The sequence below is a fragment of the Glycine max genome, chromosome 16, assembly GCF_000004515.6.
Source record: "Glycine max cultivar Williams 82 chromosome 16, Glycine_max_v4.0, whole genome shotgun sequence".
NCBI classification, from domain to species: Eukaryota; Viridiplantae; Streptophyta; class Magnoliopsida; order Fabales; family Fabaceae; genus Glycine; species Glycine max.
In genome coordinates, this window is record NC_038252.2 from 3,376,899 (window position 1) to 3,437,846 (window position 60,948).

At 32.9% G+C, this 60,948-nt stretch overlaps 4 protein-coding genes and 1 long non-coding RNA gene across 6 annotated transcripts; 3 read left to right on the top strand and 2 right to left on the bottom strand.

The window, feature by feature from the left end:
- Nucleotides 1-9,167: 9,167 nt before the first annotated feature.
- On the bottom strand, nucleotides 9,168-11,645 carry LOC100819204 (cation/calcium exchanger 1). Its single transcript, XM_006598896.4, has one exon. The coding sequence runs from the start codon at nucleotides 11,210-11,212 to the stop codon at nucleotides 9,395-9,397; it is 1,818 nt and encodes a 605-aa protein (XP_006598959.1). The 5' UTR covers nucleotides 11,213-11,645; the 3' UTR covers nucleotides 9,168-9,394.
- Nucleotides 11,646-18,409: 6,764 nt separating this feature from the next.
- Nucleotides 18,410-45,294, top strand: LOC100819741 (polyribonucleotide nucleotidyltransferase 1, chloroplastic). Its single transcript, XM_041010825.1, has 25 exons — nucleotides 18,410-18,817; nucleotides 20,377-20,445; nucleotides 21,295-21,401; nucleotides 21,506-21,548; nucleotides 23,920-24,003; nucleotides 24,898-24,962; nucleotides 25,291-25,447; nucleotides 26,474-26,530; nucleotides 27,055-27,168; nucleotides 29,282-29,548; nucleotides 30,356-30,427; nucleotides 32,316-32,429; nucleotides 33,554-33,646; nucleotides 35,265-35,443; nucleotides 37,840-38,023; nucleotides 38,205-38,252; nucleotides 38,487-38,559; nucleotides 39,442-39,515; nucleotides 39,766-39,873; nucleotides 39,971-40,096; nucleotides 40,544-41,107; nucleotides 42,299-42,352; nucleotides 42,443-42,484; nucleotides 43,571-44,008; nucleotides 44,873-45,294. The coding sequence occupies exons 1-24, from the start codon at nucleotides 18,545-18,547 to the stop codon at nucleotides 43,886-43,888; spliced, it is 3,285 nt and encodes a 1,094-aa protein (XP_040866759.1). The 5' UTR covers nucleotides 18,410-18,544; the 3' UTR covers nucleotides 43,889-44,008; nucleotides 44,873-45,294.
- Nucleotides 45,295-47,469: 2,175 nt separating this feature from the next.
- On the top strand, nucleotides 47,470-49,678 carry LOC100306107 (60S ribosomal protein L7). Its single transcript, NM_001250717.2, has 6 exons — nucleotides 47,470-47,555; nucleotides 47,653-47,819; nucleotides 47,944-48,032; nucleotides 48,118-48,255; nucleotides 49,118-49,220; nucleotides 49,310-49,678. The coding sequence occupies exons 2-6, from the start codon at nucleotides 47,655-47,657 to the stop codon at nucleotides 49,523-49,525; spliced, it is 711 nt and encodes a 236-aa protein (NP_001237646.2). The 5' UTR covers nucleotides 47,470-47,555; nucleotides 47,653-47,654; the 3' UTR covers nucleotides 49,526-49,678.
- A 2,711-nt stretch (nucleotides 49,679-52,389) lies between these two features.
- Nucleotides 52,390-60,435, bottom strand: LOC100816704 (cationic amino acid transporter 4, vacuolar). 2 transcript variants are annotated; one of them, XM_003548632.5, is made up of 14 exons: nucleotides 59,999-60,432; nucleotides 59,045-59,246; nucleotides 58,728-58,812; nucleotides 58,208-58,348; nucleotides 58,009-58,127; nucleotides 57,822-57,918; nucleotides 56,109-56,281; nucleotides 55,947-56,013; nucleotides 54,831-54,989; nucleotides 54,466-54,727; nucleotides 53,824-53,932; nucleotides 53,453-53,565; nucleotides 52,819-52,894; nucleotides 52,390-52,726 (listed from the first exon to the last, which is right to left on the bottom strand). In XM_003548632.5, the coding sequence occupies exons 1-14, from the start codon at nucleotides 60,159-60,161 to the stop codon at nucleotides 52,570-52,572; spliced, it is 1,923 nt and encodes a 640-aa protein (XP_003548680.1). In that variant the 5' UTR covers nucleotides 60,162-60,432; the 3' UTR covers nucleotides 52,390-52,569. The 2 variants fall into 2 exon arrangements, 1 of the variants encoding a protein (XP_003548680.1); XR_001385520.3 differs by lacking the exons at nucleotides 52,390-52,726; nucleotides 52,819-52,894 and having other exon boundaries at nucleotides 53,711-53,932; nucleotides 59,999-60,435.
- Nucleotides 53,095-53,567, top strand: LOC121173768 (uncharacterized). Its single transcript, XR_005889122.1, has 2 exons — nucleotides 53,095-53,236; nucleotides 53,398-53,567. It is a non-coding gene; the product is annotated as an uncharacterized lncRNA (long non-coding RNA).
- Nucleotides 60,436-60,948: the final 513 nt, after the last annotated feature.

A 60,948-nucleotide genomic window follows, 5' to 3' on the forward strand; every position in this document is an offset into this window, starting at 1 on the left:
TAAAAAAATAAAAACCACAATTTGTGGCGAAACTGCCACCAATGGTAGGATTCTTTTTTCTTTTTTTTTTTAAATAGATAAAATTACATTTTTGATTCCCCAGTTTATTTTCAGTTTTAGATTTGGTCCCTAGTAATTTAATTCACAAATTTGGTCTCCTTATTTTATAAAATCGTGCAATATTGATCCCAAGTCACAAGTGGATGTTGACCATTAACGAGTACATTCAATTAGAACATGACACGTTACCGTCATCATCCAATAAAAACGTGACACGTGGCAGTCAACATCACTCATTAATAGTCAACTTCCAATTGTGTTATTGGGAACCAACATTGCACGATTTTACAGAATAAGAGATCAAATTTGTAAATTAAATTACTGGACGAAATCCGAAACTGAAAATAAACTAGGAGACCAAATTTACAATTTTACCTTCAAAATACTACTTTTTCCAAAACCCATAACAACCACCCCCTAGTGTCCTCACCCATAACAACTACCAGCATACCACCTCCATCATCAAACAACAAACACCACCATCAAACCAAATAGTCCTTGTATGCCTCCAAACACCAAACACCACCATTAAATCCAATGGCATTGAGGTCGGTGGCGCAGAGGGTGGCTTGTGCGCGTTATGATGGTGCTTGCTGATGTAGGTAGTGGTGGTACGTGTTGGAAGAGGTGGTGCAGGTGGCGGCACGATGTGGAGGAGATGGGTATGGTGGTTGCCTGGTTGTTCGTGCGATGGTCGGAGTTGTAGTGGTGATGGCATGCGTGAATGGTGAGGTGGTGATGTTTAGGTGCGGGTTGTTGACCTCACGGTGATGAAGGTGGCAGCACAGGGAGTTGAGGTCGTCGCAGCGAGGATTTGGAAGATGGCGATGAAGGTGGCGTAGGTGTGGTGGAAGTGGGGTTGATGCCATGGCGAAGGATGAGGCGCTTAGATAAGGAGAGGCGAAGGGAGAAGAGCGCAGTGGAGAAATCCTCGTCGCTTGGGTGAGGAGAGAATGTGGTGATGTGATTCTAGAGAGGGTCTTCAATTTTTAATTGACACACATCACTTACTCAGTTAAGTCAGACTCTAGATAAAAAAAATATATATATTTTAATTTTATAAGAATTAAAAACATACTACAAATTTTATTTGTAGAATAAGATTTCTAACTGTTTTTTTTTAATGTATATTATTGTTTGTCACACTTATTATTTTTTTTTATATAAAAAAAGCATGTTCACTAATGCATAAGGAATCATATCGTACACAATTTTGGTTCGTTTCCCATCAAACCCACGTAGTTTTGGTTGTCATATTTTTTATGTGCCGAACATGATAACTTTCAGATCAATTCGCCCGTCGTTTTCTTATTTACTATAAACAAAAAAGAGAATTGTTTTCTTAATTCTAGTTCGATTTTGATTATTGGAACTGATGAATCTAGCTCATTAATTGGAACTAGCGGGTGTGGGTCTAAGTCTTACCCAATATTTTGTTTAGTTTTTTATGTTTCTATGTCACATATATCTCGAGTCCAATGTTCTAAGCTGATCTTCTACTTCTGCTCGATCGAGGCTGCTTTTCTCCTTCGGAAGTATATGACGCTGTTTTCTGTGATTTTTTTTATATGCAAATAGTAATTTATTAGAATAAAAAATAGATAACTAAATACTGGATTAAGAAATACCATGATTCAGCAAATTAGTCTGTTACATAACCTGCAATTCTTTTAGTTTTCTATCGATTTTATACTTTCTGAGTGATAAAATTCTTTTATCGATTTTACACAGTTTACTCCAAAATTTTCAAATTTTCAAAAATGATAATGGGTTGTGCATTAGTCTCTGTTTCTTTGATTGGTCCAGCCCCTTAGGTAATGCTCATTTGCACGAACATCGAAAATTTGGGGTTTCTTTTCCTTATTACTATAATATTATAATTATAATAATTTACAAATATTTTTTAAGGAATAAAACACTGTTTGAAGCCTAGTTTGGTACGATTTTGATTTAAAATTAATTTGAATCAAAGAAGAAAAGAAAATTGAGTACTGTTTAGTTAATAATATAACTTAAAAATAATAATATAACTTAAAATTATTTATTTTTAGTATAAATATATGTTTTAAAAGATTTTTGTTTTAGTATTATAATATGGTTCAAATTTATTTGTTTTTAATTTAATTTATTTTTTGTTTTAATCTTTTAACAAAAATTTATGAATATAGTTTCAAGCATACGTAAACATGCAGGGACACAGAGACATTTATAAATATATATTTAAAATAAAAAACATTACAAATATATTAAAAATAGAAGAATATAAAAATTTTTAAATTATAAACCTAAGACCGTTCAAGACACCGTTTATTACACTACTACTTAAATTTAAATATTAATAATCGGGACCTTTCAAGAGTTTATCTTAAATCACTGAAATTAAAACACAAGAGATAGGAAAGCAAAAAACTTAAATATCATTTTAATCTCTATAATTAGAGTTTTTACTTTTTATAAAATTATTTCAATCATTTTAGTCCTTAAAATATTTATTTATGAACTTTTTTAGTCTTTACGAAGAAAAATTTCTTTAAATATGTCATGTGAAATAGAGTATCATGTTTTATAGAAATTGAAATGACCAAAATAATTTTATAAGGACTAAAAGAAAAATAAAATATCTAAATTATAAGAACTAAAATGAAGAAACTAATTTTATGGAACTAGAAAAACAAAATACTCAAATTAGAGATACTAAAATGATATTTAATCTAAATTAAAATAAGGAAAACAGAAAACTAAAACCTTCATTTACCATTATCGTTGCAAATCCTCTATTTTCTCCTTCCAGCATGTGTCTTCTTCTACCATCCATCCACAAAAGCCACTACACTAATGAAGTCAACTCATAACCTAATCTGGCTCAAGCCAAACCGCAATCCAAAACCACGATCTCATTCAATAATGTGATCCTCCATTTCCACCAATCAAGAGTCTTCCTCCTCCACCTCTCCTTATTATATGACTTCACTTGTCTCGTACGTACTTCACAATTTTCTTTTCCACCGGATCCAAGTACCTCTTCACAAAGCCAAGGATGTCAAAGTTGTTATCATCATATTTTTATTCTATAGTGACGAGCAATTGGTCAATGTCTTCTAAACCTTCTAGAGGTCAAGGGAGCAAAAATTGTAACCTTTTCTTAGTCTTTCATATTTGGGAATCAATGTAGTATGCATTCCATAACCAATGTAAAAGGTTTCATTGTAGTAGTCTTTTCTATTTTTTATATTAAAACAAATGTTTTGGGAAAAAGGATATCATATTTAGTGGTATTCCAGAGGTCAATTCATCCAACCAAGTGTGTTATGTGTTTGCTATGTTTTCTATAAGTCCAGAAAATTGCCAAATAAAATGCGTCCCAAGCTAGGAATGATCGCGCCATCGATGATGCTTTGTAAGTTGTAATGAACCCAATTCGTTATTAACTTAATTAACTATAGCTAATAAGTCAATTTAAGTTATTTTAATTTATTAAAAACACCTATACATTTTTTACATTTAAAACATATGTCTACATTCATCAAGCATATATATTATCATTTATCACTCTCTACGAAAAGATATCCGTCAACTGCAAAATGCTGTATCCGTCAATTAATCCATAATTCTATCTCGAATGAAATCACCTTCCTTCATGCAGAATAAGTTATCTCAGATCGAAATGAAATTTATAAATATGTCAGAAGTATTTGTAATGAAGTCTTTCATTATAATTGATTTTTAATATAACAATTAACAAAATCTATCTATATATAGTCGAGTGCACCAGATTAAGCTGGTGCGTGGCAACAACAAAAATTTAAAAAAAAACTATCATCCTGCATATACGATCGTTTTTCGTTTTTAAAGTATATATATAGTTGTTGTTTTTTTGTTACAAACAACAAAACGATCTAATATTTGTGCTAAATAAATAAACTGCTTTCTTCTAATACTTTTCTATTAATTACTTATTTATATAAGAGTTTAATATTTATACTTTAATAACGTAAAATAATTTTATATCATCATTTATATCATCATTTTTTTCTCATTATATAATGATCCAGCATTGTCCCAAGAGAGAATCAACGGGTCAGAAATGGACCACGATGATTTGGACATGTAAGAAACACAGTGGACATATCGATAGGATCCACCCTCCCACTTGGTAGGACTAAGAAGCCTCTCCTTGGATAATGATTATTGATTAATTCACTTGGTACAGCCAACCTATATCCCATTTTGTCACTATTGCCCCAAGTTGAACGTGTCCAACTATAATATGGATTTTTTTTCCATCATAAGAAGTTTAAAGAGAGCATTTTCATTTTTAAACAAAGTCATCCCACAAATCTTACAAAAAGTTTTATAATATGTTACTTCTTAAGAATCTACTAGTAAAAATAGGCTAAAAATATATTAGTAGTGTTTGAAAATATGAAAATGTTCAATTTTCATTCTAAATAAATTTCTGATCTATTTTTTATCCTCCTATCTTATAAATGTGACATTTTTTAGTTGGGAGAGTCAGGTTCTATTAATTGCAAGCCTACGTGTAGACTGTGCAGGTAAGCTAACCTATTATCCAAAGAGGCGTGTTGAAATTTTTTTTTTCCTTTTCTTCATACTTGACTTTTTTTTATCTTTCTTCTTAAGTTATTCCTATGGAGATCATCTAAAAGAATACTATTTTTATGATTTTTTAAATTGAATCACAATCTTAAATATTACCACAATTATGTTTATCAACACAATTATGTTATTATGTAATGGGACTTCGAATCGATACAGAGACAGCTTCAAGAGATAACAAAATAACAGAAAAGTCAAATCCCTTTTCTTCCCTCTTCTTTGCCGGAAACTCCTTTCTCCCTCCCGAAGCCTTTCCTTCTTCTTCTTCTCTTCTATCATTCCACTCCCTCGCCGCCCCGCTCACTCCCCCAGACGCTGACACCAATGCTCTCCACGCGCTCATGGAAGTCAAGATCAGAGCGAGGTCGAGAACCATGGCGGTGGCTCCAAGCTCGAGGTCGAGGATGGCAGAGGCGCGCTCCTCACTCTGATCTCCCTCGCCGATTCAACGTCACCATGATTGGAGATTTCTGATTTGGGGGTGGGGATTTTCTGATTCGGGAGTTAGGATTTGGCTTGGCTACTTAGAGATGGTGGACTTTTGTTGGCTGTTTGGTGCCGGTGTGGTGGTGATGGTGGTTCAAGTGTCGTGGTGATGGTTCATATGGTGGCTCGTTTTTTATATATATATTTATTTACAATTTGTGGCGGTTAAAAAATGCCACAAACTATACCATTGCATTTTTTATTTTTTATACAATTTGTGGGGCTTTAAACCCCACAATTCATATTTTAAATTTTAAAATTAAAAATAATGTCACTTAGGATAAGATATAACCGAATTTGGCTTCAAGCCATAATATGAAGATAAAAATAAACCAAAATTTTCACACGAAACAAAAATAAAACATTTTTATATTTTTGAGTACTAGAAATATATTTTAGCCAAAAGAATAGCGTTTGAACTTTGTGTGTGTGTGTGAAACTGCTATTTGTACCTCACTCTGTGTTTGATTGTTTTAGTTGAGCGCTGCACCTAACTATAAACAAAAAATATATATTATTTTACTCTTTTAATAAAATGAAATATTTTTTGTACTGTACGAAAAAATGTGAACCAAAATGTTTATGCTTGATTTTCTTGGATTAAAGTAAGAAAAAATGCTTAAAAATAAATTAATGTGGTCATATTTGATTTAAAGCTTAGTTTGAATCAATTATGTCGCTTTCAAATTTGCATGGTGCTGACCCTGCATTTCACCCCTCCACGATCAATTTTGTTCACTAGCTAGAAAAATAGTTAGTTCTTCAGTCAACTTCGCCATAATTAATTTATTTAATAAAAATAATAATTTTTGTCAAGTGATGCTAAAAGTATCTAATACGTATACGTTTCATTTGGTATGTTTTGAAATCAAGCCGAATTTATGAGGTCAAGAAATATCATAGTGAATCAAGTTTTTTTTTTCGGCATCAGAGTAAATTAAGTTAGACGTACTCACTTTCAGCATAAAAAGTGATTTAATGTAAATTTTAGATCAACTCGTAATAAGTAATACCTTCTAGCTTAAATAGTAATCTAACATGTTATTGTGTTATATATTCAAAAGAAAAAAAAATTCGTCTAAATTGATGTATTCACTTCAAATAAGATTATCTTTTATGAATGTCTTCTATCAAGGATAATGTAAAATTTATATTAAAAAAATAAATTTTAGGTGAAATGAAAGTAACTAATGTCAATCCCAACACACGCCTGAACAGTTTATTTTGTGAAAGTGATTTGCATAAAATGGTGCACAAGTAATTAAGATAGCATCTCTTATTTACTCTTTTACCAAAATTTGTGTCTTCATTTCTCTTCCAAACAGGCACGCTTGCATGTTCTAAAAACACCTTTAATGGAAGTAATGGTGAATATGATGTTATGCTTTTGACTGATGATTGATGACAAGATAATAAGTTCCAAAAAAGACAGAAACATGACCTTGCCTGGCTAAGCCAAAGAAAGTAAAAGAAATTTAATAACTATATAAGAGCTCATTCAAGCAAAAAGATAGGATAATGATTGTGACAACATATTAGCATGAGGTAGATGTGGGATCCACATCCTTTAGTGTGTGACTGTGGAGACGTTTTGAATATATGTTTCTTTTAATTTTTACATCAAAATCTTAATAAATGGAGAAGATGAAAATAGATGAAAAGTATTTAAATTAAAATAGAGTGTAGAATGTGTGAGATTTATCATATTTTTTCTCTCCCCTTCTATTATACACATTCTTAAGGTTGTCTTGCATAAACCACAAAGTACATTAAATTTTATTGATTTTAATTGTTGGATTTCCTATTTTACCCCCTCTTTTTATTTCACAATAAATGTATATGTAAATTAATTAATATTAGGAGAGAAGTAAGAGTAGGATAGATAGAAGAGTAATTAATGTGATCTTAAAATTTGTAAATGTTAGATAAATAGAAACAAAAATTATAAAAAAAATATCTGACAATTAAAAGGAACAAAGGTAATAGTATTTTAGTTTTTTTATTTGTATGAGTTAAATATAATACTTTATAACATTCACACACCTTATTCAATTAATTGAACAATATTTCCTTAATTGGTAATAATATTTTAGTTGTTTGAACATAGTATATAGATTGTTGTAAAAAAGATTTAAATATATTTTTAGTTCTTACAGTTTAGATTTTTTTATAATTTTCATCCTTGTAAAAAATACTATTTTTAGTCTTTGCAAATTAGATATGTTTTATTTTTCATCTTTAAAATGCTTTAAATGAAATTTTGTTATTCAAAACACTATCTAAAATATTTTAAGAATAAAAAATAAAATAAAAATAATTTATAAGAACTAAAAATATTAAAATAAAACAAAAATACAAGGATAAAAAAATACTAAATTACAAAAAATAAAAAATAAAAAGATATTTAAGAAAAAAATGCTATTGTAACTTATGTGTGATTTGGATTTGACATGATTTTATGGTCTATTTGGTTGGAAGGAAGGAAAATGAAAGAGGAAAAAAAAGATTAAAATATAGATTGAAAAAAAAATCGATTGAAGGAAAAAAATTAATTTTTTGTTTTAATAAGACAACTTTTTTCTCTTTTTTCTTCCACTTTTTATCCAATCAAACAAAAAAATTGTTTTGTTATCTTTTTTTCTCTCTTTATTTTCTTTCCTCTCATTTTCTCTTCTACCCAACACCATTAATGTTGAATGCTAAAAACAGACGGTAAATATAAGAACTTTCGAGATTCACAGCAACAGGAGAATTTTGTTAATTGAGACATATATTTTTCTTATCCGCGGGAATAAAAAAATACTAAAAAATTTATAATACTTAAACATTTTATTCAATAAATTAAACTAAATCCCTTTGTGTTAATTAAGTAATATATCATTGAGAAATTGACAAGGAAGTCCTGAGAAGCATACATGATTTTGAATTACAAAAAATACAGGTTTATTTAATTTGATAAGGACTTCTCAAATAATATACTTTTTTCTTTCCCAAAGTGTCTCATAATGTAATTGGTATTCACCAAAGATTCTCCTTTATTGGCCTTAGTAAAGGACATGCGACAAGACATCATACCGACGCATGTTCCATGATCACATCCTCGTATCCAGTATCCCTAAATTACGAATTAGTAGCTCTTAAAAATGTATGACAAATTATCAACATGAAATGTATTGAATGGAGGAATATCCTCATCAATTGGATATTATTATTGCTTTTGATGTACAAGTTTTGGCCAATACTGCTAAATGATATCATTTAATTAACCTTTAAAAAAAAAACATGTGCCACAAATTGACAAGAAAAATGAAAATAACAAAAAGTATTTTGACATGTGTGCATCAGACGGCTGAAAAAAATTCCCGGGTCCTCACCCACTTGGCACATGCGACCAACATTGGTAAGACAAATTTGGATTTGGATTCTCAACTTTCATGTAATCACCCCAGTCATGAATCTGGGTGGTTCGATGAATATCAAATGATTAATAGTTTAAAGATATTTTTTAAGCTGATTTTACTAAAATAATATATGCATCGTTTGATAAAGATCATACAACTTTTATCATCTGAGTGCATGTACAGAAAATTCGAATTCGACAAATTTCCTACTATTATGAGGGCAATTTATTCAACGATACATTAATATCTTATTATATTTTAGTACTCTTCCAGTAGATAAGATTTTGTTTTTCAAAAAACAAACGATAAGATTTTGTTTTCTTAATATGGTGTGCTATTGGTAAATAAATATGTTTTGTAAACATATGATTTCTAAACCATTATGTATAGAATAACATATGTTAAAAAATGTTAACTTTTTTAAATAGATCTTAATATTTGATGGAATTATCCTTTAGCTATTAGCTGATCCCATACTTTAGGTTCAATAAAAAAAATCTTATCCAATATATTATTAGGAAAGTAGCTACTTGTAAACTGTAATTATAATGTTTACAGTAACTAGTAATAAAGCAAAAATAAAATGTATATTTGTTGATGTTATTTGGGATAAATAAACGCTATTTTTAATTTTCCAAGAGAATTTCTAAATAAGAACACTGCTACTTTTCTAAGAAGAAGAAAATAAAAACTACACGCAAAATGTACAAAGTAGACGTGTTGATCATGAAATGTATGATTTAACACGAGCTTGTTCCACAAGAAGGGACCACAATGGACCCTCTTTTGATGATGATGAAGTACCCTTTAGAAAACTAACATATCTCTAGCTAAAATTTCACAATTCCAACTGCCATAGCTATCCTTATGACCAAAAAACACATGTACACACTCAATAGCCCTGCTCCCAAGGATTTATCAAGCCTCATATTCTTCTTAGGCAAAATCACAAGTGCCCAAAGCACCCCTCCCATCAAGAACAAAAGTGTCTCATAGAGTGAAGTGTCCTTAGGAGTGACATAAGGTTCTGGATGCTCGGACCAAGCTGAGAGAACAAGTGGCAAGCCCAAGCCCATCAAGGTGTTAAACATTGGGCCAGCATAGCAGCCAGAAATTGCCATTTGGACCCCATCAGGCCCACCATTCATTGCCATGGCACCATTGGCTATCAAGTCACCAAGTGAGTTACCCCAAGCTAGGACAGTTAGTCCTAGAATTGAAGGGCTAACCCCTATGATGCTCCCAATTGATACCAAGAGAGAAACAAGCTCCTCAGCAATTATGTAAGTCCATGTTACACTCATTGCAAAGCCACCAGCAAGCCAAGGGAACAAGGACTTTCTGGGTGGGTTGCACCTTTCAGTTGTCACACATGCCATGTTGCCCAAAACTATCCCAATCAATGCAGCTACTATGTATGTGACAATACCACTCCTTGAACCCACGTTTTCACTTTGTGTGTTGAAAAGAATTGCCAACAAAACAGGTGCTAGTGTGACAGATATTACTGCATATGGCTTTGACCATTTCTCCTCACTCACCACTGGGATTGTAAGCCTTCTTGGTAAGCCAAGTGGTAGTTCTAGCACTTGTAGGATCTTTCCCAAGTAAATACAATCAAACAATGAATTGTTACCCCCAAAAAAAGTACTACTACTATGACTATCTTGCTTTTGGTTTTGGTTTTGGTCCTTCTCTTCAACCACCACCACTATCTCTGCCAAACTTTGTTTCTCTTCATCAACGTAGCCTAACAAAGGTATGCTAGCTTCTAGTGATGATGATGATGACTCATCATCAGAGTATTGGTATTGCCTTTCATTAATCATTTTGTCCCCTCCATAGATGAGATGTGTGGCTGAGACAGCACAGACATAGAGAAAGTAGATGGAAACATAGCAGATTGAAGCCAACAAAGTGATTTTACCAATGTAAAGGATGATGAGAAGGATGAGAAGAGAGAAAAGGAAGAAAAGAACATCCCTAATGAAACTGGCCTTATCAACTTGAACCTGGTTTGGGCCAACAAGAATGCTTATGATCCCCAAGACAGCACATGACACAAAGAAAGACCCTCCAAGGATGCTGTTGAGTCCAACGGCACCATTTGAGGATGATCCTGTGAAAGACACAACACTGGCAAAGAAATCAGGAGCACCATTTCCTAATGAGAGAAGCGTCACTCCTGCAATGGTTGGGGAGAGTCTCAAGATGTTGGACAAACCTTCCAATGAGTTGCAGAAGTAGTTTGAAGCTGTGTCTCCCAAAAGATAGAACAAAACCACAAGCCACAAGGCAAGGATGGTTTGTCCCAAAATTTGGAATTTCCCAAAGCTGCAATAGAAGATTTGGAGATAGTTTATGTACCCTTTTGACCTGCAGTCAAGATGGCTCTTCACATACAAACATTTGGACTCATAATCTGAGTACTTGTGGAGGTCAGTGCAGCCTTCAACACTAACATCTCTGAACAATCTTTCATGGTTGAAGGTTTTGAGGGGGCCATTAGATTGAGAATTTGAGTTAGGAGGGTGGAGATAATAAGCCTTTAGAAGGAGACAGAAGAGGAAGAAGAAAGATAGGTTTAGGACAAGAACAAGTACTGTGGATTGAAGCTTGGACTTGGAGATGAGGATGAAGGCTGCCATATAGATAGAGAGAAACAAACACTTTCTCAGGAATATGAATATGATATTAGGATATTAATTTATTATTGTTTTGTGAGTGTATGAAGAAGTAGTGAGAAGAAAAAACTAGAATTGGTTTCCATATGGTATATGATGGACTTGTTCCGAGGACATGCAGTACTAATTAAAAAGGAGAGGGGTTTGAGGAAGAAGACACAAATAGGAAATTTAACACTCTAAAGTAGTTTCAAGAGGTTCTCGCAGCAGAGAGAGTGTGGAAGGGGAGATAGAAGAAACAATAATTTTACAGAGAGTCCATAGCAAAGAAAACAAATGGGAGTGTGCGTGATGGCATGGCTTTGTTGCCATGTCCGTGTGTGTGTGGGATTGGAGTTAGGTAATGCTCATTTGTGTTTGTGTGGATGGCATGGGGACGTACATACTACATAGGATGAAGCCAAATTTCACTTACCAAAGTTTTGAAAATTATAGTAGTAACAGTATGTATTAAACCAAAGCATACCCAAAACAAAAAAACTGCAACAATAATTAATGGCATTGTGGAAGTGATCAAATTGGAGGCTCAAATAAACTTTGGTCATTTAGATAAAAAAAATATATTCTTAAGTACTTATGAGGAATAAAAATAATAATAAAAAACAAAATAAATATGTAGAAACTCTTTTATATTAGTCTTTCCAAAAAAGTTGATTTTAATTTATACAAAATAATTTTATTAATGTATTACAAACAAAAATGCCTTGCTGGACATAACTAATATATTAAAAGTATTACCTACAATAAATTATAAATTAATAAAAAAATATTTTATTAATGTACTTTTTATATTTTAAACTATACTTTTTTATATTTATAAAATTTTGCAACCCCCAAATATTATAGCTAGCTAGTTAGTACTTAGTATGGATCCAAAGCAGCAAAATAAATTTGATAATCTGATACTAATTAGGTAGTGAAGTGGGGCATATTTGGGTTTGGAGTTTGGACAGTGTCTCCGGTGATTGGTGGAAGAGAGAGTGAAGATCAATTCAAGCGTACGTCGACTTGTCATCATTTCCTTTTAGTATTTTTCTTAGATGTGGACAACAATCAAGTGGAAATGTGGGATGCTACATGTTGTATATGGTTCTAATTAATTCAATGCATGATGCAAGCTAATCCATTAAAACCAGTGCCTTATGGGATAATTCCATTAGTTAACCATATAATACTTTTTAAGATGATGGTAATACTAGGGAAATTTTGGAACAAAATATTAAGTTATGTTTGTGTCTTGATCCCGAAGGTTTCAGAGATAAAAGCTCTAAAACTATCAACAGAAATCCTAGAATGTGTGAACATGAGGCGATAAAAAGAGGGTCAGATTTATTTATAGAATGTGATTGGAAAAAATTTATAAAGTGTAATATTAGAAGTCCAAACTGTTTTATTGTGATTGTTTCATGATTCTTAATCACACAATCTTAAGTGAATATGTATGAGTCGACTTTTCATAGAACTGAGTCGATTAGATCGTTCATAACCATCAAACATGAAGTTTATGGGATAAATATTTAAGTAAATATGTGCAAGTAGATCCTTTATAGGATTGAGTTTATCAAACCATCTAAAACTCCTTAAAATACTTAACTTAAAAGGCGTGAATGCTTAAATGTTGCTGGTACAATTAGTTATTTTTTAATTCATTTTTCTATCTAAAGATATTTTTATTTTCTTGTATTTTGTCATTAAGATTCAATTTTCTTTTTTGTAAGTAATGTGTATTAGACCGTGTGTGTATGTTTCTTTTTATTATTTACAAAATTTAAATTGAGACATCACTTAAGAAATTTAAATTCAGTCCCACTTAATTAAATCACATGTTGCTCTTACACTTTAATTTACCTATACTCATACTTATTTTACTTTTTTGTAAGCATTACGAGTTAAATATATAAGTGTAAACTCAATTAGTGGGACCAATAAAAATTGGTGAAATCAGACGCAAGACAAAATGTTGTTTTTATCTCTTTTTATTCACCAAAAAATCATGTTCAAAATTGAACCTGATTTTTTGTTTAAAGCCTATGCTTGTGCGCATGAAGGGCGACAAATATTTTTACTTGCTTGAATGAGAAGCATTTAGTGTGGGAAAAGGGAAATTTGTCAATCAAGTTCCAAGGACCTCATTGCGAATATGGCGAAGAAATGAAGCTTCCAGTGTCCGTTATAAAAACAGGTTAATTTGGTTGGATTTTTGTTGTCTTCATTCGACGCATAATAATGTCATATCCTTTGGATATTGAAGGACACGCAAGCCACTCATGGCATGCAAATTAAAAGTTGCAATCAATCACACAATTGAGGTCCACGATCACCATTCTCGCCAAACTTAATTTATTTAAGATAAAATAGTTATTTTTATAAAGTGCTGATAAATTTATCTCTCAAAAATAAAAATAAAAATTTTAATCTTTTAAAATAAAAAAGTGTAATAAATTTTACTTTAATTCCTTAGTGATACTCCTAAGTGTAAGAATTAAGAAATAAAAAATAAAAGTAATATACCAACATTTAACAAATAATTATATCTTTTAATCATGTGTTAGAAGTCCTATCATCAAATCTATATGACAACTATTATATTATATTATATATATAAAAAGGATCATCTGTTAAGAAATGAGTCCCTTAAAAAGATCTTCATTTCTCAACAGATTAGCTTATTTTTCGTCTAAATAGGATATCATATGTAAAAAAAAAAATCCAAAGATTATAAAGAGAATTGTTAACAGCAGTAGACAAAGAGAGAGAGAACTGTAGACAAAATAATATGTGTACAAGAACCAGTGGCTCTCACTTCTCAAACTTTATGATCACAAAGTTACTTAGGATATTCTTATCCTAATTAATTGATAAGTATCATCATCACTACTTGAATCTTTTGCCTATTTTCCACATCCAATCGTATACTCCAATTAAATACACATAATTAAGAAAAAAAATGATCGAGAGTAAAAGACAAAAATGATATATTATTTGATGTAGTAGGTAGAATTGAGGATAAGAAAAGGAGGGAAAAAGAAGGGTAAATCCCATTGTCACCCGCACCCTATATGCATATGCACTCAGCTAAAGTTTTTCCCATCATGGAGAACCTCTAATAAGTTTAATCAAGGAAACTTCCCAAGAACAAGAAGATCGAAGAGAACAACATACTGGTAATATGTTAGCTTGTTCTCAAGCTTCCCCGTCTAGGAGTGCCTTTTAATAAGTCAAGGAAATTTCCTAAGATTGTACAACAATGTCAACATTGGATTTTATTTATATACCTCATACTCTTGTTTTGAATCATCATCATCATCATCAAACGTTTTATGTGGCGTTAGTTGCTTTTTCCGGTTACATACACAAGCGACCTAAGTGTAAGGAGAGAACGTTGTCTTCTACGTAAACCACAAAATTTGGGCATACATTGGAATTGGATGATATTTTAATATTTATTGTTTTCTACACTCTTTTCATCACATAGCCACACAATTTTTATCATCTTAGCTAGCTTGTCTACCTGTAAATAATTCAACTAAGGTTGCACGTGGGAGGAAGTGGATCATTGTACTTTTATATATACACGTTTTTATTTTTCGTGCAATAGTTATAACTTCTACTCATTACTAGAATCTCTTTTCTTACAGTTTCGTTATTTCAACATAAAAAATTAACACCATATCTAATAATTAATATCTTGTATAATTTTTTTTCATATACACGCATATTAGAAATACATCATGAAATTAAAGAAAAATATTTTTTTATTGCCTATTTTAATGTTCATTAATCATTTTATTTATTTATTTTAGATACAATCAGAAAATAAGCAATGATGCACTTGTTCTTGATTTAGTCTTTGACTGTCAGGATTTCTCCATTTATAGCACTTTAAAGAATAAATTAAAGCATCCCTCTATTTTAATCCTTCTAATTCACAAGCTAATATATTAACGGCATAACCAAGTACATCCTTAAATAAGACACTAGTGTTCACCCAAAAAAAACCTACTAGAGTTGGTCACTTGGTCCAGTAGTGTGGATTAGCTTACATAAGATCTTAAATTTGAATTTTAATGTAGTATTAAATTAAAGTACACTTTTTTTTAGAATGATTTGCCTTAAAATAAAAACATTTTGTTGAGAATGAAGTATTCTTTTATTTTTTTTAAATGTCATTCCTACTTTCTCTTTTATTAATTTCTTTTTTAAATTATACTTAAATTAATTAATTATATGCAACTTCTTATAACTTTGAATATAATTGGCTTCTTTATTATTATTTTTCTTTTAAACTACACCTTTTTAATGTATTTTGAGTATACAAAATCCATGCAAGACATCCTAAACACGATCCAGGTACTCTATCCCTGCAATATATACTTTCAAAGAGAATAATTTCATTTCCTGTTCATATGCTTGTTAGGAAAAGCCATAGTGTTTCTCATAACATATTTGTTTCATTACAGTTTTAGTTAACTCTTATCTCTCATTTTTAAATTTGTAATTTTAAAATTTGACAGTGAAACTAGTGAGGATGTTAAGGATGTCATGAAGAATCTCAAGGCTCTGTGTCAAAGGACTTATGTTGGTCTGAAAGCTTTGTCAGCAAATATAGCTTGATTCCTATGGATCCACATATGCCAAGCTACACCCCCATATACAGATAGTGATATTCTACCTATACCAAACGTCAAAAGTAACAATATTTACCTAGAATTTCAGATAAAGCCTCAACATGAACCTCATATGCCATATTGTTTCCATCTCCACATTTGAAAAAAGAATTTAAGCATGCCATGTGAGAAATGCTTAAACGATTTCATTTCTCTTTTATTAAAAAAAAAAAAAAAACTTCTCCTGAAATAAATGTTATATCTTAGGACCCGTTTTTTTTGTTACAAAAAAAAGAAGGTAATAATAACATTCCTACAAAATGTTGTTATATTTTAGGAGGCATTCAGTACGAAAATAAATTTTAGTTTTTCAGAAATCTACAGATTGGAATAATTAGTTCTCATTTTCAGTTTGTTATTTAAAAAATAACATCCCCACAAAATGTTGTATTCCGAAAATCTTTTACTACTGTTTCTCACAAAATTGTTATAAGGAAAAGTGGAAATCTAACTTCTCTGTATTAGAAGAAAAGTTTCAATGTTGTAAAAATATCATTTTACTCTTTTTTTTCTTGTAAAACTATCATGTTACTCATTTAATATAATTATATAAAATTATGAAATACTGATTTATTATTAAATTGATAAATAATTTTTTGGATTCTCAAGAAACATGGGTAAACATTTAAAATAATATTTATGGCCAATCAAGGAATTATGATTACAAGGATTCCTAATTCGCAAAAATAATAATACCTATACATATATTTTTTTTTAATCTTCTACGAATACTCTCTTTTAACCAATGCATAGGTACACTAGTGAAAGATTCAAAAGTGGAAAGATTTTATTGAGTAACCGTACATTCTAACGTGATTTCTAATGCAATGTTAAAAAATTTCCACTAATAAATTCTTTAAGCTTAAAACACTTGTTAATAAGACCCTTTACCTTTAATCTAAGACACTTGTTTATTAAGTTGTTTTAGAATTTAATCCAATTACATACAATAATGTAATGGATGGTAAGTTTATCTAAGATTGGATATATGTTATTAACTTTTTTTGTCTTTTCTTTTATCCTCATAATTGTTAAACTATTTCACTACCATGACTACTTTTAGAATTGTCTCATTGATAATATTTCTATGCCATAATCATATCTAGTTAATATCAATATTCATCACTTAGACTCTGCCTTTCTTTTCTTTGATACTTAGAGTTGTATTTGTTTACCAAAATTAAGTTTTGGGTTGCTATTATTTTAAGATGGTTTAAACATTCACTTTAACTAAAGTTGTTCCAATCTTCTTATAAGACCCTACCATTAGATTATGCTAGAAGCATTTTTTCATTTGTACTGACTCCAACTAGGACTCACATGAAATTACTCTAGATATAACATCTCTCGTATCCTTAAGGTGACACAAGACATTTTTAATTATTGTACAAACATATTTTACATGTGATTCCTAGTACAAGACATGAATCTCAACAATTTGCATCACAATCACTTGCACAATTATCATGCATATAAAGCACAATCACACTCATTAATGGAATCATAAGTTGGGAGAAAATGTGATCCAGGATAAGGTGGGTCCCAATGATGGTGTCAACAAATGTGAAGCAACCAAACACATGGTTAGGATTAAAAAGAGTGCTTTTGGAATAATAACTGTAGAAATGGTGGTGATTAGTTTGTTACTTTAGTTGGTTTCCTTTGGGTAAGGAGATCCTTATAGTGTAGGATTTCTAGTCCAGATTCATGGATCCTTGTACTTGCGATCGGTACCATTGATACTTGTTAATGAAATTTTATTTTGCTCTAAAAAAATGGAATAATAGGGATCACACTCACACAATTTGCATAAGTGCCATACTATACACTCGTGGCATCCATATCATAGACCACATATATTGAACACTCTAAAAAAAATGTACGATGCAATGTTTTGCCTTCATCTTTCTCACATGCATGTGGTACTAGTAAAGCACTTGCAAGAGAAGTTTGGTAGCACATGCAGCCAACGAATTCACAAGATCTGACACCATACTTTCAACTGAGATGGGACTGTCGATGGAGCGTCAAGGTTACCTAGCCTTACAAGGATACTCTGATCCATTGGATTAACATGAGCCATACAAAGATTCTAAATCAAATAATTACCTTAAAGTCAAAGTTATACTTCAACTCATTCATGGTCTTCCCAATTAAAGTAACAACATTCTTTGAAAAGCATAACACATGTGATGCTTAAGGCCTATAGGGTATCCATGACATTTTCATAGATTTCATCAAATGGTGGTCATTGCCCCACGTAGAATCGAGCCAGATACTTGTCATCTCAAAACACCAACATGATATCTTAGTCTTTTCAAACATTTCTTGGAGGTGCCGGATACATATGGGAGGTGCAGGATTTAAATTAAATCCCTATAATAAAATAAAATGATACTAAAGCAGAATGGGCTTAGGTCCGAAAACCGAATGAGAAAAGCCCAATAGCCCAAAAGCTAAGCGCGCGTCTGAACCAAATAGCAAAGCGGATAACGGCAGCACTTTCTCCTTCTCTCCATTGTCCTCTGTGTCCCACTCTCTTCCTCACACTCACCACTCCCTGAAACTGAGAAGCAACAACTTCAACTCGCTCCACAAATTACAGCGAGAGAAGAAGAAGAAGAAGAAGATGCTAGCATGTCCTAGCAGCTCCCTCCATGGCCTCGCCACGCTCCAACGCCATTCCCAACCATCTCACTTCCTCCTCTCCAAGCCTCTCTTCTTCCCTCGCTTCCACGCTTCCCGCAAATGCAACTTCCGCTCTCTCCTTTCCGGCAACAACCGTCGCCGCTCCGCCGTCAGAGCCTCCGCGGACTCGCCGGAGGTGTCGGAGTCCGTCGTCGGTGCCGACGGTGGAGGCTTGCAACCGTATTCCGTGAAGATTCCCGTTGGTGATAGACATGTAAGTTTGAGTACGTGAGTTTCTTTTTTGTTTCTGGGTTGAAGCATTTTGTTTTGAATAAATAAACGTCTATTTCATCCTTAAAAGTATTACTCTCTCTTCTAAATAGTCCTTGAAGTAAAAATAGTATATGTAAGTATCCAAGTATTAGAATAAAGTAGTGAAGCCTTTATTTTTGGAAGATTGGAAATGAAGCAATGGAACAGCAAAATAGAGTAGAGTGCATGCGTTGAATGAGTAAGGGACAAATAAAGTAGTGAAATGATCAAATGACATAAGTTTAAGAACTGCTCCTTCAATTCCTTTTCACTTAAGGATTTAAGCTTATCTGATTTTGATTTCTTTCACGAGGATTAGTGAAAGAAAATTAAAAGAAAAAGATAAAAAACTATATGAATAGTTGAGTTATTTTATTTGTATTGATGATACGGAATTGCAGCGATTCATTTGTGCATGGTAAGATTCAAAGTCATTTGAGATTCATCTTATGATATGATTATGAATCAATAGCAAGCTGAATCGCATCAAATCATGGATAGTAAGATTCTAATGACTATGATATTCGAGGTTGACAGTGAAAAGTATAAGAAGGATTGCTTGCTGTTTCTTGTTGTAACCATGGGAAGGAGAAGTAGTCTTGGGTTTGGTAGCATGTTGCGTAAAAAATTGCCCTTTTAAGTTTAATGGTTGTGACAGTTTTCTCTTGGAACCTTGTTCCCTATGGCATACTTAGAGTAAGGAATGGGGGGAGGCAGGTCAGAGTTGAGTGAGGTAGAAAGGTTTGGATGGTCTGGGATATTCTGTTCTGTTGCAGAATCTCCATTCTTATCCTCTTGTTTTCTTTTGCATTTTAGTTTTGACCACTACTTGTCAGGACCTTGGTCTCTTTATTTTCTATCCTAATTTTCTGTTACTATAAGTTTGGGCCAATGAAATAATTTTTTTTGAACCCAATCTCATTACATTTAATTGGTGTGGATCGTTTAGTTATTAACATGTGATCACCCCTAATTTTTGGTTACCAACCAGGTAACTGTTGCAATACAGCACACTTGGGTCTATGGAAGTGACTATGCCTTTTTGAGGCTCTAATTTTCTGAAGCCGGGCAATATTTCCTCATTATATTTTTGGAGTTTATTTGGATGGGGTTTCCCCCCTTCATTGAAGTTTTTGATTAGCTTTATTATTTTTTCTTTGAACTTCCTTTTCTTCAGAAACTTATGAAAGAATGTGTTGACTTAGAATCCATTTTGTGATTTTACAACAATATATGTTCTTAAAAGCTTTCTTGCTAAGTAAATGTGTAAATGGAACAGTTTAATTTTTATCTTTCTATTGCTGTAGTAAAGTTTGTTTTTAGTTCTTTGCAAGATTTTATGCCCTTGGTAAGAGGGTTTTTTGTGCCAAATGACAAATCATCATAATATTTTTATGTTATATTATGGTTGTATGAGGGGTGGAGTTGTTGCATTGCAATTTGCTAAAATATCTTTATAAAGTGAAAAGGTGCATCCATTACTAGTTTGATTTACATATTAGGTTTTGTGGCATTCTACAGATTTTGGTTGAAACCGGTTCTATAGGAAGACAAGCAAGTGGCTCTGTTACAGTTACAGATGGAGAAACTGTAAGTTTCCATATTTCTTCTATTGATTAGTTTATCCTTGAAAATTATGTTAACATTGTCAAATGGATCAAAATTATGTTAAAAAGAAAATAAAATTGATTGCTAACTAGGAATCATACCTAGGGGTGTAAATAAGCTGAGTAGTTCATGAACTATTTGAGCTCGACTCATTAAGTTCTTAATCAAGCTCAAGCTTAACTTTAAGCTCAATTATATGAATGAGTTAAGCTCAACCTTGATAGGTTTGATATTAAAAGCCCATGAAAACTCAAGTGTATATATGTAATGGTAGAAAAATGTTAATTTTATATAAAAAAGACATATACTTGGTAAATTGTACTTGTATTAAAAATTATAATTACATAATTTATGTTCAAACATTATTTTATTCTCTGTCTCTTACATTTATCTCATTTACTAACATGAAAATGTCTATTAATTACTGAATTAATAAACTTCAAAAACACTTCAAGAATATATTTGATATATAAGAAAAAATAATCAAACTATAAATAAGCTAAATAACAAGCTTAAGCTTCATATTTTTCCAACAAGTCAAGTCCAAGCTTTAAATTTGGCTTGTTTAAATAATTGAGTCAAGCTTGAGCATCATATTTTCCCATACTAACGGAAGGACTAATCTGTTCTAAAAGAGACACTTAAAGGACCAAAGTGAAACTTTTTAAACTTAAGGGACCAAACTGAAACCAAAAATGTAGCTGAGGGACCAAAATTCTATTTTAGCTTACATTGTTTTAGGATGTAAACAATTATTAATTATTAATTTATGCACGAAGAATTCTGCTTTTATTCATTTGAAAATTCAAGCTGTTGTTTTTCTTATTGCAGATTGTGTACACAACTGTTTGCTTGGATGATGTTCCTTGTGAACCATCTGACTTTTTCCCTCTTTCTGTTATTTATCAAGAGCGTTTTTCAGCAGCTGGTCGCACTAGGTATGAGTATGAGATACACCCATTTCTATTTCCAGATTCCATTTTACTTATTGCATGTTTTTTTTTGGTTTGGAGTTTAATACTTCAATTTACCATTGCTTCAGTGGAGGTTTTTTTAAGCGAGAAGGAAAGATAAAAGATCATGAGGTACTATTTTTCTATTAATTAACTTTGGCTTTACAATAATGTCAATTGACGATTAATCTTGATCCCGGACACCCATCTTAAATTTTGACAGTTTGTGACTTATATTGGCAATTTGCTTTCCCATTTGCTCGAGATTCACTTTTACTTAAGGATTTTGTATCCACCTTTTCCTCTGTATTCTTCTTTTGTTTGGGTTGTCTGCAAAATGTTGGACTTATCTGCCTATTTTATAGAAATTTAAGAGCAGAAATAAAAATTTGGTGCTTTGTGATAAGAACCTTGGGAGAACCGCACCACAAAAACTAGCCAGCCATTGTAGTTGGAGAAAAAAGAGGGAAGTTGAGTGAAAATCATGTGTCAAAGTACACAACAGATGCTCGTTTAGATAGACTGGTAGTAATAATTACACATAATTAGAGGAGATTAAGTTTCCCTAAATTAGATCCTATCAAATCCATGGAGAAGGATTTTACACTACATTTTAACCAATGGTCTTCTAACCTGAAGGATGTTTTTTGTAATTAGATGAGGATAGGTGATGCTGGATTTATGTAACACCTTAGAGTGTATCTAGCTTGGCTAAGTTAAAACACTGAATCAGCTGGATCCATCTCTATACATATGTAAATTTAGTACCACTGGTACTATTCTATATATATAATATATCTACTTTTGCTGAGCAAAAAAAAAAGATCCTATCAAATCAATTTACAATAGATGACATATTTATTCCTAATTCTCAACATAAACCTTACACTAGAATCCCATACTTCCAATTTGGGATCAAGCTCCATACCTTGTAATTGGATCCTAATATCCTACCATGCTCTGCAGCCCTGGTGCCCACACGTGCTGGTTGTGCACTAATCCTTTGACTAGTCTTGGTAGAACTCTGCAATGTTGGTGTTGTCACCCTTTGTAGCTGAGAGACATGATGGATCTTAGAATGTGGGTTTGGGCCTTACTCAACCCCAAAAGCTAGCTCATTGGGTGAGGGTTGCCCCCCACTTATTCCTTATCCCTTGTCAATGTGGGACTTGGATTTTTTCCAATACACCCCCTCATGCCCAATACTTTTGGACTTGGTGCGTGGATAACATGGTGGGTGTCTCTCCGAGTGGATCTAGGATAGACTTTGATACCATCTTAAAATGTGGGTTTGGGCCTAACTCAACTCCAAAAGCTAACGCATAAGGTGAGGGTTGTCCCACACTTATGCCTTATCTCTACCAATGTGGTGGGACTTGGGTTTTTCTCAATATATCCCCTCACGTCTAACACTTTTGGACTTGGTGCGTGGATAACATGGTGGGTGACTCTTTGAGTGGATCTAAGATAGACTCTGATACCATCTTAGAATGTGGGTTTGGGCCTAACTCAATTCCAAAAGTTAACTCATAGGGTGAGGGTTGCCCCACACTTATGCCTTATCTCTATCCAATGTGGTGGGACTTTGGTTTTTCTCAATACACCCCCTCACGTCCAATACTTTTGGACTTGGTGCGTGGATAACATGGTGGGTGACTCTCCGAGTGGATCTAGGATAGACTTTGATACCATCTTAGAATGTGGGTTTAGGCCTAACTCAACTCCCAAAGCTAAATCATAGGGTGAAGGTTGCCCTACACTTATGCCTTATCTCCATCCAATGTGGTGGGACTTGGGTTTTTCTCAATACATACCACACTTTTGGACTTGGTGCGTGGATAACATGGTGGGTGACTCTTTGAGTGGATCTAAGATAGGCTCTGATACCATCTTAGAATGTGGATTTGAGCCTAACTCAATCCTAAAAACTAGCTCATAGGGTGAGGGTTACCTCCCACTTATATACTTTATCTTGGCACTTTCTCTAGTTGATGTGGGACTTGGGTTTTTCTCAATAATGAAAAGCTCCAATTCCAGTTAATAAGAAAAATTTGAATATTCTTGGTTGTTATTTTTCAAGAGTTTGACTGCGGATTTAAAGTTCAAATGTAAGAAGCCAAACTGCTGATGGAAGACAAATCTTGTAATTTATTTAAAAGGCCTCTCAGAGTCCAAATAAACACCCCTGTGAAACATGTATTTCATGTGTCGAAGCTGGAATACATGGTTGAATTTCTTTTTGGCTTGACATAATGAGTCTGAAAAAGCCAGTTGAAGAAGTTATACTAGGATTTTGTGGTTGGGAAGTTTCTAAGCATATTTGATCAATTCAATTTTACTTAGTATTTGCTTCTTCATATTATTTGCAATTTGGATGAACTTGCTTCCACAATATACTTTTGGAGAAAAGAAGAGATCTTATTTTATAAATGTTGCTATCTGTGAAAGGTTTTGTTTTTAACTCTCTTGTCCTTAATCTTTTATTGTCATATGTTGCTCGCAGGTTCTTATTTGTAGATTGATTGATAGGCCTCTACGTCCTACAATGCCAAAGGGTTTCTATCATGAAACTCAAATATTATCTTGGGTATAGTCCATTAGTCCTTAAAATTTCACTTTTTAAAATTTTGCTGTTAGTGTCTACTTCTATTGGTCTGTCTCCTTGGTTTTTTAAGTTTACTAACTTTGCTTTGTGCATTGATGGTTCAAATTTATTGAATTGGGATAGGACTGCTGTGAAAAATGTCCAACAATTACATGACAAAATATTTGAAATATATAACATCCATTGAACTGAAATACTAAATTCCAAGAAAAAATATTGGATTGAGAAGTTTATTTTATAATTCAAATTGACTTAACTTTTTATATATTTAAATAAATTCTCAATAATTTTAAAAGTATCATAAACAAATTTGTCAAAATTGAGATCCTACCTTGGATTGGAATATACAACATCCATTTTGGGTTTTTGGTATTAACTCCGACCAGGCTACTACACTACTAAAAACTTGGATTGATTCTTGAAATCTTCAAGTTTAGCTTCAAGCTTAATTATTTCTTCAACACTCATTTCCATACAACATCACATGCCTTATAGTTGTTTTGTAAAATTTTCTCTTGAGCTTGAGAAGTACCATTTGTCATAGATAACACTTAAGTTAAGACACTCATCCCTTTGTGGAAAAACATTGATTTTCTAGTTATTATTTTCTTGTTGACCTTCAAAGTAGATTTTAGGAAATACCATATGTTGAAAATGTCATAGCTGTAACTGTCCTAGGCAATAATAGAGATAAGCAGGACCATCACCGTTTACCTTGTCAGTTAACAACTTAAATGATTTCATTACTCTGCTGTACTGAAATGATTTATACATCCTGCTTTTGTTCATTATTACTTTGGTGTATTAAAAATTTAAAATGACTGTACCTTGTGGAAATTTCACATTCTGTTGTCTGCTGCAAATTGATGCTTTTAGGTTTTGAGCTATGATGGATTGCACTCCCCTGATTCTTTGGCTATCACTGCAGCTGGTATAGCAGTGTAAGTTGCTCATTCTATTTTGCTGCCAACCGTAGGACATTTAGATTCCATGTAGAATGTATTAAAAAAACCTCTCTTACTCTAAACATTGTTTGCCAAAACATAAAACTGATGATAATTCAATAAAAAGGGGAAAGAAATACAATCAGAAAGGTGGATGGGATATCCTTTAGAAGATACAAAAATAAGGTGCATATGCATTGTGAGTTTATGAAACAAACACATAGACACTTAAGTTAGGTCTGAGGTATTTTCGCACATGCATTATGCTACACTTGCCCATAAGCACTCTGTGCATAACTATTAATCTTAATCATTTAACTTCCAGTGCACTTTCAGAAGTACCAATGTCAAAAGCAGTTGCTGGAGTTCGTGTTGGTCTTGTTGGTGATAAGTATATAGTAAATCCTACGACTGAGGAGATGGAACACTCTGAGTTGGACCTCTTGCTGGCTGGCACAGATAGTGCAATATTGATGATAGAGGTAAAACATTATTCTTTCTTGTGAACATTAGCATGTTAGAAATATGCCAATAGACTGATAGAACATGTTCAATAATTGTTTGTAACTTGCTTTCAAAATAAAATCATGCATGTATAACTATCCTGATTTTTGAGAAATAGAAAATAGAAGATTTTGTGATGGTAATAAATATTAGCTTTTCCTTCATGCAAAATAATTTTTGTTCTGTATATTCTTTGCTGTAGTGTTTTTTCTTAGTTACTTTGATGTCATCCTAAGAGCCTAGAATCAAATGAGATAATAAATAGGCTTGGCATCATGCCAGAATACATAAACGAGAATGCCAATTATCCTCGTTCCTGCTGTTTCAACCAGCTTGACAGTTTTTGATATTAATTATTTACTTAGCCTGGAAATGGGTTGGAAGTAATTCAGAGTTATAAAATTTATCTCCCCTCAACATTCTCATTCAGTTTCAACTTGACATAAAAATAGGTTATCACAAATTAAGACCAATTATTAATTGCAAAATTTAGAGGTTTCCATGAAGGCCAGCTAAGTGACCTTTTGGAGCCGGGCTAGTTACTCTGCTGAATGCCTCCACAATAGCAATTAATATTCAGAATGAATATGCCTTGGTATTTAACTGAAGATTTACATGTGGAATAGGACATTAATTTTGAAGCAAATTTATTCGTGAAAACAATTGTAAGATGAAGTTCTGTCATAAATCAAATAATTGAAATTTGAAACCCCTAATTAACATGTTTGCAATCTCAACTATAGCGGAATTTAATTGAACCGGCACTGGCACCTGTCTGTCAGCAGAGAACACCAAAATTTTCCACTTTTATAATTTTCAGTATTTTGAAAGCAAAGAACTGTCACCACTTTCAGCTGTGTTAGAGTCAAATTTCAGGAATCTGCATTGGTTGTTATAGAAAAATGCTGATGAAATCATATCATTCCAGATTCTAAAATCTGTAAATCATGATTCTTGAAAGTCTTATGGTTGTACTTTCATACTGGCTTAAATTTTTGTTGCAGGGCTATAGCAGTTTTCTCCCAGAAGAGAAGTTACTTAAAGCTGTAGAAGTTGGTCAGGTTGTTGCCTTACAGTACTGTTTAGATAAGCTTACCAAGCATTAGTACATTCAATGAATTTTCTTTTCCTCCCCGAAAATCATTTGCATGTGTTATTTGAAATATTATTTGCACTGCATCATGCAAGACACATTTATTTATGGCTGGTTAATATAGAGAGCACTGAAAGCAAAGAGTCATCACGGTAGATTTTGATCTCTAGAAATATCCTCGTCCTCAACTCCTTGAAAATGTAACAATGTTAAAATGTTTCAAAACAACCTTTTTCCTGTGTGCCTCTATCTTCAGTTCATTTTTCCTTGGCTATTATTGCATTGAGCATTTGAAATTCTCACTATAAAATATTATATGGTAAAAGAGTAAGCCACTTGCCTCCCTAACAGGTTTTGTTTTAGTTATAGTGGGATTGACATGCTTTACTTTATAGACGTTCCCATTTTTGTGTCATGTTTTCTTTGATAGTTTATGAACAGCTCTGTGCTTAATTGCCAATGCATCATCTTTTGCCTGTTGTTTACTGTCAGGATGCAGTGCGAGCAATCTGTAATGAGGTAGAAGCCTTGGTTAAGAAGTGTGGGAAGCCAAAGATGTTGGATGCCATTAAGTTGCCTCCTCCCGAACTTTATGAACATGTTGAAGTATGCTCTTTGCTACCTTTTATCATTTTCTGCTATTTGTTTAGTCCGATTTTTTTGAATTATTTATGATTTGTGAATGTCTAGGGAGATGTTATTCTCCCCTTAACAATTCCTACATTACTTGACAGTTCGTCAACAATTTGTATAGTACAGTTTGTTGTTTGTTTGGACAATAGTACTTCACAGGATTAATGCTATTGACTTTATCAAGGACCCGGCTGAGAAAATCCAGCTAAACAGATCAAAGTAGGACCAAACAGCAACTATAACACAGTATTCCATTCCATGTGGAAGGAACAGCAGCCAAGCAGAGGAAAAATCGTGTAACATAGAAAGTTAATTATATAGAGGCAAACAGCAAGAATGCTGAGACTAAACAGCAATATCTCAGCCAAATTAGGGGGTTCCAACAAGTAGAATGAGTCTGTCGAAATTATAGGGCTTAGAGTTTAGGTATGGTAGAAGGGTTAGAAAGAAAGGAGGCTCTCAATATTCTTAGAAAGCACTAACACCTATCTTATCTATACTAATAAAAATTGATGTCCACTACTAATGTAGCAAGGTCGTCAAAGGCATAAGGCATCCTTAAGAGGGTGATGGCTTTTAACACCTTTAGGTGAGAGGGAGGGAACCAAAAGGCACACCCCTCATTGAAGATAAGTGCTAATAATAATCAAATATTTTGCTAACCCATATATGCATGTCTATTTTCTACTCTTACAACTCTGCATTCTGTTGCCATTGTGCTGTGAAAGTCAAAATATATATATTTTTTAATTTGTTGGGCTAGTGCCACTCCTGACTGGGCCCAAAGATGACTGTCCTTGAATCAGAGTTATCAATGGTGGGCAGTAGTATAGTGCCGTCAAGTTGTGGCAGGTGGCTGCTACAGGTACTTAATTGCATTGCGTTTATGGGCTGGGGTCACTTATAGTGGAAAAATGAGGCGGTTGTGCTCACTATGATGAACAGGGGCCAAAAACCATAATTTGCCCTTGATTTGAGTTTTCAAACCTTTTTGTTGGGATAGCCTAAGATCTAGCTATGGGGTTGTTGTGGTCAGCTGCTCCGCGATGCTATTCCAGATTGATTACTATGCCTTGACTTAAGTTGGGTCCTCAAATGATGCTGGTTAAGCCCACTAGAGTTTCTCTATTAGACCTCATTCAGGAGACAATTCCTACACCTGCATTCTACTGAAAACTTGCTGGCGAAACTTGAGCTGAGACTCTGGGAGGAGTTTGGAAGGATGCATCGATGCAGTGCCTCTTATACATCTCTGGACTCTGGCCAGATTTATCACTTTCATGATGTCATTGAGACCACTGATTATGCAATTGTGCTCTGCATTTCACTTCAGTCTTCTTCCGGAAAAGTCATGGATGAAGCTTTATTCCACACATGGGCATGGTTAAAATGTATGGACAAAGACTTCCATATTCATTTTAATCAATGGTCCACTACTTTGAGGGAGGAGTTGTCTTAGGGGTTGATTCTATCTGGCTTTAGCTATTGTTATTTTGTAATTTTCAGATGGGTTAGGCAATTTTGCCTTGTACTTTTTATCCTATCTGCAGTACATCTAGTACTGCATTATACATAATATACAATATTGATTTTTGCTGTCCAAAAAAAAAAGTCTTCACCCCCCCTGCTCTTCCCTGTGTGTGTGGGCGAAATAACCCAAAAACTGTTCTTCTAAAACTCTAACATACTGTGATACTGTTATTTGGTGTGAAGTGTTCTTGTGTTTTTTTGAAACATTTATGAAATCATTTTTGGTCACCTATTGCTATTGATAGTTGAGGGGTGCTAGGAACACACTCTCTAATTGGTTAAAATTGATTGAAAACTACAAAATCAGGAGAATTATTAAATATGATGTGGTACCCACAAAATTGTTATTTTCAATAAATTTCAACCAATAAAAAAAGTGTGTCAGATAGTGTGTTTCTATCATTTCTCTTGATAGTTTGTTGCATGTCCATGTGTGAGAGAAACGTGCTTTTACTTGATTAAATATTTTCTCAGACAAGATGATTGAATACTTCATTAATTAGTTTTGTTGAATATGGTGGTTTGGATAGAAACTGAAGCGAGTGGGAATGTGCAGGCAATTGCTGGTGATGAGTTAGTAAAAGTTCTTCAAATTAGAAACAAAATACCCAGAAGGAAAGCCCTTTCATCATTAGAAGAAAAGGTTCTGAAGATACTCACAGAAAATGGGTTTGTCTCAAATGATTCAACACTGAGGAGTAATTCTGAGACCATTGCGGAGATTCTTGAGGTTGAGGATGAAGACGAGGAAGTAATTGTTGATGGTGAAGTTGACGAAGGTGATGTTCATATAAAGCCAACTCCACGTAAACCAGCCCTTTTAGTAAGTACAATGCTTATTTCCAAGTTTTTTTTTTTCTTTTCTTTTTTTAAATGGATTATAAAGTGGTGCATATATGGTATCTTAGGCTCAGTGCTCTCTGTTCATGGTTACTTTTTATGGGTGTTTCTAGGCAAGTCACGCAAACAGACTGGGTTGCTCAAATGAGTTTATTTTTCTTGTCCTCTTTTGTTTCGTTTCTCTGTAGCAGTGTAGCTTTAGGAGGTTTAATCCCATTCTTCTCATTTCTTTTTCTTAATGAATTCTTTTGTAAAAAGAGGTTATGCATAGAGGTGATAGACTTGATAGAAGCATTATATAATGCTCTTGTTGCAATTTTCTCAGAGAAGCATGCCAAACTTAATTTTGGCTTGTGCTACCAATATATAGATTTCCTCTCTTTGGTGCTCTGCTTGTGATTGTTTTAGGGGAACAACCATTATCCGTGCAGAGATATTGGCCAGCTTTGCTACATTCTTTGCCTCTTGGGTTTTGTTTTCATTAAATTTCTCTCTCTAATAATGTCTTTATTTATACCCACCCGTGACCCAAGAACTGGGACAAAAAAGGATACTGCTCATGTTTTAATTCCCTTGTTTTGAGTATATAGTATCCTACTATGGGTCAATTTTTTCCGGCAATAGACATTATGTTCTTTATAATTTATTTTTGTGTATTTGAATTGTTTAATTTTATTCTTTGTTCCTTGATTCATGTAGAGATGATGTGGGGCCCTCTTGTATCTCCGTTGTTCTTAATTCATTTGGTTTTACATTTTAACATATATCTATTTTTTTCCACTTCGTACAGTTTTCTGAGGTGGATGTGAAGTTGGTATTTAAGGAAATTACTTCGAAATATTGGAGGAAGCGCATAGTAGAGGTATGAGTACTTGTGATAAAATAATTAAGATCGCTATCCAACCTAATTATATAAGTGGGATTCTTTCGCGGTCTTGGGAAGATTTATGTCAAATAGTCTGTGAATTTCTGTTTTCTTCATAATAGAAAGGCTCTTTCACTAGAGTTGAAAGTTTTAGTTATGAGCCAGATACTAATCTGATAACTGTGGCAAACACATCCATGTTAGTCTTTTTGGAAGCAGATATGGAACATGTGTTTTTTCAAAAGAGCTTTAAAGGTGTTACTGTTCTCAACTGTCAAAATTTAAACTTGTTAGATTATTCATTCCATGCTATCAAAATGAATTAATCATTTCAATGGGCAATGAGGTAGGAAATGCCTAACTATTTATCATGAATTTGCTAAAGCAAACACAAGTCCATTTGATATTAAATTATTTTTGGGCTTACATGTTAAACAGCTGAAACAATTGGTGACATGATATTAGACTGAAATGATCCTCAATGCCTGTGTTTGTTTAGCCCAAACATGATGTGGCATGTTTGATGTAAAACTATTCCAAGTTATGCACCTAACTTATTAAGCTTTTAGTTTGAGTTGGTTCTAACAAAAAAAGCATTATCAAGTGAATTTACCTTTATACTTTTAATTAATAGACTTGCACTTGAAGTGAGCATTGGTTCATTTATCCCTTTAATGAAAATTGATAAATTTCAATTGCTTCATTTAAGGAACTTTAATGACAATGCGTACTGCATAGGTGGATAACCTGTCTTTTTCTTTCATATATAATATACGTGAGACTTTTCAATGCTAGATTCCTTAGCCTGTAGCATAGAAGTGACATCGTCTAGACTTAGAGGATCACACGAATTGTTTAGAATAGTACAAATTGTGCGATAATCATCAGGCAAACCATCGAGAATCAGGTCGATGTGAGTGCTAGTTGAAAACGAGTCTCCAATTGATGCAAGTGAATCAATTAGGGAGTGAATGTGCAACAAAAAAGCAGTAATTGAATGATTCTCAAGAGAAGAAGAATGAAGCTCACTATGTAATTGCTTCTTCTTCGCACATGCAATGGATTGAAGTGCTCATGCAATCGATCCCACAGATGCCACAAGGTTGCGCAATTGATGATGCGAGGAAGAACTGCTTATGAAATAGTTGATTGGAACCAAAAGAGGATCAATTGATCCTGTTGCTCCCAGAAATGATAGGCAGCGCTAATGATGTTGTTGTCGTGATCTTCAACGGTGAGAAGTTTCTACGGAATCTGCGGAGTGAGGATGTAATTGAGAAGATCATGCCCGATGATTACAGGTTGAACTTGAGAACGCCATAGAAGGTAATTGGAATCCGTGAGTTTCGCTGTTACAGCATGTCAGAACGAGACAGGGAGTGCGGCGCCGGCGTTGGAACCGGCGGCTGAGGTGGTGGGGGAGAAGAATTGTTGTTTGTGGAAGCCATTTGTAGAAGCAAGGATCTAACCTAGCTCTTTGATACCATAAAGGGATTTAGGGAGAAGAGAGAAAGAGAGAGAGAGGGAGGAAAGTGTTTCTGTATTGATGAGGATTCAATCCAACTATAGGTTGGGGAATGAAGCAGTACATATAGGCAGTTGCATAACAGAATGATAAAGCTGTTGACAGCTGTAAGTCTAACAGAAAACTAACCTTGCAACTGTCTAACAGTAAACTAAGTAAAAAACACTTAGAGAGTAAAATACTACTCTTATAAGTTTGACCTTGTCAAAAGGATGTAACTTTTTTTTGGTATAACTTTTTTAAGTTAAAGTAAATGTAATTGTAACAAAGATGCTGCAATCCTTAGAAGCTTCTCTGCATGATGAATTGCCAAAATGGATGGATCCATGCTTATTGATTTCTTTTCTGTGTATGTGACAGGGGGGGAAAAGGAGTGATGGGCGAACACCTGACGGAATACGTCCAATTAACTCGAGATGTGGCCTATTACCTAGAGCACATGGAAGTACTCTTTTTACAAGAGGCGAGACACAGGTCTGAGCCAACTTTATTTGTTTTCCAGTTTATGCTTTTGATGATATCTGTTGGTGTCTATATATGCTTATGCAAGTCACATTATCTCTTTTCTGTGTTTGTTAGTTTTATTAGAAGGGAGATAGAATGATCAAACACAAAGGAGGAACAAAACTAATAATGCTGACTCCTTGGACCTTTAACACACTTCTCATTTAAAGTCTCCAATTGTAATCAACTTGGATATAATCTAGAAACTAGTGATTGGAAGTCAGTATTTTGATTACTCAGGTTATTACAAGCTTTAGAAGGATGGAATTCTATAGTTTCTCAGGCTTTTTTTTTTGGAAGGCAAAGATATAATATATTATAGAATAACAAGTACCAGAGGTACTACATATTACATAACAGGGGGTCCTGACAATTCAGGAGATACAACACCCTACACAAATGAAAACCCTACTAACAAAAACTTTAACTAAAAGCTGTAGACATATTTGAAGACCAGCTATAAAAAGGAATCTGGAAGTTCCTTTCCCAACCCCTCAACCAGGTCCATGAAAGGAACAGAGTGCTATCTGTCAGCCTAGTGATATCAAAAGTTTGATTCTGAAAAATGATATCATTTCTGAGCCTCCAAATATATATTATCTGTTGACTCTTGTGTAAATTTTTGCATAAAGCACTAGATTGGTAATACTTTATACTTCTTTTTAGGGTACATGCAATAATTTATACTTATATTTCTGAGGTGTTCCATGTTTAAACTGCCACTCTTGATTGCTGTCCGAAAAAAAAAATCCACCTTAGAAATGTTTGTTGTCCAAATTGCTCTACAAGGGTGCTAGACGCTCCAGTTGTGATGTTGTTTTACGAAGTCTCTACCAGTAGAAACTTGTGTTTTCATTCTGCCTGAACGCAAAATTATAACTGTATGTTTCTCCACTATCAATTTTGGGTCTGGTCACAACTCACAAGTCTTCCATGTTACCCCAATTTTTGGAATTTGGTGTACTATGAGCATCTCATGATTACTAAAAATCAATAATTTTCTACTTTTGTTACTTTATTCAGAGTTTGACTCATTACCTTAGTGATATTATATCTGCATCTTGAGTGATTAATCGGCTTTATCTGGTTGGCAGGCACTAGCAGTTGTTACACTTGGAGATAAACAAATGGCGCAAAGAATTGACACCCTTGATGGTGTTGATGAATTCAAGAGGTTCTATCTGCAGGTCTCTTTAGAACTTTACTTTAATGTTCACTTATATTTGTTTGGATGTTACCTATTTTGAGAAATCTGAGTGATGTTTGAAAAATCCGACTGGACTTGCTGGCTTGACTTGTGAACCAGTTGTTTGTCAAGTTTAGTTCATTATTAGAGTTGCAGATGCCAAAAGCCAAGATAAACACACTGAGCTTCCATTCAGCAGGTCCAAACAGTTCTCAGTTGATGACTTGGCACTGGCTGCATCAAATGCTCCATGTCACCATCAAAATAAATGCCTAAGTGAGGAGGAATCAAATCTTGTTTCCTTTAGTTAAGTGGACAAGGTGGCAAGTGGCAACTGCTAATTCATTTGGTTCTGCTGGGGTTATTAGAGCAGTGCTTTATTTTTCTTTTATACTCAGTTTTGCAAAGTTATGTCTATATTATTGAAATTATATGGTTTTAGTCTTTTAGATATTGGGGAAGGAGAAGAGATAAAAGAAAATGAAACACTGAATTGATGTTAGGTATTAACCAAGATTTATTACATTGTATTGATATATTTGATATATTCATAAAACATAGTCTAACCCTTATTTATATTAATTATTCTTAGAATTTGGGTGGGTTTAAGGCCTAACTTAACCCCACAAAACTAGTTTGTATGGTGTGGATTGCCCAAGCCTTATGAGCTCAACTTAGGCCATATCTCTAGTTGATTTGCGATCTCAACCGTCTAAGAGTCGCATCTCGGTGGCTGCACTCTACAACACTTATCACAGCCTTTCTGGTCAGCCCCTTTGTATGTTGCGTTTTGAATGATGGTGAAAGACGGTCAGGAAGGGGTGGGAGTCTGTCAGAGGGATGATATGGCTTTGGAAACTAATAATTGCAGTTGAAATATGGTTACCAGAAAAAATAACTTTCACTCATGGCAGTGGGGGCCCACCAGGCATACACCAAGTAGGATTATCTCTAGTCTAGCTTTAGATACCATGTTGAGATGAAGAGGAAACCATAGACATGATGAAATCCAAATGTCAAAATTACAAAATAGTGGCTTCATTATATAGGCATAATGTTATAATTGAAGCAATTGCAATATATGTTTAGCCTATTTACATTATTAATTTATTATTATCATCATTACAAAACATTTTGTTTGACATTAATTTTTCCGACTAAATAATTCTAAAGAAAGTATGAAAATTTTAAAATAAACATTTTATTTTTGAAATTTAATATAATTTAATTAATTTCATTAAGGCTATCATTTTGAAGGAGTTGTTTTCCATAATTTAGGAAATCAGTTCTTTAGGAACACTTTTTTTTCATTTTCATATTTTTTTCTTCACTTTTCTTTCTTATTTATGTATAAAACCAACCACCTAATCATGATTTTTCTCCAAACAGTATGAAAACCTAACTGCATTATATATCCATAATCTTTTAGTAAAATTTTATATTGGTGATTGGTTTAACTTACATTGTACATCTGTTACTTATTCTCTTTTTTTTTATATATATATTTTTGTGCTTGTGTGTTTACTGAGAAATCTTTTAGGATCTATATGTTTTTTTTATACTTTTTTCCTTAAAATTTCAGAATGAAAATTGTTGACTAACTAAAATAAAACTTGCAGTATTCATTTCCTCCTTCATGTGTTGGGGAAGCTGGCCGGATTGGTGCCCCAAGTAGAAGAGAAATTGGTCATGGGATGCTTGCTGAGAGATCCCTTGCACCAATTTTGCCTTCTGAAGATGATTTCCCTTACACTATACGTGTTGAGAGTACTATCACTGAAAGCAATGGCTCTTCAAGGTGAGTTTTTTCCTTTCCATTTTCAGGTTCCAATTTTATTTATTTGTTTGTCAATTGTCATCATTATTCTTGGAAAAAAAATGAAGATTGAATGAAAATGTGTGCTCAGCTACACAGTTGTTCTGGTTCTGGTATTATAGTTTAATTTGCAACCAGAGTAATTAAAGGACTAATTTTGCTAATCACAAACTAATCTCTGGCCTAACAAAGTAATAATTATTGATTGATCTAATCTAAGTAATCAGAATGAATACAGTTGATTGTATATTTACAGATGTTCTAAAGCTTAAGTCTAATACTTCTCTGCAAGATCGAGCATACATATTATTTGGAAATAGGAGCATTTAATGATTATTACTTTTCCCAGTAGCTTAGTTATTGTGTTTAGCTAAGTTCATTGTATCTTAGGAGCATTTAATGATTATTACTTTTCCCAGTAGCTTAGTTATTGTGTTTAGCTAAGTTCATTGTATCTTAGGAAGTAGTTTTCTTGAAATAGTAGTAGTTATTTATTATCTTTGTAACCATTGTTATTATTATAATAAATAGATCACTCTGCTGAGTGGTAAACTCAAGCAATTTGAGAAAATAAAATCTGTTTCTCTCTTCTCACACATATCACACACATCAAGTTTATTACAAGTAAGGTCAACCTGAGGACCGCTAACTTAGGAACTTAGTAAATATTTTGGCAAATCTGGTTGGAGATAACAAAGCCTATAGTAATATCTCGAGAGGACCTTTTCTCTAACAAAATGGTAATAATGAAAAACAGGGTTGTATGCAAAATGTAGGACAGCTTGGTTGTCACTCATTAACTTCATTGGTTTGACCTCCCCCAATTTCATCACTGAAGACTTTACTAATTACTTTTTAACCATGTCAGTTTACATACTGCTGTTACCTAGGGATGGCAAAAAATAGCCGTACCCATGGATATTCGCGAAGAAAACCTGTAACAAATAGAACTATAGAAGATGGATACCTAAATGGGTACCCTTAGATAATTTAAATGGATATATCCATGGGTGCCTGTTAAATACTCGTTATATTAAAATTACTTAAATATCATTGTTTAAGTAATTTTGTTTGGACTTGTGAGATTGAAGTATTGTACCTTTTTAAATTTTGTTTGGACTTATGAGATTGAATTATTTTAGTTTATTGACTTTTGTTTGGACTTATGAGATTGAAGCATTTTAAATTTAAATCTAGTTTCTAAATTGAATAATCTTGATTAGGATAATTGTGTAAAATATTTGAATAATTTTAATTTTTACCTTTAAACTATTTTTTTGAAGAAATTGTAAAATAAATAAAAATGAGTTAAATTGTATTATAATTTTAAACTATTTTTTCCCAGTAAAATTCATGGATATCCACGGATATTGAAAAAAGCTGCCAATATCCGCTTAATGGGCACTTGTGTGTGTACGGGGTGGATATTTATCTGGTGGATAGAAGGTAGCTACTACCTGCCCCGTTGCCATCCCTAGTTACTCTAGATGTCCAGCCTCTGCATGCATCTAGCTGCTTCATTATGTTTCTTAACATTCCATGAATTAAGCTCCAGCAAACACAAAATACCCTCTGCTTGAACTCTTATATGATGGGGATCCTGGCCAATAAACATTTGACTGATATGAGTAACCAAACCAATAGAAAAGGTATCACCTTAAAATAGGTCACATATTTGTGTAGATATCAATCTCAGAGTAAAAACATTGGAAGCAGGGAACAGTGTTTTGAATAATTTCTGGATAGGAAGAACCAAATAGAATGAAATATCATTGTCAATAGTAGTAACAAAATATTGAAATGCTAAAGTGGCGGTGACACTACTAGGACCCTAAATATCTAAATGAACTGAAACAAAAGGAGAGTTTTGCAGGTAGGCACGACTCTGGGGCTGCCTCTGTTTTAAGCTTTAGATACCATATTGAAAAGAAAGTAAGCAAAGGACAGGTTTGTTGAAACCATGTTTTAGCTACACACCAGTGATTTTATTATGTAGGTTTATAATCATAAATACAATTGATTATAGGAGATTTTGTTCCTATAAATCATATTTTTTTTTCCGTTATACAATAAATATTCTGGATAAATACAGAATATTCTCAACACATAATCATGGTTTTGTGATGGGTAAGAACTAAGGAGCAGAAGACTTTCTGAAGCTATGCACTTTTTGCTAGTGTTTAGCATTTATTGATAAAACGCAGATCTAAAGCTCATGGGCTCATGGCTATTTTGCAGTTGATGTAATATTTTTACTATTTCAGGAAGATGCCATATTCTCCCACCTCTGATTCACTGTTTTATATTTTTGCACACTATACTGTTGTTCTTTTTTCTTACATAGCTTTTGAAGTTTCCACATTTAATTTTCTTTTTAGCATGGCTTCTGTTTGTGGAGGTTGCTTAGCATTGCAAGATGCTGGGGTTCCTATTAAGTGTTCTATTGCTGGAATTGCAATGGGTATGGTACTGGACACCAAGGAATTTGGTGGAGATGGAACTCCACTTATTCTGTCTGACATAACTGGATCTGAAGATGCGTCTGGAGATATGGATTTCAAGGTTATAATTTACATAGTTGAACTTCTGATACTTATTTCTTCACGTAATTATTTGGATGATCAGTAATTTGGGGAATTCAGTTTGGTTTGTTCTATATTTTCATTTTTAGTTAATTTATATTTGATCAACATTGTTTGATATCATAATGCTAAAAAGATGTTTTGACAATGATAAAATGCAGGTTGCTGGAAATGGAGATGGCATAACTGCATTTCAAATGGACATTAAGGTGAAATATTATGAACGTTTAAATGCAATATTTTAATATGCTTATTTCTTCTTTTCTAATTTGTTTGGATTTTGAAAAACAGCTTATTTTTTTTAAGGGAGTACATATATTATGTATTAACTAACTTCTACTTGTTATTTTTATTCATTTCTTCTTTTAAGTAAGTTATTTTATTTGATATCTATATTTTATAATATAGGGTTTGCTAATGGCTATAAATATATCATGTTGCAGGTGGGTGGAATTACTTTGCCCATCATGAGAAAGGCACTTCTACAAGCAAGAGATGGCAGGAAGCATATACTTGGTAAAGTTAAAACACTAACTTACTTCATGGTGGTATGACTTACAAGTTACAAAGTATGTTGCAGTTAATGAATTTGTACATTTCATAGTCTTTCCTTGAAATATACAGCCAAAACTGGATAGTGCTAAACAATTTTTTGTACTAGATCTGACTTTACTGTGTCAGAAGTAGATCTTGTGTTTGTTTCTTGAAAGTAGTGGTAAAACAAAAAAAACGAATACTGTGTTTCCATCATTCTATGGTAGCAAATATCAAGTATGAATGTGGCTAAAATGTGGAGTGGGTGCTAATCTCAGAATCAGAGAAACACATCACACAGAGCACTAGACGAAAAAGTTTTTTGTTGTATGTTAATCTGCTGCATTTCATTCTATATATATTAATCCCATGTAATTATTCAACTCAGAGGGTGCCTTAGACATCCAGATGCATTTAGCATGTAGAAACTGATAAATGTATGGAGGATGAGTGAGGATCTGGAATAAGGAATTGCTCATTTACAATAATATACCCTAGAGGATTAATGGAGTATAAAGTCCACGTGACAAGTCCATTTCCTGGACTTTCCTTTTTTTGTAACGTTAGTGATCATAACCTATAAGTCTTAGAAACTTTCAATATTTTCCATTTATTGTCTTTACAGTTGTGAAACAGACACCATTCTTCATCTTCCTGTTCACAACATTTCTAATTTTCAGTCTGCATATACTTAACTCTTGTTGAAATAAACATAATCTACATGTGCTTTGGAGAGCATTTGTTAATTCTGTAAAATTCAAAAATTCTTTTTTATATTTTTGTATTTTTAAATTTTTTTTCTTATATTGTTGTTGACGTCTTAATATCTTTGTCTTTTGTTCTCCCTTCTATCACCTAATCAAGGAGCAATGATGAATTCCTCACCTCCTCCAGCAAAAATGCTTTCCAAGTATGCTCCTCTGATTCATGTTATGAAGGTGTGTTTGCTGCTTTCCTTTTGAGAAGTGCTAGGAAAACTGTCTTATTGGTGGAAATTTATTGAAAATGACAATTTTGTGGGTCCCACATCGCATTTAATGATTCTCTCCTGATTTTGTAGTTTCCAATATATTTTAATCAATTAGAGAGAGTGTTAGAGAATGTGTTCCTAGCACTCCTTTTTTTTTCTCCTTCATTGGTTATCATTCAATCATCCATCGGTTATCATGTACACATATTTTTTTATAGGTAAGACCGGATAGAATAAATCTTATAATTGGTTCTGGTGGGAAAAAAGTGAAGAGCATTATTGAGGAATCTGGAGTAGACACTATTGATACAGAAGATGATGGCACTGTACGAGAACAATCAGCTTATCTACATGCTTTTATATGATTATTACAGTTACTCTTCTATTGATATATAATGAATAACTCTTCTGCGGCTTATGCAGGTGAAAATATTTGCAAAAGATTTACCTAGTTTAGAGAAGTCTAAAGCTATTATTAATAGTTTGACGATGGTTCCAACTATTGGTGATATATATAGGTATTTATCACTTCTTTTTCTGATTATATTGGTTTGTTGCTTGCATTGATTCAATGAAAATAGTAGAAGTTAAAAGATTCTTAGATAAAATATGTGAAAAATTAAGTGATCCAAAAGAGTGAAACATCTGCAAGAGACTCGTGTGATGCAACTGCTGCACCTAACACAAATATCAATGAAATCAATCAAATATCAAATCTCAGTCTATATCGCACAAAATCTCAATACAATCTTATCTTAATCTCAGTAGTAGAAAGGAGGTGCTAATCTTTCCAACTTTAATTACATGAATGATATATTTTCCTCTTGTTTTTCTTCTTTTCTGCCTTAACAAGTTTCCTCTTTATACAAGAAGTTTAAATTAAGTCCCTCAAAATATTATGATTCTCCCATTTGGTCTCCCATTACTCCTCATTTTTTCCTTTTTTTGTTCCCATATAGTCCCTTTGTTAGGCTTCTATTTGTTTTGTCTGTTAAGTGGGAAGATGGCTGGAAAGAAGATGGGGTCCCATTGCTGGAAAAATATCCTAGACTGTACTGTATCTCAAAGCAGCAACAGCATTATATTCAGCAGATGGGATTGGTGTCAAGTGGGGTGTGGGAATGGCAGCTCAAGTGGAGGAGACTGCTAATGGAGGGAGAGATGGATGTGGCAGCACATTTCCTGGAGGATATTGACGGGATGGCAGTTCAGGTCCAACATCAAGATAGCGGGTCATGGGAGGGAGATCCGGGAGGGGAGTACTCAGTGGGAAGTGCATATCGGGCACTTAATGAATATGCAATTGAAGAAGATGATGAGAGGGCATTTTCTATCCTTTGGAAACTAAAAATTCCCAGCAAGGTGTCTCTTTTTGCTTGGAGATTGATCCGGGATAGATTGCCAACAAGGAAGAATCTTAGAAACCGAAACGTAGTTTTGGATGAAGTCTGCTGCCCGTTTTGCCTAAACCACAACGAGGATGCAGGGCATTTGTTTTTTGGATGCACCAAAATCATGCCATTGTGGTGGGAGACCCTGTCATGGATAAATACGCTCTCTGTATTTTCAGAAAGGCCAAAAGAACATTTTCTCCAACATTCTCAATGCTTTCTGAATGGTTTTTCTGAACATAGATGGCAGATTTGGTGGATCTCTCTGGCTTGGTGCACTTGGAATCATAGGAACAGGATTTTTTTTCAGGTGACAGCTTTGATGGTCAAAAACTGATGGATGATGCTCTCCTTTTCTGCTGGTCATGGCTCAAAAATCTGGAAAAAGGATTTGATGTTCCTTTCTTTTTATGGTCCAGCAACATCAGAGTTGCTCTTTTTGTATAGGGGGGTTTGGTCTTTAGAATTCTTCTCTGTAGAAGGGTACCCCAGCTTAGTTATAGATCTATGGTTACCTAATATCTGTCTTCAATTGCTAATATTAGGTTACCATAACTCATAGTAGGGCTATCTTGGGATGTACATACCACAGTACCTCTTGTACTGATATATTTTATTTATAATACACACACACACACACACACTATTTTTGCTGATAAAAAAAAAGTGCCTATGTGACAAAAAAATTGGACCAAACGGAAAAGAGTGATGTTTAGAGAGACTAGAAAATAAGCAAAAAAAATACTTAATGGACAGAACAGAAAAAAGTTAAGGGACTAAAAGTAAAGGAAATGAAAAAGAAAATATGAGGACTAAATTACAACTTTTTTAAAATGATGGACCAAATAAAAAGTCACATTAACATAATTTAGATAGTAAACCCTGAAAATTTAAAAGAAAAAGGAGCATGGTTCCATAGAATGACGGAAATTCCGAACTTTATAACCACTATTTGGATATTTCTTCTTGTGAGATACTACCTCCAATCCTTTTTATAAGAAACAAGTGATAGTGTAAAATACACTATCACTTGTTAGTGACTTCATTCCTTGAATCAGAATGGATACAAAGCAGGTTTAAACTAGAGAGAAATATTTACGTCAATCAGAATCCTAATAAAGGAAAGAAAAATAAAAGAATCCAGCTCTCTTGAAAATTTTCATCGATATAAATATATTTTTTTAAAGTTAATTAGTATAAAGTTTCAGTAAATATAAATTACTACAGTTAAAGTTACATTGCAGTCAGTTATCAGTCCATACTCAATAGCCAGGCATTAAATTGACTGATTCTCTAATCATTAATTAATTGACTGAATCAGTGGCCCAATTTGATATCCAACACTTCTCATTTTATGTAGGGACTATGTCATATCAGTGAACTGAGTTCAGGTTGGCTACCCAAGGCAGAAGATGTAAGCATTTTCTTTTGATTCTATATTCCGAAGTAAATTAACAGCATATGCAAATAATGCCGGGATAATCTTTGACTTGCATTCCTCCAGGTTTTTAAAGTGGGAGATCGCATTGATGTAAAGCTTATAGAGGCATGTCATTTTACTCAATCTTTGAAGCATGTTATGCTTTACCATTGGCTCTATACACAATGTTGTAGTAACTCGTGTTTTTTTCTTAATGGCGATTCAACATAGCCAAGCTATTCCTTTATTCGATGTTTGTCCTATTTGCTGGGTTATTTTAGTGAGTTACATAACTCACTTGTTCTCACTTGAAGGTGTTTGTAAGCAAGAACTCAATATTCTATAGACTGTTGACTACATGATTTGTGTTTTATTTGCTTAAAGGAACATAAGGTAACAGTATTATTATCTTCATGTAATTGTGGTAGTATAATTGGATAATTAGGGACTTGAAAGGAAAATGTTGAAATTTCTGAATATTATTGTTGATAATCAAACTGTACAAGGTTTTACAGTGTATACAAGGCTGCACGATTGCTTTCCTAAAATACAATAAATAATAGGTAACCATAAATCTATCTTAATTACAATAATTACCAGATTAAATTATATACCATTTGAGTGTAATGAGTACCAATTGTCTGTCTTTTCTGCTCTGCTGTCTTCTATTGCTCGATCTGCCCCCATGACTAGAGGGTGAAGGGAGGACCTGGGAGAGAAAGGGGGTTGCTTCTGTTGAGCTTAGAGCAGTGATTAATTTCACTATATTTTATGTTATTTTCTTTATATGAATGATCAGAACTTGGGATTTTTAACCCCAGTACCAGAACATGGGTTTTTATCCCAAAAATATTTATCCAGCAATACATGTTTAGCCTTCATCATACCCATTAGAAATGGACTGGGCCTAATTCAGCTATTACACGTGAGAGAAATTTTCTCTAACTGAAATTTCTTATATTTTTATTTTTCGAGATTCTTCTTTTTATAATTTGAACTTTTTCTTTCTTTCTGAAATTGGTGAAATTGTACTCACGGTCAAGTCAGCCACCTTATTTTCATTAGTTCCCGACTCATGTTATGAAGTATGAACAATGTAAAATTTTATTATATATGAAGGATATGATTCTTGTTTTTGTTGTTTCAAAATATCCAATTTTATGATATTGTGTGGTAGGCATTCAGTCTTATGATTTTAATGATGCACTGCAGGTAAATGAAAAGGGGCAGCTGCGCCTTAGTCACCGAGCACTGCTTCCTGATACAGAAGCTTCACCAAAAGATGGTTTAGTGGAAGAAAAGACTGAACAGTCTAAGGATAAGTCTAGCACTCCCAATGTCACAGCCTCTTCTAAAAGAAGTTCAGAGGATGATTCTGTACTTCCTTCTAAAAAGTTTGTCAGGAGATTGGTAAGCTCTTCCCAGGATAAGCCTTTCACTAACAAAGACAAGAGAAAGAAGAGTAGCAACAAAGCAGTTGGTAGTGTGTCTGGCGAAGATGAAAGCAGTTTGGTTAGTGGAGAAGCCTAAAACTGACGACCAATATATTTGCAAATAAAGCAGAGACAAATGATGCTTGCTAGAAAAAAATTGGTTTCATATGCACAAGAAGGCTGAGGTTGCAAGCTCTTACAAACTAACATATGAATGGTATGAGCAACCTATATCTATTTTCTGCCTGATTTGTTGTATTCATGTACCTATCTACAAATACCCAAACTCTCAAATCTTGCCATAAGGAAATTCTATATTGGTAACACTATAAATAGTAAATAAGAGAAAATTGTCAAAACTCAAACTGCTCAGCCCTGTTCGGTGACTAGCTCTTAGAATGTGGGTTTGGTCATAATTCAACCCTAAAAGTTACCGCATAGGGTAAGGGTTGCTCCCCACTTATATACTCTATCCTGGCCGTATCTCTAGCCGATTTGAGACTTGGACTTTTCCCTATACACCTCATGCCCAACACTTTTGGGCTTGGTGCGTGGATGACATAGTGGTTGACTCTTTTAATGGATTTAGGATAGACTTTAATACCATTTTAATATATGGATTTTGGCCTAATTCAACCCCCAAAGCTAGCTCATAGAGTGAGGGTTGTCCCCCACTTTTAATTCAGGAGCCACAAAATAGAGGCTATTTAGTGGGCAAGTTGTTGGCTGGCGCAACGATAAGGTTGCAGCCTTTCTTAGAACATCTATTCTTTCCATGATACTGAGAGGTCATGAGTTCAAATCCTAGAAACAGTCTCTATGCTTATGGGGATAAGGCTGTGTACATCTATTCTTTCCATGCCTCACTCCTTTCTTAGAACTGAGGTTATTTACAATGATGATTTCTAAACCTGGATGACAGTTGAACTTTATGTTTCTCTAAGAACTAATGACTAACTAGTATGATTATAAGTATCTGATCCAAAGTTTTTGTTTTCTATAAGCATGATTCAGGTTTTGGTGGCATGTTTTCTATTACGGAGTTATTTTACTTTCCCATTGATGATACTGATCATTGCAGTGAAATTTTTTGGAACATGCTGGTGCCTAAACTGGAATATAAGAACCCCTGTGACTCTAGCTTATTCCTTAGGCAGATAACCTTGCTTAAGCTGGAAAGGTGAAAAAAGAGAATCTTTGTATAGTCCGTACATCTCACTGTAATGCTTCGGATGTTTGTGATGATGAATACATCATGGGAATTTTGTGTGCTTGTTCTCCCGATGGCACCTCTATATCTTCAATCTGTTGTTATTTATTTCATAGTTTTTTTCTACTATTATTTTCTGAGATGCTTCCCTTTTGTGGAGCTCCTATTTTGGAGGTATCAAGTGTAAATCTTAGTACAACAGTACATGGGAGAGGCGTGAATCTTGTATACTTCGCATTGTAATTTGTTGTCTTTTTTAACAGTTAAAATTATGATATTTTCGATACTCCAAATTGCAAGTTTTGTTGTGTAACCTCATTGGTCATTAGACTCGCTAGTTGCTAATACTACTGTTATATCGTGACATTTGATACCTTCTAAGATTAGTATACGACTTTGAACTAGAAATGTAGTTCTTTCTTTTCATCCTTAATAGGCTGTCAGATTATATGCCATACTTAAGGCATGTTTAGTCTAAAATTTTAGAAAGAAAAAAATGCTTTTTTTTTCTTCTGTAATTTCAATTCTTCAAGATGTATTTTAAATTCTAAATACAACAAATTTGATTTCGCATTTGACTTACTAATTTTTTTTATTATAAATTATGTTATACTACAAGATCACTAAAATTAGGTATGAACTTTGAATACTGATCACTTTAATTCCTAAGTTAATGTATTTGTATAAAATTCAAGGATGAATTTAAGCTATTTTTCAATACTTGGGAAATTTCTAATTTCTTTTTTAATAGACTATTTAACTATATATGGATGTCTCCTTTTTTTTTTTACCAACTTTTGTTTTTAAAAAAGAAAATACTACACAAAAGATTACTTCATAGTAGAAATTAGTAATTTACTAGTAGTGTAGAAGTCGTTTTTTAACACATAATAATTGATTTTAATAAAATAAAAAACAATTGATTTTAGTCTAGATAGAGATAAGATTAAAAGGCTTTTGCAATATTCACTCTTTTTTCGCTAAGTACACTCCTTCTTTTTTTCTTTCTATTTTTTATTCATATATATCCTTTTATATCCATAGTCTTAATACATGATCATTATTTCAGAATGTGATTTTTTAGAACATTTTTTTTTGTTTTTAACATTTTAGAACATTTTTATTTTAATGCTAAAAATAAAAATGTTCTGAAAAATACTTTCTGAAATGCTATTTTGTGTTTTAGAAAGTATGAGAATCATGTCTACAAGTTTTGAAACCTTAGGCAAATCTTTTATTTGAATTCCACTTTAATACATCTCAGCAATTTTTATTTTATTCTTCTAATTCTGTGAATTACATTTGCTAACTAAAATTTAATAATGAAACAATTTTAACATTTCATTCTTTAATAACTTATTTGATCACTATTTTATAACATACTTTATCTCAAATTAAATCTTAAAAAATGTAATCTTAAAAAAATCTTTTCAACAATCATTTACAATAATTACAAGAAGTAACAATAAACACTAATTCTTTTTGTTATTGATTATTTTACTAACTTTAATTTAGAAAAAAAATGTCTATACTACTAATATTAATATTAAATTGATGCTCACTAAAACTTAAATTTACACACATTCACACGAGCACGGGTGTCAACCCATATTTAATTAAAAATTATTAATTTTTATAATATATTAGCATGTGTCATGCACAAGATAAATCCTTATTTATATAACAAAAAAATTAACAAAGAATATCCAAAAATATTTTTGTTAAATATTTTTCTAAATGTTCTTATTAAAAAAATATTCTAATTTAATATAGTTGTTCTCTTGTATATTTGGAGAGGGAAGAAATTTTATTAAATTTTTTAATAACAAATTCAAGTAGAACACTAGAACCATTAAAAAAAACCTATATAAAGGAAAATGCGTAGAATAGTGAAACAATTGAAGTAGAGAAAACATATAATTGATATCAATCCTTGAATCTAAATGGCTCTAAGAGGTTCTTCGCTCCAACAACTTGAGCAAATTTAAGATCTAACCATACATTGATACATATATAAAATGAGAGACATTAATGGTCTTGTGTGGGTGAAAAAAATAAAACAAAGAAGAAAAGTATTTGAAAGTGTAAACATACAACATTGAAGTTTGAAGGATGGAAAAATCTTAATGCTGGATCAATAGACTAAGCAAGAGAAGAATAAAGGGAGACTGGAGCAAGGAATGTGTTGAAATGAAAAAAGAGAGGAATGTGTTGTTTCCATGAAAGAGGGAATCTACAAGGGAGAGGAAAATATTTTAAAAGGAAAGGTTATTTAAGTAAGTTGATTTTTTTAAGAAAAGGAAAGGTAGTGTACTTAGCAAACAAGTTGACTGTAATTAACAATAGCCAAGTTTAAGAACACTGATTGGCCCAATGAATCTAAAAGACAAGCCCAACGAAAAACACAACCACAATTAAAAAAAAAAAACAGGAGAATATAAAAAGGTAGCAGTGTATATCATCAAATCGAACATCAATACATACTTTAGGGCTGCAGTTTCGTGCTTTCCCGCCGCCGCTACACTGCCACCGTCTTCCCCGCCGTCTCCGCCAGGTTCTCTCTCACTCCGCAACCAGTCTTTCCAACTCTCTCTCTCTCTACGAAACCCTAAACTTGAAACCTACCCCACTCATCGTGTGTGTGTGTGCAGAGATGGCAGAAGAGGATTCAAAGCCTCTGAACTACATCTCCGAGGTCATTCTCAAGAAGAGGAAGAACACCGAAGCATGGGCTTTAAGGAAAAAAGAACAGTTCCAGCAAAAGAAATACCAATCCATCAAGAAGCCGGAGGATTTCATCCACGAGTATCGCAACAAGGTAACTAACTAACTAACTAATTGTTTACAATATATCACTAAACCCTAAAAGGCGTTGGATGCATATACAGTGTTTGATATGTGAATTGCGAAAACCTAATAATGCGTTTGATGTGTGTTTATAGGAAGTGGACCTTATAAGAATGAAGCGGAGGGTGAAGAGGAAAGTGCCTGAAGCTAACTCCAACACTCTAATAATCATTCGGATTCAGGGGTGTGTAAAGTAATCTTTATTGTGATTTGATTAATTGGGATTGTGAATTTGATAAGTGATGACGTGGCTCTTTATGTTGGATTAGGAAAAAGGACATGCATCCGAGGACGAGGAAGGTGTTGTACAGCTTGGGGTTGAGGAGAAGATTCAGTGCTGTGTTTGTGAAGCCAAGTGAGGGAATAATGGCCAAGCTGCAGAGGGTGGAACCATATGTCACCTATGGGTATGTATGTTGTTATTAAATTATGTCGTTCTTCATTTTGTGCTTTATCTGTTTGGTGTTAGTGAGGGACTAAGTGGGTTTGTAGAACTTTTCAGGCTGAAGAGTTCTTCTATTTATTTTGATTGGGAATGGGAATGGGAAAGTTCATTGGCATTTGGGGTCGGTTTGGAAGAGCTTATTATTTATAGCTTATTTGCATTCGTCTTATCATATAAACACTTGAGCAAGTATTTGAAAGAGCTTATGAAAATAGCTTATGATATGCCATAAGCGTATTTCAGTTTATTTCAATAGGTTTTCCAGGATAACTTATGAAAACCGCTTTATTAACCCAATTTCCCCTTTAATTATAGAAACAACTTTAACTAATTCAAAAGCACTTATGGTAGGGGAAGAAAATAAATGGTAAAATGCATTGAGCTTTTTTTGTAAGTTAAAATTAACTTGTGCATGCTAGCTTTTGCAATAGTTAAATGAAAAGGTTTTCTATAAAAAGAATGGAGCGCATAAGTTGATTTTAGCTTATGCTAGAATCTTAATTCACTTTACCTTCTTATTTGCCTTTAATTAAGTTGTTTACCCAAACGGAACTTTTTCTACTTGAAGTTAAAGGAGCTTATAGTTCATGCCTGCAAGTTATTTAGGAAAGGAAAATGCTAAGCACGCTGATTATGTGTACCATCCCAATAAATAACACTGTTTATTTGCTGCTCACACACATCAACTGTGTTTCACCCAGTGTTGAATGCTTTCAATGCATTCGGTGGAAAAGCAGTATATAGTGTTTCTTACAAAAGAAATAGAGATCATGTCACTTGCTAGGGATTGTTCTTAATTTTGTGAATATATATTTCTTTTGTAGATATCCTAATCTTAAAAGCATAAAGGAGCTAATTTACAAAAAAGGACATGCAAGGATGGAACAGCGAAAAGTTCCCTTGACTGATAATAACATTATTGAGCAGGTGCTAATATGGTGTCGCTGGATTTCTTGTTTTCCCTTGATTATTTCCCTTTATTGCATTATGATGGTTCCACTTTTTGCTATGTGCAGGAATTAGGAAAGTTCGGTATTGTATGCATAGAAGACATGGTTCATCAGATTTATAATGCTGGTCCACACTTTAAGGAAGTTGTTAGATTTATGTGGCCCTTTGAGCTCAACAAGCCAGCTGAAGGATTGAAAGGATCAAAAACCTCATTCAAAGAAGATGGAGACACAGGGAACCGTGAGGATCTCATCAACGAACTGATCAATAAAATGAATTAGTGGCTTTTGTAGTATCAAAATTTTGATGATTACTATGTTCGTTGGATGATCCTAGGTGCAATATCTGATTTTTCAAGAAACCAATTTATTACCGAGAGAAACATTGCTACATGTTCTTGTTATAGTAGAGTTTTAGTGTGTATTTATCTTTACAGTCTTCATTTACTTATTGAATTCCATTAGGCATTGGAAGGGAGCGGGGTGGAGAAGAAAGGGACGGGCATGGTGTGCTGTGGGGCTTGAATCCTTGAATTCTCAATATATTTTGTCATGGATGAAATTCTTTTACTAGGTGGAATGGTGGAATGTGATAGTGATATTATCTGAATATATTTGAAGAACAAAATTGGGAGTTATAAGGTTGGGTGGGTGGTAAAAGGTAAAGGGAGGGAAGGAGTGTTTGTTCGATTTTCCTCAATCAAAAAATTAATAATTAATATTTGTTGATAAAATAAAAAGATTAAAATTCTTTGAAAAATATTACTTTATCCCTTTGTTCAAACATTCCACTTCTCTTTCCTCACCCGCTCTTTTTCTTCATCTCCTTTTAAATACACATTGAAAACATATATGATTTTATTGTGGTTTTTGTTGAGATACATGATCAAATCATATTTTTATATTATATTTTTAAAATAAAAAATATATAATAAAAAATATATAATAAAAATATGATTTCATTATAATCTTTGTAGAAATATACAATAGACTTGTATTTTTATAGTGTTTTTTTTTGTTTTTTAAACTATCCAACAGAATTAAATTTTTGTTATGATTTTTTTTAATAATTATAAATGTAAGTTATTTTTTAAAGTAATCAAATTAATTGATATAATTTATTATTTAAATTAAATTAAATTAATTGGATATAAGTTATTTTTATAAAGATAATTGAAATAATTATTATAATAATTACCTTTATTAATCATAATCAAATTAATTTAAGATACTATTTTGATTATTTAAGATATTATTTTGATTATAATTAAAAAGAATAAATTATGTCATCATTAATTTAATTTTAACTAAAAATGGTAATTTAGGTAACATTTAATTTCATCACTGTTAAAGAAAAGATAATGTGTTTTGTAATTAATATAATTTGCATCAAAATTAATTCAAATAAAAGATAATTTAATTTTACAATAATTGTTATCCAATGGAAATTCTGTTATAAAGAGGGAGTATGAGAAAAATTACATAATGGAATCTTGTTTTTGAGATTTTGTATGAGGAAACATTTTCCCACACCGTCTTTGTACAATAAAACATGTTCTGTTGTGATGTCTATGCCGGACAAAAATATATATAACGAAATTGTAATTTTGTTGTATATATATAGAACATTATCATTATTTTATTATAGTAAGAGAAATGCAAAAATTGTATAATACATTTTATTCAAGAAAATCATGATTATGTGAAAGATAATTCTGGAATAAAAAAATTTCAGCCTCTTAATAGGGGTCAAAGAGTAATTTGCATGGGATCAATGATGTTTAGAGTCAATCCTAATGATGAATACAATTTGTTTTGTGATGTCTAGATCGATAAACATGGTAAAGAAATCCAGTTAGTCCACCATGTGTGTACGGCTTAACTACCAGGAATGTAACCTGACGTTACTTGTTGCTTTCTGAATCCCTGTTATGAATGCTAATTGCTATCATCTGCTAATATTTTTTCAGTCTAATGAAAACTTGGTAATAGGGACTTTGGAGCTCATAAAATTAAGCTAGTGCAACTGTAGTAGAACTCGATATAACAAGATATTATTAACGAATTTTTATCCTCTCCAGTGTTTGACAATTCCAATAGGAGAGAGATACACACAAAAATGAAGTATTTTTTTTCTTCTAGTTTTTTAATTAATTTTAAACTCTTATAATTTTTTATTTACAGATAAATTATTTTATTATATTTTTAGTTTCAATTATCATATTTTTTATATTATGAATTCTACTATTAATCTTATATTTTAAATATTTTTAATCAAGTTTAAAATAAAGTTAAAAAATACACTTAAATGATTTCTAATAAAATAACAACTATTTTAAGGACAAAAAGAAAATATAAAAAGATATAATTAAAAGCTAGCATTTTAAAGAATGTTACGTCAACAAAAAAACTGCAAACTATAAATTATCTAAAATACTACTATTTTGATCAAACCGGCTAATAAAACTAACTTATAAGCTTTTAAAGTGACTTGCTAAACATACTCTCAAATTAATATATAAGAAAATATTATAATTTTTAATAAATTTAAAAGAAATCCAAATATGAAAATAACATTAACATTAGACTGATTTTAATTTATAAAATGTTAATTAGATGATTCAATAAGTTTGAAAATATGATGAATTATTATCCGTCCACTTAATTATATAGTTATAAACCATTCAATTCGATCCAAATACTTTATTTTCCTTTAACAATTAGATAAATTAGATTGAATTTTAGTATTTTACATAGATGATAGATGGATTATGAACAGATAGATTTCTCTGTCATCCTGGATAAATTTGATTCTTTTACTTATTTCTTTTTCTATAAAATACAAAAATTTCTAGATACACGTTTTCAAAAAGAGCCAGTCCAGTGTTCAATTTTGGCAAAAAGAAAAAAAAAGCACTTTTGATGTGTTACATGAACTTACCCGGTGCATGTTTGGTTTACGGTTGGAATTGTTATAACGCACGTTCTAATGTAAATCCAACGGATAAAAACAAAATGAACGCAAAAGCATGGATCCTTATCTGGTAGTAAAATGACTTTTGCCTCAAACATAATTTTACAACGAAAAACCAAACATGCACCTAGTAGTCTAGTACCTTATTGTGTGAAATATATGACAACACTTGTTTAAATAAAAAAATAAATAATCATAGTAATCATCCGTCTGATAGCGGAAACAAAGTATCGATTTAGACTAGGATATTTACAAATTGGTGCAAGTCATGTAATGTAATGTAAGGTGACAATTATGTAAAAAATGGATAGAGACCTGAAGTGTGGTAACTTTAGTAGCTGCCATTCAAATACTAGGCAAGATGAATTGCTTGAGAACGATGGATTTCATCAGCATATGCTGAAGGAACATAGATTGCATGCAACAGTGAGCTGTGACTGCGGCCATAGAACAAGTATACAAGTACTCCTATCAACATCCATACCGAAACTCGCAGCCATGTTCCAACTCTGAAACACCATGATATGAGTGATTAGGTGTTGGTACTCATGTGTCATGCATGACACAAAAAAGGAGGCATGGTTGTCAAGAGATTTCTCACCCAAGATCAATTAATAAGTAGGTGTTTATAAGAATACAGGCAGCAGGTAAGAATGGAACAAATGGGCAAGCAAAACCTGAAACCCAAGGTATCAAAACCATTGTGTAAGATGTTTACCAAATCTTGCATGAAATTAAGAGAAGAAACGCAATGAATTAGTATTCCAAATACACTGGATAGAAAGTTTGTAATGATGATAAACTTAATAAAATAATTTAATCATTCTTTTGTTGATCCTTGCACCTTTGGTAATTATAAGCTGTCAGAGAGAGGAAACTTCTAAATAAGAGCTAGCTACATAATTTGTGGTTCATTCTAAAAGGAGTTTAACCAATCCATCAAAGTGTGACAGGCTTAGATATTTAGGCTTTGCCAGGATAAATTTTTTCATAAGCGCTTACATGGAGAAGAAAATAAGGTAAAATGAATTTAGTTTCTCCTATAAGTTAAAATAAACTTATGCACTTAACTTTCATAGAAGTTCTCTCATCTTCTCCAAAAAGCTAAAGTGCACAAGTTAATTTTAATTTATGAGAGAAGCTCAATTCATTTTACCTTCTTATTTTCTTCTCTTATAAGTGTTTATGGTGAAGTTTATCGAAACAGGCCCTAGATTTTTATCTACTGCATATACCTCCCGAGTGTCCAAAGCTGTGCCTATTATCATCTTGCTTTATGCAGGCCAGTACAATTATACTGCACAAAAGAAGAATACCACCCATTCCACACAATGTTAAGCGCAAAATCCTGCATATGCACCATCACCAAAAGAGAACTGAAGTAAGGATAAAGCACAACTGATGAATTTGAAAACACAATCAAATTGCCAACTCGAACCATTTTTTTTCCAAAATGTATAGTGTGATTTTATACTTATTGTATAGAAATCAACCTAAAACAACAATTGCTGATCCATATTCAGTTGAAAAGCATTCCTGAAAACAACACCATTGACGATCCACACAACTTCATCAAAACTAGTGAGGGTTGTCAAAGTAGACAGACCTGGGACACCAGTCAGCTGAAGCCGCACTGGTAACTATGAGAATCCCAATACATAATAGGGCTATGGTCCATGAAGCAAGTTTCCGCCTAGCTTTCTCATTCTCTTCATCTGTTCAAACAACTCCAAACCCAAGTTTGTTAATTAAATTAACACGTCATAGAAAATGGAGGCAAAGGTTGATACAAAGAAACCAAATATATACCAAAATTTTTTTGCAGAAAATTTATTACCTAGACTGAAACTAGGCATGTTCTATGTGAAATAAAATTTTAAAATTTACATGTTTAAAGAGAGAGAAGATAGTTAGAAAAAAACTTCGACAAAATTTAGCATTAGGCTGTTCCTCATTGACTTTTCAAGATACTCTTTTGAGCCAATGAGAAAATCCCAAAAGGGACCAGACCATCAAGTTCGGTGGTCCACACCATTGTTTCAAATGATTCAGGAGCATCGGTAGATTATTTCTGTCAATGTTCTAGTCAGTCTAACTAATCTAGATAGGCAATCATATCTTACAGAAATCATAAACCAATAAAGGGTGTCTTTTATCTACATACAAAAGAAATGCAGATACATCTACCCTGTACATTTTCTTTAAAATTCATTCCAAAAGAATGGCAGAAGATTCAAACAATAATTACCTTTGGTCACTTCTTTTATGATTAAAGGATGCCCAATCAGAGCCTCTGACTTGTCATGTAGGTGACTATTCTCACAATAACTAGAAGGATCTACATGACTTATGGCCCCATCTTCCCCAATATCACCACCAGAATGCCTCAATAATGGATCAACAGATGTTAGAAGTGAAGACAGAACGGGTACCTCGTCAGGTGGAACATATCTGATTATCAAAACTGAAACTGCAACAGTGGTAAATGCAAGCAATGTTCCCACGCTAACCTGTATTCCCAAAGAAATGAATATAACAACAAATTTATATTTATAATATTCTAAGATGCATCTCCCTAGTTATTGTCTCAAATTATTTTACAACTTAACTCACCATCCCTGCTAATTGGGAAACATCCATAAAGAATGCAAGAGTAGCTGCAAAGACACCAGTGACAATAGTGCTTTTCAAAGGAATCTGTGTGCCTTTATGGATGTCTGAGAAGAAATGAGGCAATAAACCATCCCTAGCCATTGCCATAAAGACACGTGGCTGCAAAACACACATCCAATGGAAAGATATATTTATCATGTGCAAGAAACAACTTATAATAACTATTATATATCTAGCATATCTAATTCACAGACACATGTATATACAGATTTATACATGATATTCAATAGTCAACTAAAAGATACATCTATTAGTTGCTATACATGCAGACACTATAGGATTGCAAAATTACACATATTCTAGTAAAAGCAGAAAAAAAAAACTATATATAAAAATGAAGACGTGGCTTTTGGAGTTTCAAAATAAACTGATTCCATGTCATTCCTAAACTTTTGGAGCACACACTAAGCATATGGAAGTCATACAATTTGTAACAGACTAAATCTGAGAAACAACACAAAAAGACTGGCAGATACATTTCAACTACCAGCAAGGTAGACGAAATGCATTGAATCATGTTTTTGCAAGTCAAAAAATCATCTATACCAATCCTTGAATAGCAATTTGCATGAGAAATTTGTTTTGAGAAAATGAAAAGAATAGTATGATATAAAGTAAAAACAACTTCCTTGAATTACTCTATTGAGGATTAATTTGTTTTCCAATACGTAGATAGTGTCAGAAAATTGTTTTGAAAAAAATGAAAAGAGTAAATGGATAATCAGTGTTTTATATATAGCAAAGTGATGATTTTAAAAGTTATTTCCGATATTTTTAACATGTGAAAAAAGGCAACAGGTAAATCAAATTGCTAAACAAGTGAATAAAATTACTCCACGAGGATTAAAAGAGGCATAGGAAGCTTTCCATTATTGTACTAACAAAATGGAATAAAATAAATGAGTAAAAAATCAAGGCTTAAATGAAGTTGAAAAGTAATTATTGAGGTCATGAAAATTCAAAACCAAAATCTAACAAGTAACAACCATAACTAAGCAAAATGATCAACACAGATGCTAAATAAATAAATAAAATCTTAAGCACTTGTTTATGTACCTGAGGAAGAATAGAACCCAGCAAACTGGCAAAAAGAGCAGTAACAGCTCCAGTTGTTATTATATACCTGTCAGGTAAAATGGAGCTTGAAGCATAATATTCAAGAGACATCCATCTATTTTTAGCCTAAACAATTAAATAAAGTGCCACAGCAAACCTTACACTGCCCATTGCATCCCATAGCTAGAAAATGCTGAGGAGATTGGGGTATCAGAGTTCAACTCATAATATGGTACTAAGCCAACAATAACTGCTGCTACAAGCATATACAGAATGCAACATATAGTTAACGCTATTGATATGCCAATTGGCAAGTCTCGTTGAGGATTTTTTACCTGCATGATGACAAAACAAAAACCTTTGCAAAAGATTCTTCAAGCGAATAATGTTATTCACAATAAAAAAATTTCAAGGCCACGACGCCTTTGAGATACTCAAACTACCAGACAGAGAAATATTGATATATCCATAACACATGAAAAGAATTAGCTAAAAATCTTCTACAAATAATTTTATTCTCATTTAGTTTGTGTTCCAAAGAAAGATCAACAAGTAGCCATTCACAAGTTTACACACACACACACACACACATATATATAGAGAGAGGAGAGATCAAATTACACCAGTGTAATTCTAAAACAGTTACACCAATCCTTAACCATTAATTTTATTCAAATATATTATTCACTTTAATGAAGCACGTAACTGATAAATATCCTTTTGCGCTTACCTTTGTTCACCTATCTCTCGGAAACTTGCCACTTAACCTACGAATACTCACAAAACCCCAGTTTTTTCTTTTTTTAATTATGAGCAGAACCTCACTTTACAATGCTGCGGTCATGTACTCATGTCTCCAAATTCTTAATATTTCACTTTCATGGTTTTCCTTTCATGTGAAACAACTCTAATGCCTGATTGTATCCTAACATCATTTAATTAAAATTAATCAATTATTATAGGATCGTACTGCTAGAATTTCCCAGAATTTAAATATATATTATGTGGCCTTCAACGTTGCTTCAATATTGGGTCTAATGTTGTTGATTCAATTTCACAAACAAATAGATAAGGGTCTTCTCGAATCTCGAATTTGAAGGTTTATAAGATCATAATTGGTTTGTCATTGCCCACCAACTCAAATATTGGAACTGTTGAATATTGATTAAGCATTCTCTCTACCTCTGCTCTAATGGAGAAGACAGGTTTGGTCCTTCTCGTGGGTGAAAATTACTCACCTAAGCTAAAATTAACATTCAATGCAAAGACATTTTATTCCCAAAGAATCCCCTGATTTTTTCTCTTTTTGTCGATGTGCTTTATGTATGGATGCAAGTAAAAGTTGATTCACCCTTCGAGATGATATGCGTCTATGCTGCAGTTAACCTCTGAGGTTGTATCCCAGCGAATTAGAGCGAGCAACAAAGGAGGTGAGGGAAAATCGGAAAAGTGAGTCACATGCTTCATTAAAGTGAGTGTATTTGAGCCATCAGATTATAATAAAATTAACGGTTCAAGATTGGTGTAACTGTTTTAGAATTACACTGGTGTAATTTGATCCCTCCTCATATATATATATATATATATATATATATATATATATATATATATATAACTTTTAGAAGCAAAGGAGCAAAAAAAAGAAAGCAATGCCAGTTATTAGAATGTAACAGCTTCAAAGGAATACTCCAGTCTAACACTGACTAGAGTAACAAAAAGGTTTCACAGTAAGAGTCAGGTTTTTATTCAAAATACTAAATGCATTATTCAGCAAATAACAATTCATGTGTTCTTATTTGATATGCTTTGCATTTAGTTTCAGCTAACAGAAATAAGACATAACTTAAAAGGTCAGTTCTCCCAGGGAATATTTACCTCCTCAGCAGTGCTGGTCACTGAATCAAAACCAATGTATGAAAAGAAAACTATCGCAGACCCAGTAAACATCCCATTTACTCCATAAGGAAAATACCTGAGATAAAAGAGAAATTTCAGCAATATCACAAAAGATATGCTATAGATCATGAGCTCAACAATGCAGAGACACAAACACACCCATCACCTGGTGGAGAGTTCATATCCAACCCATCCAGACTTGAAACCTAGATATCCACCACCTAAAATGATGAAAAGCATGACACAGACATTTACTGTTGTCACAATGGATTGGGCCGTTGAACTCTGAAACATTAATGTTAGGCAAAATAGGTAAGTAAAAAAAAAGTGGTGTTTGAGTCTGTATTTTATTTGAGAAGTCTTACCTCCTTGATTCCAAGGCACAGAAGTAGGGTCACAAGAAGAATTAATGCAGCTGCACATGGATCAACCACAATTTCAAGACCTGGTAAGGTATGTCGAGCCAAAAAAGAAGGTAGGTTGTCCTCTCCACCAAAAAACAAGGCCTGCAATAATCAAGAACAGAATTAATAGAAAACCTAATTATTAAGTATGTTGTGCTTGTTGGATAAAGTATATATGTCACCAATTAGAAAAAATGGAGTAACCAAGAGATTTACAGAGGTAGGCACCATGTTGGTTCTTTCTCAGAATTTCCTATTCTACCTTGTTACTAAGATCATGGGTGAAAACTCCAAGCAGATCACACATTAAGTTTGCAAATCAGGTAGACCAAATGAAAATACATTCAGGACACCCGTGTCAACCAATACCCAGAACTTTTAATTACTCCTATCATGCATTCCAAATTACAAAGGAACAATGAACATGAAAAAGAATACAAAGTTTAGAGTTAAAAAAAAAGGCAAAAACAGTACAACACACCAGATTTGGGGTTATGCCACGAGCAACAGCCGAAGCACCAATAGTATATTCTAAAATCAGAGACCAACCAACCAACCAAGCAACCCTGAGATCAATAGCAATGTTTAAATCATGAATTCACTAACAAGGATGAGAAACAGATAAACAAAACATAACCATTCACAGTATCAGTTGGCTGCAGAATAAGCATTACATAGTTGTTCTGTTAATGTTGATAACTTGACAAAATATTTCTTCAACACTCATGAGTAGTACAATTCAATTAACTATTATTATACATTAATTTTTGTTCCAAAATAGACAAAATTGTATCTTACCCTTCTCCAATGCATATGTATGTATAATGATAAGCACTCCCTGCAGACGGACACCGACATGCAAGCTCAGCATAGCAAAAAGCTGACAGTCCAGCAGCTATTCCAGCAATGAGAAGAGATATCACAAGTGCTGGTCCTGCTTGCTCTCTAGCAACTGTTCCAATGAGAATATACACTCCAGCTCCTATGGTAGCTCCAACCCCTGATTTTCAAGAATGGTCAATTACCTTTAGGAAAGGAAATGTTTGGCAAAAAGAAGCTAAAGCCAATAAACACACACTACAAAAACAAAGCCTTATCCCACTAGGTAAGGTCAGTCACATGGATCATACATGCCATTCTGCATAAATTAAAAGTTGGCAATTGCACAATGTTTCTTGATAATAAACAAAAATCAAGTAAACCATCAATTTTATCCTTAATTATCCTACCCTCTCTCCTGAATGGTCCCTAATTTTTTTTTTAAAAAAAAAAAATACTCAAGTAGTCCGAAAAGAATTACAAATCATGTTAAGAAATCCTCAAAATAATAAAAAAAAAACCTTTCAAATTTGTCCCTAATAAAATTCATCAATTTCACACTTAACATACATGATGAGTTGTGATTGGATTTACACTGTCAATGTATAACCCTTTTTCTCTTAAATACTATTATTACTTATGGGCTATTAATAAGAGAGTAATAATACTTCAAGGATGAAATTGATGGTTTATTCACCAAAATCATCATGAAGGGCAAAATTAAATTTTGATAGGAGCTTGCTACATTAACTTCAAAGAATAGCAAAGAATAAAAGATAAAAGCAAAAATCACTAGTTCATAAGTCATAACAGACAGAAAGCACACACTACAACATCATATATACCAAACATCTACTTAATTCATTCAATGACAATCATTAGTATAATTTTTTTCCTTCTTTCTTGGAGGCTGTGGTATAGAACAGTAGTTACCAATTCCAACGAGATCAACAGCAGACAACTTCCTAGCCAATTGGCCATGTCTCCTGACATGAACAGAATCAACTTGCTTCCTCCTAATCAAGCTTCCGAAACCCCGCAACCATCTTCCTCCTTCCCCAGAACCAACACCACAATTTTCGTCCTCCACAATCATTATCCAAAATGGAATACAAAGTACTGTATTGATTACAGTTTTGGGCGAAATTTCTTTTGCAGAAAAGGAGCGAACTTTGATGAACCCCACAAAAAATTGTGCCCGGAAAAAACAACCTTTTGGTTTGGTTCTGCAGAGAGAAAGAGACAAGACTGGAGCGAAATGAATCAGCAACAACACTTGCGTGTTGCAATGGTGCGAACGGCGAAATATTGTATAGTATATAAATGATTGTCTGTGGCTGGCTGCTGATCTTATTGATAAAATAAACACTGCTGCAATAGATTTTTTGTCCCATTTAAATTCTGTTTCGGATAACTATGCAAATTGATGATAAGATAGTTAAAGATTGTTGACGCTAAGATATGAATAAATAATACAATGTTAAAGAATTATGCTAACAATTTTTTTTATATAATCATTTAATTATAATTTATCATATATAATTATTAATTTTTATGATAATTATTTTAAAAATTATATTAATAATAAATTATAATTAAATAATAATGTAAAATTATTTTACATTAAAATCAATAAGTAGATAAATTAAAACCAAAATACATATATGATATCACACTCAATCAATATCAAGTAAATAAAAATCATGTCAAACAGAATAGGGAAAGAAAACAAAACATTATTAAACATATGTTTTTGATTTTTTTCAAGGGTGTTTTAATATAAAAATAATAAATCAAAATATATACCCAATCAATAAATAGTAATTAAAAAAAAGAGAATTACAAATATTGACTTCGTTTAAAATTAAAGTTATGTTACTTTG

Bases quoted from the DNA above. Each gene is read 5' to 3' on its own strand.
- LOC100819204 (XM_006598896.4), bottom strand. From the start codon at position 11,212: ATGGCAGCCTTCATCCTCATCTCCAAGTCCAAGCTTCAATCCACAGTA.
- LOC100819741 (XM_041010825.1), top strand. From the start codon at position 18,545: ATGCTAGCATGTCCTAGCAGCTCCCTCCATGGCCTCGCCACGCTCCAA. The intron at 21,402-21,505 runs GTATGAGTATGA...CCATTGCTTCAG, and splicing joins TCAGCAGCTGGTCGCACTAG to TGGAGGTTTTTTTAAGCGAG. The intron at 30,428-32,315 runs GTATGAGTACTT...TGTATGTGACAG, and splicing joins GGAGGAAGCGCATAGTAGAG to GGGGGGAAAAGGAGTGATGG.
- LOC100306107 (NM_001250717.2), top strand. From the start codon at position 47,655: ATGGCAGAAGAGGATTCAAAGCCTCTGAACTACATCTCCGAGGTCATT. The intron at 48,033-48,117 runs GTGTGTAAAGTA...ATGTTGGATTAG, and splicing joins ATAATCATTCGGATTCAGGG to GAAAAAGGACATGCATCCGA. The intron at 49,221-49,309 runs GTGCTAATATGG...TGCTATGTGCAG, and splicing joins ATAATAACATTATTGAGCAG to GAATTAGGAAAGTTCGGTAT.
- LOC100816704 (XM_003548632.5), bottom strand. From the start codon at position 60,161: ATGATTGTGGAGGACGAAAATTGTGGTGTTGGTTCTGGGGAAGGAGGA. The intron at 57,919-58,008 runs GTGATGGGTGTG...CTTTTATCTCAG, and splicing joins GGATATGAACTCTCCACCAG to GTATTTTCCTTATGGAGTAA. The intron at 53,933-54,465 runs GTAATTATTGTT...TTGTTTGAACAG, and splicing joins CATAAAAGAAGTGACCAAAG to ATGAAGAGAATGAGAAAGCT.